General features: G+C 35.4%; 2 protein-coding genes across 2 annotated transcripts; both read right to left on the reverse strand.

Annotated features, from left to right (window-relative positions):
- Window positions 1–18216: 18216 nt before the first annotated feature.
- Window positions 18217–19647, reverse strand: LOC129278504 (zinc finger protein ZIC 4-like). Its single transcript, XM_054914654.2, has 2 exons — window positions 19638–19647; window positions 18217–18764 (listed from the first exon to the last, which is right to left on the reverse strand). Exons 1-2 carry the CDS (start codon window positions 19645–19647, stop codon window positions 18217–18219), a joined length of 558 nt encoding a protein of 185 aa, XP_054770629.2.
- Window positions 19648–34248: 14601 nt separating this feature from the next.
- LOC129279351 (zinc finger protein ZIC 4-like) lies at window positions 34249–36762 on the reverse strand. Its single transcript, XM_054915443.2, has one exon. The coding sequence runs from the start codon at window positions 35458–35460 to the stop codon at window positions 34264–34266; it is 1197 nt and encodes a 398-aa protein (XP_054771418.1). The 5' UTR covers window positions 35461–36762; the 3' UTR covers window positions 34249–34263.
- Window positions 36763–72089: the final 35327 nt, after the last annotated feature.

The following is a 72089-nucleotide window of genomic DNA, read 5'->3' on the forward strand; positions in this document are numbered from 1 at the left end:
GACGAAAAAATGACAGAGGAAAACTATGATTGAGGAAAGAGAGAAAAAAAATGCCAAGTCTGTGACTTCGCTCACAATTACAAATCGGGATTTGGGTCTACGGTAGCGTGAAATCGCAACAGAAAAGAATTTCAAAGCGATGGTAACCTTGAAAGTGAATCGCGGCTTTTTGAATGTGTTTGGGATAGGGACCGGTGAATAGCACTGATATTGCGTTTAGACTATCGAGATTCATTGTATTACTCTATGATAATACAGATTAAGGATAACAAGTTTTGAAATAGTCTCTACGTCGGATTGGCCAGTAACAGAAACATCAAAAAGCGAAAACCCCAGTCTGTAAATTTTTCGTCATTCTTTGATGGCAAAATTAGCATCACGTTATTGACTGAGCGGACCATGATGAAAAGGATAATTTTTTCAGCATACATGTCCTTTGGCAAACCAAACTTGCAAAAGTCGAATTCTTTACACATTTTTGTTTCTAGTCTGAACGTCCCCCAGTTTCAAGTACGCACGACGACACGATACCACTATACAGAGCTTTTTCTCCAGTCTGAACTAGCTCCCGACCCAAGACCCAGAGAGGTAAAGTGAAACGTAATGAAGGGTGCCGTCCTGGCGCCGTCGTGGCTCCGTCACAACCATCCCAACAAAATAGACATTTTCCAACTATTTGCACTCGTATACTTCTCGTGCTAATATGCCGAATTAATCCTTACAAGAACGGCTGAACTTCACTTTAAAAAGGTCACGGTCCCCATTCTTCTGTTCAATACTTTGCTTCCTTTTCCAATCTCCCTTTCCTTCTACAATTTTGTCTTTTGTGGCGTCATATTTTCTCTGGTGAAAATGCTCAATTCGGAGGTGTTTATTGTTGTTTATTTTAAGTTCTTGTGAATGAAGGACCCAAGGTCAAATCGGGCTGCGATTTTTTAACGCCCAATTGAAATTCTTTTGATTTGGCATCTCCAAAATATGTTTGATCTGTAATACAAATTGATACAACATGGAATATGCACCATGATCATGTTGACGAACATTACAGTTTACGGACCAACTTAACCAGCAGATATACAAAGCTCATTTAGTCCATGGATTGCGGATCAACTTGATTTATTCATGGACCGTCAGAGTAGTATAGGTCCATGATTTTTTGAAGCGATTTGCACCCCACCAATATACCTCTACGTATTTCTTTCAGATGCGTTATCCATGCCGAAAGCTATTGAATTCGAAAGTATTCAATTCGTATTATTCTTTTGTTTATTTTTCAAAACATATCATAATTTTCATATGCATGTATAAAAACTATAAAATCTGCCGAATATTATGTGATTTTCCAGCCGAGATCAATCCGGGTCGTTTTTTTATCATACGTGACGTGACGTGGCAGAGTTCTTCCACGGTGCCTCGATATTGTTTCTTTATTTTCTTTTCTTGTTCCTTGTTCATTTTGGTTGTCATCATGGTCGTGTTAATATCATAAATCCACAACATTATAAATGAATATACTGCATGGAAAATATTAATACCAATATTACGTGTCCGGATCACGTGACGATTAATAAATAATTTGGTCGCAGAATAATAGCAACATAATAAAAAGGTTTGCATAAATAATCATGAGGTTTTTATTCATATTGGAAAATACATTTTGGATAATAAGATAAATAATCAAATATTAGTCAGAAGTTCGAAAAGCAAGACAATCTTAATACAGATTTTTGTTGTTGTCGTTGTTGCTCTTGTTGGTTAACTTGTAGTAATAATCAAAACGCTTTATCCCGACACTCGTTATGACCTCAGCAATCAATGAAATTTTTATGATAAAGCAGACTTAACGATAATAAGTTAAATCTATTCATATAACACCAATCTTTGTTTACAAGGTCAATAGGTGAGAGGGACGAGGGATAATGAGAATTCGAAAGCAGAAGAAAGACTTTGATTTTTTTTGTCCCCTTTGGCCAGATTCAATTTATGAAATGTGATAATGATCCGCTGTTAACACCGTTTAGTTTGCGCCCATGTCGCGTTGATTTTAATAGCTTTAGACCTGGATGTGGAATAATAGAACAGCAAGACAGATCTAAATTGCGTCTTCAGACTTTTTTCTTCTTTCACTCCAAACGTTGAAGTCTACCCCTCCCTGCAGACTGCGGTAGTCTTTCCCCGGTTGTTTTGAGGGTTGATGGCGAAGTCCGGGGATTTTGGTGTGTGTTGACCGTTGCGTGTAACGGCTGGTAGTGAGGTTATTAATGGATGAAATGAAGCGGACTCAAGGTCGTGTTATTGATGGTGAACTTGGGGTGGATGATAAAGAACCCTGCGGATGGTGAGGAGTGTGATGGATAAGGAAAAAAGAGGAGGAAAATCGGCTGAATATGCATGCATGAGAAGACACCGATTGAGTACTGATATAACACACATCCAGCATCATCATAAAGACGGACTAAGAAAATACGACTGATTGCGGAACTCTCCGTGTGCGTAATCCCTCACAATTAGAAGGTCTGTAAAAAGGCACGAATTTTGCCACAAATGAGTGATAATTTTCAAAGGGCTGCACTAGTGTAACGAATCGGTCCTTCATTGCGCATTCTGCCGGTCATTGTGCGGCGCCGCGGGGAAGCTGACGGGGTGAATGGCGTCGCGCTAACCGCTATCCCTGCCAGAGAGGCTACAGCGAGACACTTCGGCACCTTAAAGTGGGCTGTCCTTCCCCTAAACATCTCCTCAATCGTAGACTGCTCTGACACATGAATCAATCAGTTGAAGATCAATCAAGAGGCTAGATCCCAACTCGATTTTTTTTCTCTAAGGGTGAGCTTTTGACTTCACAATCGCACCCCTACATCAGACACTTTACCCCCTCCCGGAGATACCTCAAAGGTGTCTTAATTAACCCCTTCTTATCCTCACTCGAGGCTTGGGCCCACAAATGCCCCTTAACACAACAATTACAAAGCACGCCTCTCCGTATCCAAACGGTGTACAATAGAAGAATCCACAGGTAACAATACTAACACAAATTTAACTGAATGGGACTAAGCATAATTGGCGTTTGCCGAAGAATTCACGAGGGTTTATCATAGGTGTATCATGGTCGGGGATGAATCCTTCCCCTGAGAGGGGTTTAAGAGAGATGCCTTCCACAAACACTTCTCATCGATTGAAAGATCTCTCTTCAGCTCTTGACAGGACTCAAGATGGGATGAAAAGACAAGATCTTTGTCATCTACACAGTTCTTAAAAGATCAAAGACGTTAGGTCATAAACTTGATAAGTGAATATACCAATTAACAAATTGGTATAGGGTCACGCTCGAGGATTTCGTACTTTTATGATGCAAGTGAACTTAGAGAAGGCCCTTTGCAAGGAAGAGAATAAAGAAGTCCTACGACCCAAGGAACTTAGAATTGAATAATTATTGATAACTGATTTTGAGAAAGTTTGGCAGGTTGTAATGTATAACTTTGTCATCAATATCATACATCAGAAGTATTAATTGTACCTTGTTTCTCAAAGTTGAAATACAGTCTATTTTTGTTTTCAACAAAAAAAATGAAAATAAAAAAAATAGAAAAATGCCATATAGCCCCCAAAAAAATTAACAAGCAAATCGCAGTTTAACTAACATTTTGAAAATGGTTTTCTAATAACGATAGAATCTAGAGGTGAAAAATACGAAAAACGGCCTATAAACAAGAAAAACATAAAATATATATGTAATAGCTCCATGGTCTAATGTCCTATTTACATTATTTACACATTTTTTAAGTAGCAGTATCTGAGTATGGGAAGAGATGTACTAGAAGGGGATGTGGGGGAGGGGAACATATATAGGGAAGATAATCCATAATTATAGCATCAATATTTTTATGTTTTACTGGTATCTGGTACTTAAAATGTAGAAAGTAGGAGGGATCACCTCACACATTGATTTTAATAGTATAAAACTTGGATTCTTAAAAAAACAAAAAACAAAAATGACGTATACTGGGAAAATCAAGAGATTGATACAACAGCCCCATATATTTCACGAAACACCGGGAAATAAATGAGAGAGAGAGAGAAAAGGAGAGAAATAACGAAAAAGAAAATAAATTGAGAAAGGCTACATCTTGCACTCCTGACAGGAGTCACGGCCATTACGAGTTTGCAGTACTTTTTACCCGAGAAATTTGACACCAAATTATCAATGCACAAAGAAATAGACCAACTTCCGAAAAGAAAATGGAGCAGATATTCCTCCCCCAAAACCCCATTGTCCCAAGAAACAAAGTACACGCAGAATTGTTACTCTTAAAGATAGAATTGAACTCTGTTAAACATGCATTTTCCTTTCCAGGACATTATAAAAATGGGAAATACAGATTTTCAATTTCCATTTGTGTATCTGCTGTTTGCTTATTTTGGGTTTCCTATTTTTTTTGGCGGGGATGCTTACAATACCAAAATGATAATCATTATCTCAATTATGCATTTAACATGCCAATTTCAGTCTCCAAATCAATCAAGTCTTGCAATTCTGTATAGAATTGCAATTGGGTACTGGGGCTCTTTTCATAAAGAGTTGTAATCAAACGTTACTCCAGTTATCAATCGCAACTTGTTTTTTAGCCAATCAGAAGCTTATGTATTCATGGTATTTAGGATTTGCGATTGATTTTTTAGTTAAATGCAACTCTTTCTTCAAAGAGACACTGATTTGCCTTTTTTAACAGAAAGTATATATTAATTTCCTATGATTAGAATTGATTCCACTTACACTATTTTTTGTTTTATAACATGTTATATTGTCTTTCTCTCGAAATTAAATATACAATAGCAATGTAAGTCTCATAAGCAAATTATACAATAACTGAACTTCAGTTTTATCATAAAATTATACATTATTTTGTACAACGATCATTGAAAAGGAAAATATAAATGATAATGATAATGAGGAACATGGAACTTGTCTCTAATACAGCTTAAGATTCATATAAGAATTGAGATTTATAATTAATCGTTTATCATTTCTATAACGTCTCTCTTAAAAAGCGAAATATGAAATTGTATTTGGGAATAAATATGTATGATCTGAGAGCTTCATATATTTTTTAAATTTCTTGTTACTTACAAAAAAATTAAGATTAATTTACCAAAAGTTTTCGATGAGTAATTAATTATTATTATCACGTTGACATTCACACTTAAATCAGTTATAGAAGCTCGGATCTAAATTTACATCTAAAAAATTATGTCAGAACGCAATTTGATCTTTAAAGATATATTCTTTCGATCGTAAGGTAAGGCCTTGCTTTTCGCGACTTTCCTTTGCTTTGAATCGTTATTTTCATTAAATCTGGGACAAAGAAGATTGAAAAAAAGAATAATGAAAAGATAACTTAGACCTTCAGAAAGGCCGTATTCTTGTCTTGTTAATATTGATCACTGTGTGGAATTTTTTTAGTTTATATATGCCATTGGTATGCAGGAGGATTATTCCCACGTACCTTTCATTATCTTATTAAAAAAATTGTACATCTATTTTAAAAATTATTCTTACAATGAATCTGAAGGACTGTGGCTGTAATGTCATCTTAATTAAATGACGTCATAAGCTACTTTAAAGGATTTAATGGGTTTCAGGTTCGAAGGTTTATTTTAATTTCTTACCTGTGATAAATGCATCCCCGTGCAAATTCAACTTCATATTCAATTCCAACAATAAATATATAATACAAAAATCACTACTTACATGCATAAATTCAATTATATAAAGTAAAATTAACATATTAAACAAACATGGAATATTTAGATACACAATGTATAATACATATACTTTAAATATTATGAGTGTCTGTGGATATGGGGATTCACTTAAAACATCCCCGTTATAATGGTATAATGTTGGCAGGGAACATAATATTGGCAAACGGTACTGAGTTAAGGATTTATGAATAATTAATTATTATTTTACATTCGAATTAACAATACCACAGCCAGAGGCGGAAAGGGGTAGACAATGTCACATTATTTGGGGGCATGATTAATTTCATTAGACATTCACTAGAAGGGTGGTGGTGGGGCTGGCGGATGGCCATTTTGTTTTGGGTCATGATTAATTAAACAGTTAGTGTCATTCATTGGCATGGTGTAAGCTCTGGGCTCTCACCGACACACCTGTCCTTATTTTCACGACTGGCTGATACGACGATGATACGCGGCGTACAGTCGTCTGAGCCGTAGCAGTCCCATGCTCGACCAGCTAGACGCCAATAAATTACACGCATCGGATGGTAGCCTCAAAGAGGGAATTGGAAAAAGTTTATGAGGAGGAAAAGTCCACTGTTACGTTTCGGTCCAAAGCAAGACAAAAAATTACAGCTCGCTTTTGTACATCTCCTGCTAAGCGTGTGATAGCTCTCCTAAGCAAAGCAAATAGATGATTTGGCTGGGAAGCGAAATGTTTTGGCGGAGGAAGTTGGGAGAGATGAAAAGTGAGGATTTGGCAACCTGGAGTTCAGGAGGAAAATGGCGCCCGTTTCGGCTTGTGTTTGAGTGCGTCTCAGCGCACGTAATGAGCGACGCGCGGTTCGCGCAGATATACGGTGCTTCAATCGACTCGAAATGCATGGCGTGGACGTGAATTTATATTCAGCCCACTGCTCATAACATGGTATAGTAGGTCGTAATATTAATTGTAACAAGAGTGAGGGAAATTACGAAGGAGGTGCAGAAATGTGGTTTGGAGAAAACTCTTTAAGGGTTAAATCCTTTGTTTGTGTGTTCCCCACCCGGCCTGGTTCACAGCAGTTTTTCTAGTATAATTGGCACGACCTATGTTTCCCTGTAATGTGCCTTTACCATGTTTACAGCAAAGTTTGCAAATGAGTGCAGATAGGTCCACCACATGTTAGCGTTCATGTGTGATATCTTTATGATTTAAGTTTTATGGGTTTCTTGCCCATATTGTCACATCATTTCCTCCTATTTCATGTACCACCCCCTTCAAAATTAGCAATTTTCCCACTCCGTCAATGATGACGCGAATATGGGGTCATACTTAAGCAGAATTTTTCAAGACCCATATCAATAATCACTCGGGTATTGTATTGCTTAATCAAATTAAATTAAATTAATCAAATTCAATTCAGTTTTAATTTCATTCCATTTCATATCAAAATTGTATCATCGAAAGGTATGAATATGAAAATCAAAAGACAATATTACAATGATAATAGATAAAATGACATGATCAAAATACGAGGCTGCTTTCTCTTTCTTTCCCCATCATATCCATAATGTATTTGATACTTTTTATTTAGAATGAATAAATTGATAATTGCCCTAATACAATTATCATTGAAATATACGACATTTCTTAATTACCATGGTTATATTAAGATATTTTTTGTCTTTACTGTGACGCATGCCCACTTATATTTTTAATCATCGGTCTAAAGCAGATAGTTTAAAATGATAAGATTGATGTTTTGGTTAGTCCAACCGATATGTCCAGTCATTTTATCTTAATATGTTCTAGTCAGAAATGACTGTGCTATAGCCAAACAGGACTTTATTGTCAATTATGATTGATATGATAGTTGTGCTAAGGAGCCCCCTATCACCTAGTAAACTTGATATAATATGTGGATTATTAAAACATCTATATAGCGTAACAGTTCGAATTTCTTGCTCAACAAAAATGATTGTGTTTATCGTTAAATCCTTGTTGAAATATTTCTTTCATTAGATAATAATAATTAGATAGAATTTGGTTTAATTTATGTGTATAATTATAATCAAATTTTTTTCAACTAAGGTGTGTCTTTTTTACTCCATTTGATGAAATTAAAAAGTACCGCATTGTGACTGTGGTGTAGAATGTTGATTACATTTTAAAATTGATGGTTTAAGACTTTTTGCATCTCCAATCCATGTCTACTCAAACATAGGACTGTTGAGTCCATGTAAATAAAATATTTTTTATATTGTTGGGCATTAATGTTAGGCCTATACATGTAGTAAACATTGAAAAGCATTTTGTATGCTTTATACCTTTAGTTTCCATTGCAGTATTCTTGAAGACAACATCATACATCATTCAAAATGGTTATTAAAGGTCAAGTCCACCCCAGAAAAATGTTAATTTAAAAAAAATCAAACTAGCATAACGCTGAAAATTTCATCAAAATCGGATGTAAAATATAGTTATGACGTTTGAAAGTTTTGCTTATTTTTTACAAAACGGTGATATGCACAACTCAGTGACATGCAGATGAGACGGTCGATGATGTCCCTCACTCACTATTTCTTTTGTTTTTTTATTATTTGAATGATATAATATTTCATTTGTTTACAGATCTAACAACAAGGACCAACTTGACTGAACCATAGTATTCCACATGTTCAGAGAGGACTTAATCGTTGTTTCACTTGACAATGAGGAGAAAATTAGAATATTTCGCATTTCATATAATAACATTTAAAAAAATAGTAAATGAATCACGTCATCAGTCTCCTCATTGGTTTCCCGACCAGGATGTGCATAATAACTGTTTAATGAAATCAAACGAAACTTTGAAATGTCATAACTTTCTTATTTTACATCCGATTTTGATGAAGTTTTTCAGTGTTATGCTTGTTGGATTTTTTTCTTTTTTTTTTATTCAAATCAATTTTTGTTGGGGTGGACTTGTCCTTTAAAGAACCGTAAATATTTTTAGAATAAGAACCAAGCATCTTGTCGGAGCGCGAAATGTAAAACATAAATGTCAATCAAATGATTTTGAATTGATATTTCAAATTATTATCCACATAAATGGTTTAGTCATTAAACACGCAATTAAATATCATATTTTTATCAGATTTACTTAAATACATGCTTTTGTGGTCCTTGATTCTTTGAAGCTTATTTTTTAGGAGAGAAGCCACAATTATTTTTGATAGGGAACTACATATAGCCTCGGGGGCTTGATATTCATTGACGCATTATGTGGCGTGCTAGTAGGTGGGGATCTGGAGAAAACCACCATACACGCAACAATAGGGAAATTTTAATACGACTTTTGAGGTGAGTATATTTGCGCTGTACAAATTGTCGGAAAGAGGTGATAATAGGGATTTATGCGAATTGATACCAGACAGGAAGTTTTTGACATAATTATATTATAAACACGTATTTCTGGAGAAGTTATTATAGACGACAAGCAAACAAGCAAATGGATATATTGGAATAACTTTGATTTTTTTCGATAGTTTCTTTCATTTAATTTCTGTATCAACAAAGGCCTAATACTGATACACGTGATAAGTCGTCTCGAGAGTCTGAAAGTATTTTTCCTTAATGAATGACCATTCACTGTTTTAGGCATAAAGGACAGTAATATGATGGTTAGAAATCAACTGACTTATCATCGTGAGAAGATTATCAACTATTGATTGAATGAATAAATGGAATACAGCGAATGTTTCTGTTTGAATGCCTGAATGAAAAAGATTTTGGAAAAGGAAAAGAAATCCAGCTACTCCGCTCCTCCCAGCGGGACTCTCCGTTGGGGCAGGGGCAAGGTCGGGGAAAGTCAACCCAGACATATGGCCCACATTTGTTGGGCATATATTCTGACAAGAAAATATTATTGGTGTATGGCAAAATAGCTCATTATGGATTATGTTCTTATTGCTAGAGCCACAATATATAGAAGAGGGGTTAGGAATTTCATAATTGCTGTTAAAGGTTAATAGAAAAATAGGTTATGGTTTGGCTAACATGATTTGTTATTAGTTATATGCATAATTATTGTATTACTCTATGTTTGTGCTTATAATTTATTCCTATCGTTTCGCTAATTCATGCTATAAATACTCGTATATGTACTATGTTTTAATGTCATTCTAAATATATTGATTGATTGATTATATTTCCATGTAAAAATATAACAAACAACATAAAATGAATTAACGATAATATTTCATTGTAAAATAATAATAGTGATCACATTGAAGGGGGCAGTCATGAGCATAATGGCTTGAAAAGGGGCGCCCCTATTGACATACATGTATTTCAATTTTGTTTCTTCAAATATATTATAATATTGAATTTGAATATCTATATTGATTCCAACCCCTGTGGGAAAAATCAGAACTACTGCGTTTTTTTTTTCGCTCATAATGTTTCCTTCTTCAAAATTTTAAATCTGATTAAAATGAATATATGCTAATATAGACTTTGTAATTTATTTCTTTGTTTCTTTTCTATTTGATCAATTATTCATTGAGATTACTTGTATTTTGACAGTGAAATAAGTTATACTCAGTCTTTCTACGTGATTCAAAGCACGAGGTAAATATGCATAAAATCCCACTCGCAAAGCATATGAATTATCTATTGATTTAAATATCATCGATAATCTGGTTTCTACCGGCCCATACCCGTGGCGTAATGAGCAATTTTATTTTGGGGGGGGTATATCGCGTAAAATTTATTTTAAAAAAGTTGCGAGCGAACAAAGATTTTGACATTTTTATTTAAAAAAAATCAAATTTTGTGATAGATTGTGACACAATATCGAGAAAATGATATTATGTTTCACCCATTTCTCTTTCCCTTTTTTTTTTTTTCTTGTTCGTGATTTTTTTTTTTTGGGGGGGGGCAAGAGCCCCACCAATCCCCCCATCTGTACGCCAGTGGTCCACACTTAAACATTTACAGGTTCATATAGCAATTGCTTGTAAAGCAGTGAATTGTGATACATGCGCCTTCTTTTCTTTTAAAAATACAAATTTCCGGATTCGTCGCTCATTATCTCAGTTGGTGTTGAGAATAACAATTAACGTTGGACACTGGATTCAACACCTTCAGCTTAAACAGTAACACGTGGTTAACCTTGGCGATGTAAGAATTTTAAGCGTCCGATTTCGTTTACATATAACACTGGACGAGGCAAAATGTTATTCTCGATGAAATTGAAGCGCTTGAACGAGGACACGCGCGAAAATTTTGAGCATGCGCAGTTGCTTTTCAGTTTATTCTGTTTATATCGGTATTAAAGGACAGGTCAATGTACATGGGCATAAAAAAATAAAATAGGCCTTAATCTACTCTTAAAGTTTTCTAGACCGTCGGTATTTAAAAACACGTAGGCCTATAAATGCATATAGACGTTAATGACAAAGATAGTGTCAGCGGTGACGATGATGACGTCGATGATTAAGAAGATGATCACAATAGTGATGATGATAAAGGTGGTTACATGGTGATTTAGTTCTTCTTAGACCATCATCCGCGAATCGAATTTACCGTTAAACTGCATGGTTTGAGGTTCACATATATTTTGCCATAGTATGAAGTATTTGGGGCATATGGGTGTCATTTTTCTCCCTAACTACTGGAAACTTTTCACCCCCCCCCCCCTCCGTTCGCCCCTTTTGATGGCAATGAGTTCCAATCAAACACTCTCAAGTCTCAATAACAAAGATTGACTTTCCTCCGATTTAGTTTTATATTCCGTGCCGAAAATGGTAAGATAGACCATGCCCTTGAGCAATAGGATCGGGTCTTCTCAGCATGGGGTCCGGGGAGCTACGGCGGAAAGAGTCGGTTGCCTTTCGTCCAAGAACGAAAGTTAGCCCGTCCAATTTGGCCGCTTCCTTCCGTTATATTACGCTTACTGCATGTGAATATGAATATACTTTCGGGTTTTCTTCTGAAGAATAAGCTATACCTAGTAGCTCCATGCTATATCTATACACCATACTCTAACGTTTGTTTCAGCCATTTAATCCGCTGTTATTTTCTATGTAACAAGAACATGAAGAATGTCCTTTCACAACTACTGAAAATATTATAAAAATGGCGGATCCCAAACGACTGAATCTCTTCCGCAATGTTCCGAGTTAAACTTTTAGTTTCTTTCAAAGTGATTGTGTGAGATGCTAATGGTGTTCATGTGTGGGAGAGTAGGATTATCCAGAATGATATTTCTATAAAGTACATGTAATTTCTTCTTATCCTGTAATTGATATATTTTGTTTCCACTTAATTTCCTGAACCGGGTCAGCGTACTAAATTATTTCCCACAATGTTACACATACCCTAATATGTTTGTCTAAAATGAGACACACATCATTATGTAAAATTGTTAGCTTACTGCAAAATTTACAAAATAGAAAGCACAAAATCAAGTTATACGCTCATAGATCGAAAAAAAAAGTTTTTCATTTTTTAAAGACTGTATTGCGGTCCGGATTGCGGTCCTGAACTTATAACATTAAAAAAAATACCGGTCGATAAAATAGAAATGCCATATTCCCCTCGTGCAAATCATCTTGATCTATATCATTATTCAAGTAAAATGTGTGTTTTAAATAGTTCCATTGATCAACTGTCATTGGTCTTGCTTGAATTAACTGAACCATATTTATCAATTTTATAAATGTACTTCTATTTCCTTGTCATTCAAATTCAATTGACCAGTGATCAATATTATCAATTCGAATTTTAAACAAGGGGTCGAATTAGGACTCAAGTATTCTAGTCTAATAATGACCAGATTCTCTTTTTTTAATATGCATGTATTGCAGGTCTAAGACTATAGTCATGATAATTTTCTCTCTTCAGCCAATGGAATGTTCTTATTCATTTCTACCGACATAGTGCGGTTGTCTAAAAGATAGAGAGTCTGGTTAGAAAATGTTTTGAGTAAATAATTCCCAAGGGGAAGCTTGCGGAGTAAAACTATACATGTGTGCAGTCACACCAATTATACCGACTCCAAAACGACCAATGGTTATCCCTTTCGAAATAACGTAATGACTTTGATCGATCCGGATACAGTTTCACAGGTGTGACTGAGTCTTAGCTAGACTGGTTCCATGACATTTGCTCCGGCGACAATTGCTCCGATGGAAAATCTGCACGTTAAACCAAACATAAAACATAACCTCCAAAACTAAATAAACACTAATCCTAATCTTTACATTATTCTGAACCCAAAACTCAATTATAAACCCAACTCTAACCCTATGCCTTCTGAGATGTTAATTAAGAACGGAGCAAATGTCGCAGGAGCATAATGTCGTGTCACCGACTAGGTTAACTAGCCTAATCCGTGCAATGTCTAGGTGTCGGCCCCTTTCAACTGTCTATTTTCTCTTCCTACAATCCAAGAAGAAGTTTAAGCAGCCCAAGATTGACCAAAAGAGATGGGATATTGCTCCACAGGGGGTCGTGTCGACCTACGATAACAACAGGAAGTTCAAAAATATACCGCGAAGCCATCTTGAACTTCTTTCTATCACAGGTAATGGTAGGGTGTTGTAAGTGTGGGTGTGCGTGTGTATACAGATACAGGTAATGAGGGTCTATTGATAATTTGTGTAATTTACTTGTTTTATGAATGGGGAATAGCTGACGAGGGGGTGATGCGTGTAGAAATAATCCCATTGAAAATGTCAACATGGTGAGATATGTGAAGAATACACTAAAATATTAGGTTGTGATTATAACTGAAAATGCGGCCCCTTTTATCCTCAAAACATCGGTGCTGATAGAAAGGAACATGATTTTTAGTGGAATAACATAAACAAATATTTATCATAATAATCACACATTATCAATTTTAATGGAATCCTCCTAACAACATTCCTTTTGAGAAGTACAAGTAAACATGAATAAGGTAATCTATTTAAGTCAAGTAATGATGGAAATCCAGTTTGCAAACACCCCTTATTGCAATATCTTACAAGTTTGAAGCAAGAAAATAATCCGATTTCTTTGAGACACAAAACAATGAGTTTACCCTTCAGATTTGACAAATAAAATGTTCACTGTTAATGTAAAATTTCATAATATGAATTTCATAAAATGTTTTTCAGGTTCAACAATCGAGGGCGCTTGAACAGCTGAGGGGGGAAAGAGTAAATGTATAGGAAGCAAGAACCAAAAGTTCATTTGAACTTTTCAAAACAGGAAAAGTATTAAAGAAGAAGTCAGTTCTTCCTTTTTTCTAAGACAGTGCCAGTCCGTCTAAGTATGTCCATGTATAAGTGCTACGGTCAATTTGGACAATGGACAAATCATTAAATTCAACATCAATTACTGCAAATATAGCAATCATTAGGATTATGTACTTTACTTCAGGAACGAAAAGTAAAAGAGAAAAAATAGATGAAACGGTCTTGATTATCAATATAGTAGATAATGAAGGCCCTGATTATAATTCACAGCACATCCCAAGACTGAGGTTACTGAGAGGAATTTTCCCTTATTCTTTAGTGTCTCGAAAGGTCGAGAGCATTCGACAGAAGTTTATAACCAGCGGGGAACTAATGAGAATAGGAACATCTCATGAAAAACTCACCAAGACGTTACAAGCGTTACACCCCGCCACACCTGTATGACCGGCTATACCAGCCCGAACACCCACCGTCTGCCACCGTAATAAATGACTTACCAACCTAATTGCATGACCGGGCATTACCGCTGGGAAGTGCCCGGTACGGGGGCCCGGTGTACTATGATTTGCATGTATATTTAGATGTTGAGGTATGCTAAGAATACGTAAACTTGAGGAGATCATAATGTTATATCTACTTTGGCCTATATTTGCGACCACGATGATGTGACCTACTAAGAAAAGGTGGGTTCGAACATGGATCTACGGTCTACGGAACAATATTCACAGATCATCAGCAGACAAGCCCACACAGTCTCTGTACCTACTTTTCTGGGCTGTCTCTTTTTTTCCTTTCTTTTATTTCTTTCTTTCTTTCTTTTTTTCTTTCTTTCTTTCTTTCATTCATTGTTTATTTCTTTCTGTACAACCTCAAACGAGCTTGCTTATTCATTTCTTTATTTCTTTCTTGGTTTTATTTCTATTTTCTTTCTTTTTCTTGTTTTCTTGTTTTTTCTTTCTTTAGTCTGCTTCCAATCATTTTTTCTTCCTTCTTTCCTTCACTTTTCTTTCTTTCTTATTCTTTTACCTATACCTTTTACTTGGTATCCCCTTTTTGTCCCGCCCAACAGTGTATTTGGAGATACATGATAAAAAAAAATCGAAATCAGATACCATATTGCACTGTTTGTCTGGTTTTCCTTTCGAGGCCTTTATCAATGTCAAATTCTAAGCTTAAGACGGAGGTCTCCCACATTCCAAAATGTATTATATCGATATATGTATATATATTTTTTTTTCTCTGCCATTTGTTTTAATAATTTGGAAATAAATGAAATTTATCAGGTATAAATTTATTTCAAGTAGATTGTTAGATTGTATGTATGCATATGTTATTCATTATGTCATTTGCTTAATATTATGTTATGCTGCGAAAAAATGATTACACTTGTATACTTTTGTTATTGCAATGTGGAAATAAATAAATCAATTCAAATCAAAAAGGTATTAACGAGTCCAAGTTGTGAATACATTTATGATGACTGTGATATTCAGAAAATATCCAGAACAAAAAGCTTACCACATGGTACTTTCAACCATATCCCTCTCTCCCTCTCCCCTCCTCTGTCTTTTTCTCTCTATTTCTTTCTTTTTCTACTGCTTTCCTTTCTACACACACACACCCTCACCCTCCCTCACACACACCCACACACACCCTCTCTCTCCCCCCCCCCCCCCACTCTCTCTCTCTATCAAACTACTATTCTTGGTAAAATGGTCAACCCCTTTCCTTTTTTTTTTATAGGTCGCGAAAATTTTTGGAGGTCCGTGGTCAACCTAAGCCCCCCCCCCCCATTGTCTGATTTTTCTATTTTATTTAAATCAAACCCGATTTTAAAGGGCATCTTTCATTTGAGACCTCATATCCTAAAATCCAGCTCAGTCTTTATATACCCTTCAAATTAAAAAAAAACCCAAAAGAATGAAATAAGAAAACCACATTTATTTTTAAAGGAATGCACCTTTTTATTATTATGTATATCTTTTTACACCACACGATATTGTGCGAGTTATTTGACTTAACATTACTATTTACACGAATTTTTACATGCCTTGACACATATTCAATAAATCAATAAACAACGTGAGTATAAGGTGGGCATAAACTTCTTTAAAAAAAAAATTGTAACATCTTTCAGATAGATTAACTTTAATTTAAACTAAATATCATTACTTTTAAAAAATATTCATAATTTCCAGTAAAAAAAAGTATAAACGATGCCATCACATAGCTATCGTTTAAAGGGAATCATGATTACAAATCAATTATAAGATCTCGATTATAATCCAGGCCAAACCCAAAAGAAGATTGATAACTTTAAATCGTTGAAATTGATTTATATTTTCGCTCAATGCAAGTTGTATTATTTGCCTCGATTGCAAATAAATTTAGGATCATTATTATAACATTTTCTTGCAATCTACATTGGTCACTAAAACAATGTCGATAACAAAGACGGGGTGTGGAACACACCCCTGCTGTAAAAGTTGGAACCATTTCTGATACAATAATATTTACGAATAGTAATTTCATTGAAATTATGTAAACTACCAAAAATATATCGATTTGATTATTCAAATTGACAGAAAGTAAAGCATAATTATCAAAATGCATATTCAAAGTTGGTGGTATGTTTCTATCGAGTGGTTTGTAATATATCATATAGAATTATGGAAGAATCGTTAAGTGCATATCGCAGAAAGGCAAATGCTTACGAGTATTTAGAGCCGGTGGGTAATCAAATAATTCGATGGCTTCGTAGTAAAACATCAACAACATTTCAAAACGCTCTTGTAAAGAAATGGAAAATTATGACAGAATTGTACAAAAATGCATTCGTTATACAAAATGTTGCATATACATTACAATTTCAGGAAGTTCGCTGTCAATTTTCACATTTCATTGAAATGTTTCGTTAGAATGACTATGCCTGGTTGGTACGGTACAGATATCCATTTGAATACTGTTATTTACAACGCATCCGAAGAAAAAAAAAACTGATTTGTGATTAGCATTGTTTTAAAAATTGTTCATGTATGATATTACAATTTTCAACATCTAGATATTTGATTACGCACACAAAATTCAATAAATAGACTTGAGATTGTATGCAAATTCAAGTGATTTTTTTTCAAATTTCGTATAACTACTGTTCTGCGTGCAATTCATAATGTTCGATGTTGATTGTGGAATCGTCAAAATCAATGTAAAATGTATATATCAGATGTCAAGACAATCGAAACAGAAAGTCAACAATTAAATCACATTGTACATGACGAGACAAGACACTACAACAAGCATGACAAGTTTGTTCGATCTACGACGTTGCACTTGAGTTATAAGGCTGACATACTGTTGCTTAGGTGGGTAGCAGAATCAAAACATGATAACAATAATTTCTTTAGAACAAAATATAGATGTCTGAAGACAAAATTCATTTAAAATTTATTTAAAATTACATTTCTGGTTCATTTAGTTGAGCTACAAAATTTCATCAAATCCAACACTTTCTGTCAAAAGCAAATTGATCCTACGTGCCCTAAGTGAGTTGTATTAATTACATGTCAGTTTGAGGTATCAGATTTGGTATTTCTTTACTATTTGTTATAATTCAACTTTTTTTAGTTCAATGTCAAATAAAGAAGGCAAATAAATAAATAAAACTATATTTGTATCGCACTGAACGAAGGCTCAGTTAGTTGAATAAACAAGTTCGTGGACGAAATGAAGGAAATATATAAAAAAGAAAGAAGAGAATAAGGAAAGAAGGAAGAAAGAAAGAAAGATAAGTAAGTGAAATTAACCAAAATGAAAAGAAAGAAATAAAGAAAGAGATGGAAGAAAAATTAACCAAAATAAAAGGGAAAAAGGAAAGAAAGAAAGATAGAAAGAAAGAAAGAAAGAAAGAACGAAAGAAAGAAAAAAGGCAGAAAGAAAGAAAAGGAAGAAGGAAAGTTAACAAACAAAAAAACGAAAACAAGTGAGAAGAGGAGAGAGAAACGAAAAAGAGATGTCAGATGAGGTATAAGAAGACGAATGATGCACTGGGGACACATATAAGACACACGTAAAAGAGGGCTACATAAGGACATTGGCAAATACGCCTAACGTTTTAAGAGCAAGTGTATCCATACTGTTAGCATCGGTAACAATAAAATATGTTTGATTGTCCATTAATGACAATTCTCTATTCATTTAATGTCTTAGACAGTCTTTTGGCAAAACATTTTAAGAGTCCAGGCTAACGACTGGACACCTACCCGTCAGTCACGGGTATGACGATCCTGTGTTGGGTCCCCGACCTAGGCCTGCAGAATGCGTCAAGAGTGTCGAACCCACACTTGGACCATGGCTATTGGCTCCCGTCCCTACCGGGGAAGGCTCGTTACTGGGAGGGGTGGGCATCCCTCCCGCACTTTGGCACACGTACCATTCACTCAAGTTCGTTCCCGCGTTCGTCGCTAAGCTCGACGCCGTAATCGAGCCTCCACTGCTTCCACCTACACCCGCTCCTCCCGTGGTCCCCCCGCTGCCACCTCCGACAGCCTGGCTGTTGTGTTCCGACGATCCCGCCGGTGAGGGCTCACTACTACTTTCGTTGACGTCATCGAATGAACCCGGCGGCGGCGGTGATTTGCTGTGCACCTTCATGTGTTTGCGTAAGGAGCTCGGGTGTGTGTAGCTCTTGTCGCAGCCTCTGACACGACAGTTGTAGGGCTTATCCGAGGTGTGTACGTGAGAATGTTTCTTACGGTCGCTGGAATTGGCAAAGCGGCGATCGCATCCCTCGAACTCGCACTTGAAAGGTTTCTCACCTGGATGGTCGGAAAAGAACAAAGGAAAGAGGGGTAAAATTATTAGGATGAAATCGACCAAGATATTCCGTTGGATAGCATTCTAATTTTTTGTTGTCATTGTGTGATATCGTTGGCCTATTGGATCATCGGTCAAAACACTTCTCTTTGGGGGGGGGGTGGGGTGGTCAACAAAATTAATTTTCTTTGGTCGCAAACAAGACAGCGAATTGTTAGTAACTATTCCCTGGAACTAAGCTATGCAATTAACATGTTCCTGATACATGTGAAAAGTGGATTTGCATAACAAAGTTGAAAAGGTTGAAATTCCTCATCCATGTCATGTTCTATGGGTTACAAACAAAATTGGCAATTTTCTATGTCATGCTGGTGGTTGAACTGTACGACTTGTAAAATATAGTTAGTTAGAGTTCCATATGTGCTCAGAATTTACTGTTTGAGAGATACTAATCGTTGTGCTTGTCGAAGCAATATTCCATATGGTACCCAAGCTAATATTAAGAAATGCCTAAGAAGAATAAATCAATACATTTGTACGTTTTTGTCATTTATAAATGGACCAATCAATTTGTTTCTCGGTTATCTACGTTTTTATTTGCATTTTTTTTTTACTTTATGCCTACCCATGTATGAATAATTTAGTCATGTTGGTTTTATCAATTTTGTCAAATATGGAATGTACATTTCTAAACCCCACACAATTACACCGATTGACGTATATAAGATTCGTGCGTCTATGTACTTATTCATTACTTTTTCCCCACAAATTTATTCATTTGTACATTTATTCAGGTTTAAATATGTATTTACATAAATATATTTTATACATGGGTATATGTTCAATGGAGAAAAGCAGACGAAAGTTCAACATACTTGACACCATAATCGTAATATTGTGATTAAGTTTTACCAATTTTTTTATATCCTCATAGAGACTCTTGACTCCCGTAAATGTGCACATTTTATTCAAATTCCTTTACGAAACTGAGAGTGAGATCCCATTAACAGAAGGTACTTAGATCTTTATGAAGCCTGTTAACCATCTATATTTACCTCATTTTAATTGTTGACTTGGTAAAATGATATTGAAATGAAAGTGAAAAGACATACAAATATAACCAACCCGTAAAAAAGTGAATAGATGAAGTAGCAATATGTCATATTCTATTGCGAAACATAATATTTCATTAGGATAATAAGCCCAATTAGTACTTTTTAAAACAAGTTTACTTTGTGATATTAAATTAACAAACGTTCCGAGAGGGTTTGACATTAATAATGACTATTTTCATTAACAATGATGTGCAATATGAGGTATACACATTCGAATACATGTATGAACTGGCTTTCTTTTTTTTGTTCTTCATTTAATTTCTTGTTTTAACTTCCAATGGTTATGTTTAACATGGCAATTGTATTATAGTTGGGAAATAAAATACGCTTTAACACTGGGTTATAACTGCAACACACCAAATACTGTGGGATCTTATTATCTTTGGCGATAGCGAAACGAGAGTAAATGTGTGTCTAAGTTAAAATAAGATCAATGAATTAATCTATGAATATAATAACAAGAAAGAAGAAAATATCAGTTAAGAACATAACAATAGTGATCATAGGAATGGTAAATGTCCAAATAAACATTCATGAATAAATGAATCAATTAATACATTTGCATGTATATAAATGATGATATAAACAAATAAATGAATAATTCAAAGAATGAATAGATAAATAATTGAATAGTTCTAATAAGCCAAACGAGCTATTTGAAATATATCAAGAATTCGATAAATGAAACGATGAAAAATAAATTTAATGTATTAAATTAATTCAAAATAAATAAAATACGTCTTGTTATTTGCAACGTTATCATTATACTGTGGGTCTTAATCGAATCACATCACAACATTTCTAGAGTTATTTTCACTTTTCATGACCTATAAGTTTCCGGAAACCAAAGGTGTTTCCAACGAGTTCCTGTATCGTTCACGCCATGAACACAAATCACTATAAATATTTCACTCAATGCGTGAGTTTCTCCTGCGGTGACGAGTTGCTCCGAAGTGGCCTAATCCTTGCAAAGCGCCACAACAGAAGCGAAGTTTGTCAGGCTTGGATACGGTCAAATGGCATCGCTTTTACACGGGAAATTGGGATTTGATTGGGCCTGGGTTAATGAAAGATTTGTGGTAAACGGTAGTATTCAACCTGAATGGAATAAAAACACAGTCCTTGGTGAAATAGAACTATACTGTTTCACCATGGAAATCTCGAAATTAAGTTTTGTATTCTAATATTTTGGGGTAATAATATTGCAACGCAGTACATAATTTTGAGCTATTCATGGAAATAATAATTTTCATTATTATGTCAAACCCTTAATATTTTGTAATCTTCTATTTTACATTTTGCTATTTATGAGTGACATTTACCAACATTTGGCTCTTTTGCAATAAATAGTCTTATCATATATCATGGAGAATAAAGATGATAAAGATTTTTTTGAGTAGATCCTGGGACAGGAGGGCTTTCGAAAAAAATGTTTTCTGTTAATCCGTTTAATAATATTGAATCTGCATGCTTACGAGATCGTTTCTGCATACAATTTCATTATGTGGAAAATAAAGTATGAGTGATTTGATGAGGATATAGGCCTAATTCGCAACGTAAAATAAGAAATGCTATTGGTCAAAATATTGGAATCTTCAAATTCAAAGATGTTTCTTTCTTGGGAGCTATACTGAACCACAGTTAAATTTGGAAACCAGTTATCATTCTCTTCTTGTTACTCTACATATCTATTTACATCTTTTCTACAAAAAATAGCTTCATGTTAAGAAGGGTACATTTAAACTGAATGTTAATACACCCTGCGTGAAGACATCGACCTTCATCTAGACACAAATAATGCTCCCACAAACCGCCAAGCACGCACGCACACTCGCTTTAAACATCACGCACGCGCACACATTTCTCGCTGTCCGTCAGCGCGGGTTCTCGCGCTGTTACGTAACATTCAAACTGTTTGTGAATGACGTATTGATTAATTAGGATCCAGCTCAAGTATCATCGATATCACTTCAAAATATGAGTATTGGTCGGACTTCTGCTAATTGGTTACAATTGGTAGCCAAACTGCTCAGCGAGTGTCTTTACAAAGAGATAAACATGTTTATTTCCGTTGAGTGAAATCGGGGTGTTTATGGCTTGTTCAACCGCCGTTTGAAGGGTGTACTTTAAACACTTCATGGCGTCATGTAGATTTAAAGCTGGTAATCACCAATTGAATTCAGTAACAAAGCTGCAGCATCTTCAATCAAGATCAGTATTAAACGTACTTTCATTCCAAATATTAAGTTTATATTCCAATCCAAAATGAGAATATAAGTGGTAAAAGTAGGTGTATTTCTATTTCTAAAATGAATTATTTATTTGAGCGAATGTAAATCAATATTTCCAATTACTGATTAAGATAAAAACAAGCGGGGCAAGGTAACGAATAAGAATGTATTCCATTGAAACATAGAAAGGTTAAACGTAATTAATGTTTATATAACGATTTCAAGTACATCCGAACATAGTCAATAAAATGACTTCCCAAGTTTCCGTCTGTAACCCTAGGAAAGAAAGAATATGCCAAACGACTCCGGTAGAAAATGTATGATTGCTGAGAAATGAGCTTCCAGAAAAAATCAATTAAAAAACTTCAAACTAATGTAGACTTATCTTAAGTAAGAAACATGGTAAAAATATGATAATGAAAATAAAAACAATAAAAAAATACTGTTGATGATGAAAATGATGACAGAACAACTTATAATTATATATAAAGTACATAAGCAATTCGTTATGTACTTTACGTTTACATACTATCTCATTTTAATCTAATTTAACTCAGGAGCTCATGATATATAGGTATAATATTACCAACGAAATATTTGCTTTAAAGAAAACAAATATTTTCAGATGAATCAGGAAGAAATCCCATGATTACACTGCATCACTTGAGGTTATTAAATATTTTGAGCGGTTGAATTATTATTATTACTTCTCAGCTATTTCTAAAACTTCTCTGCCTGGAGTTCGTTTGATCCTCGATGAAGAATGCCTGCAAAACCTCTGACCATTTTGAAAAGTTATTTCAGAAAAGGTAAACATCTACCTGACATTACTGGAACTTTTCATAGCTCATGGACATCACACGCGGAAGGAAAAGAAAAAAGTTGAGATCGAGACGCGATATGACTTGATACCCTGAAATAACAAAGGTCCCCCGGGAGAGCTGGGCGCGGCGTGAGATCGTGAACCCGCTCATAATACCAGCGGGCCTCTACAAACCAAAATGGCTACCGTTATAGGCGTTGTGAGGCATGGCGTTATTATTTTCCTACGGTTCTAACGTGTCAAATTGACTTCTGATCCTAAAGTCTGACTCATAAAACATACATTTCACTTCAACAGTGTGACTCACAGATCGTCTTTCTGTTCATATTCAAGGTATTATTGTCTACTTACTAGAGAGTCTTTTTTTATCCACCTTTGTGTTCGTAAGATTTCTTATCGTTACCTTTAAAACTTTTTATATGACGTATACCCTAAACAAAATTAATGTACTTAAACAACAGGCAATACATTTGATTTATTTATGTTAACATTTTCAGGCCAATAACATCTTAACGACAGTACAAAGGTTCATCTTCATCTTGTTACTTTGAAAACTTTCATCAATGAAATGAAATAAATTAAAACGAATCGTGAATATTCTGCGATTTAAGACTGTCTGCATTGTCTGGCCAATGATCTTCAGTGAACGTATGTGATAGTGTTCCTTCAGATCACTTTTAAAATTTTATAGGAATCTTTTCGGACTTTTAAGTGTTCAAAATGCTCTGAATTTCTATTTTAATGTTATTACAAATGACATTTCGAACAAAAGTGTTAAGGCTTAAAGGGTAATCTTCAAATCGTCACTTTTGAAAACTTTAATTGGAAGTATGAAAATAGTAAATAAACCATAATACAGTATATTGTCTATACATTGTATGGTATAAACTTGTTTCAAGTTTGCAAGTAGTTGCAGTTTGCAAGTAATAATAAATATGGAGTACCATTACGCACCGCCATTCCCCGTCCCCCAACAGACACACGCCCTCACCCACACAACCCGCCCCCGCCCCCCCCCCATAACCAATTCACTCAAAATAAGTACGATGATTTAAAGAAAAATTGTCACAAAACTGTCTGAATACCCGATCAAATCCAGCAGCAACTGGACGCCACATGCACGTAGTACCCACACCAAACCCACACCCACACTCGCACCACACATCAGCTCCCACTCACCCACACCCACTCACCGATACTGAAAGCGATAGACTTTGTAGAAGGTAAACCAAGAATAGGAGCAATGTTGTCGGTCCTCGATAATGTGCACTGAAAAAGCACAAACACACACACACACACCCTCACACTCCTCTGCACTCACCCACCCAAACCCACGCATACACACACACCTTTCCATGCCACATACACATTTCATACTATACAGATGATAATTTTCAAGTGATTGAAAAATATCTAAGGTGGCGGACAGGTCTTCATAATGTGTCTTTCATCCAGATTTCACACTTCTGTACAATACCGAACGCAAAGGACACCGTTTTGGGAATTCTAAAAAATGCGGTTACATGGTTCGATTACAAGGCAGACTGTTAAAGGGAAGCCTAAAGATATTTTATTAGTGACATGAGATAAATGTCTTTTACAAAACAAACGAAAGGTTTTCACATAAACGAGGCCCAAACTTAATCGACTGAAGAATGATCATCATTCAGCAATGTTGTTATAGTTGCAGGTTTTAAACAATTTCATATCACTTTCATTTCATTTATTTCATATTCGATAATAATATCATTGAGTTTTTTAAACTATTTTAAGTATTCCTTTTTTCATAAAAAATCATTTTTTATTGGTCACTTCATAATTATGTTTGTTTTTATTTCCTTAAAAATATACTGTACACTATAGCTAAAATTCACATATTCATAATAAAAGCCTGTATATTAAAAAAAAAACATGTTAAATATTGTCAGGCCCTATTATATTTGCATACCTCATGTGCATTTTACAGAGTAAAATGGAATTTCTTGTGCAACTGTTTCAAAGAATATACTATTGCGCTTTGTATACGATTTATTTAAATGCTCTTGGAACTCTTGATGAATAATTTTAAGTAGAAAGTAGTATAGTCATCTGCTTTTCCCAAAATTGATAAAATTAGCTTCACGCATGCAGTGATGAGGTTTCTTAAATGGACTTGTATAAAACTTTAATAAACTTGTTTAAAACTTTAAACAACTTAATTAAAAACGTTAATCCACTTGTTTAAAACATTAATCAACTTGATTAAAAACTATAAACAACAGTTGCTAGAGTGACGGGCTTTTACGTTGTAAACATTTTAAACAACGTTTTAACAGTAATGACGCTTTTCAAAAGACTTTGTCAATGTAAACTTTTGTATTCTTTATATACTTTTATACTACCATGAGTATGACTTTGTATTTGAAAAGGGCTCTTCTTTCCAGCTTTAATCACGATCTTCTTTGGGATGGGAGGGGCATCATTTTGATTCCAATGATGAAACTTTTTATTACATAATTATGAGTTTTGAGCTACAAATGCGTCAGTTGTTACTGATTTAATATTATATAGGCCTACAAGTTTTCCTAAAAATATGAAAAAACGTAGTCCCACCTACATGTACTAGTATATTCATGACCCTACATATTCATGATATTGTTACTAGAGTGACGGGCTTAAAACATCGTTGCTTAAAAAAAAATTAACAGCGTTTTTACAGTGATTAACTAGAATTATCTTTATGTTACATCCTAATATACAAACATGTACAAATGCAGCTTATAAATGTTCTAAGCTACTAAAAATTGACATTCCTTTAACTTTGCCCAATTTTAGCTGCCTACAGGTCGCTGGTAATAGAGAACTACCCGAGTCACGCCCGGGATCATCCGATGTCAACCCGCCTCGAGCTAGAGTGTGCAGTCAATGGTTAAATCATGGAGAAATATCCTATTGGTTAGGATACACAGTTGAATTGATTATTTCATGTACAATGTGGTTTAACGTGTAACTTGTATGGGACCTGGTTCTGGTGCTTGAGTTGAAAGCTCTCTCAAATTCGTTAGACCATTTCACTTCAAAATTATAGGATTAAGAGATGTGAGTAAAAAGCGATCATAAAATCCCTATTTAGTATCAGAGGCAGCACCAGCACCGGCAGCGGCAGTAGTAGTAGTAATGTAGTAGAAGTAGTAGTAGTAGTAGTAGTAGTAGTAGTAGTAGTAGTAGTAGTAGTAGTAGTAGTAGTAGTAGTAGTAGGAGGAGTAGGAGAAGTAGTAGTAGTAGTAGTGGTAGTAGTAGTAGTAGTAGTAGCAGCAGCAGTAGCAGATAGTAGTAGTAGTAGTAGTAGTAGTAGAAGTAGTAGTAATTGTTGTAGTAGTTGCAGTAGTATTTGAGTATTATAGTAGTAGGAGTAGTAGTATAGTAGTAGTAGTAGTAATAGCAGCAGCAGCAGCAGCAGCAGCAGCAGCAGCAGCAGCAGCAGCAGCAGTAGTAGTAGTAGTAGTAGTAGTAGTAGTAGTAGTATTAGTAGTAGTAGACAAAGTGGTAGTAGTACATGTGGTAGTAATAGTTGTAATGGTAGTAGAAGTAGTAAATGGTAAATGGTTATTTTTTTTACCTGATTGCTATAAGAAAGCATGAATGCTTGTAAAAAAGCAACCAGAGGACCGACAGTTTAAGGTCCTAGTAGTAGTAGTAGCAGCGGCAGTAGCAGTAGCAGTAGCCATGGTAGCAGCAGCAATTCAACGGAGCTTCATCTTTCACAAAAATAAACCAATTAACTAATTGATCTTTCACATTATCCCTCTAACCATTTCGTTCATGGAATAAATAGGCCTACTGTGATAAAGTTATCGAGGAGCATAATTAACCTTTGTCTGCCAGTGCGTGAAATGCAATATTGGTATTCAGCCCTATTTATCGCATACATGTAATATCAAAATATAAAACTCAATGGCCCGTATTCTGAAGTCAGGTTTAAATTAGACCATGGTCTAACTCTGTGCTAAAATTATAGGAAAGCAAAAAAATCAAAAATTCTGTATATATTTTATATTTCTTGTGTTCACTATTTTATTTCTTTTTGCTTTCATAATGAAGAAAAATACTTCAATTCTTATTTCCAGATAATTATGAACAATTTGGGTGTCACATGAGTTGATAAATTTGATGTGTACTGTTAGGGATTTGTGCCCCAATTGGCTCTCCATGGTTAAACCACAACTATAAACCTGCGTTTAAGTTAAACCCGACTTTAGAATACGGGCCAATATAGCCCATGCTTTCACTCTTGAAAATCGTAATTAACACGTTTAATTTAATGGAAACAAATCTGTATTCCTTCATTTTGCGGAAGGAAAATACCATTTATGATTGATGATACTGTTTAATGGTTTACTTGCATGTATATAGGCTATATTCATATTCAGAATGATGTAGTCTCATTATATTTCCATGTTCGATCAAGTGAAATTTAATCTAACAAATAATTAACTTAAAGGACAAGTCCACCCCAACAAAAGTTGATTTGAATAAAAAGAGAAAATTCCAAAAAGCATAACACTGAAAATTTCATCAAAATCGGATGTAAAATAAGAAAGTTATGACATTCTAAAGTTTCACAAAACAGTTATATGTACATCGTGGTAAGTATGCAAATGAGGAAACTGATGACGTCATCTAATCACTATTTCTTTTGTATTTTATTATATGAAATATGAAATATCCTAATTTTCTTTTCATTGTCAAGTGAAACAACAATTAATTTCTCCCTGAACATGTGGAGTTAGCATTGTTTAATTCTAAATGGTTTAGTCAAGTTGGTCCTTATTGTCCAATCTGTTAAAAAAAAATGAAATATTGTATAATTAAAACAATGAAAAACAAAAGAAATAGTGAGTGAGTGACATCATTGACTGCCTCATTTGTATGTCACTGAGTTGTGCTAATCACTGTTTTGTGAAAAATAAGCGAAATTTAAAAATGTCATAACTTTCTTATTTTACATCCCATTTCGATAAAATTTTCACAGTTATGCTAGTTTGATTTTTCTCTATTTATTCAAATCAACTTTTTTTCTGGGATGGGCTTGACCTTTAAAAAATGGGTATCTTAACTTTTTTTAAGATTAAGGTGTGTAAAGCAAATTGGATCAACACAAAGTTCTACACAATCATTACATCAATTCATGCATGTATCTGCCATCTTTGATAATTATAGGCCTAATTGATAATCATTACACATGAACATGATCATGATGATGATAAAATAAGTTGATTTGTGTAAAAATAAAAAAAATAAAAAGCCTTTGAATTCAAGCAGACATTTCAAAAGCGCAAATACCGCGATGGTGTGACAATTTTGTGAGGAAAATGATCCCGTTTCTGATCTGAGATATATCGGGGTTAGTTCAGGTCACGAAAGGTCACCGGTTTACTATATCACTGATGCTACGCGGTGCACTATGGGTAATTCCGCCATTTTGAAAACATGCATTACATTTTGACTGGGGTCATGTTGTAGGTAACGTGCTTTTAACGATTTGAATATCAGCAGTATGCACTGAACGCTATTTTCTTATTAAAACTGTACGAACTGATAATCAAAACATATATAGGAAAACACTTTCCCATGAATGAAGCAGAATTGCATATTATTGAAGTTCATCAACGAATTATAGGTAGGCCTATATTTTCAATCAAAATCAATATTAGGCTAGTTGAGATTAATGATCTAATATTTTTTTTTACCTAAAACCCAATAAACCGATTAAAACGGTTCCGTTAATCATTTTACTACGAAATGTTTCAGCTTGCAGATAAATTAAACAGAAAACAAGTTGACTAAGAACAATCATAAATACACCTCACCCCCCCCCCCCCCCACCACACTTTTGTCATCATCATCCGTCGACGAAACATTGTAACATTGAATTTTTAGATCACATTGTATCATATAATTTTTTGAGCCAAGAATACCACTACAATAAGATCTTAACGAAAAGAAAAGCTTCTGAAAATCATAAACAATATTTGAAAATATCAATTACATATAAAAGCAAAATCCAAGAACAATTTTGATATCAGAATTGTCGATATAAATATTTCGTTTGATGACTGCAGAGGACATGGGGTATTGCTTCAGTCACAACAACGAAACCAATTCTAGACCAACCAAATATAGCACGTTATTTCCAACGATATACCGTTGATCGTTTTGGAATCGGTATCGCTGGTGTGACTAGATCAATATGGTTGGAGAGAGTTAAATAGAAATATCATCATCCCCCAAAGCCCCCAAACGACTGGTGTGATCGTAGTTCAAGTTGATCCATGTTGACATGGTTTAAGTAGATCTTTCATCGCATGATGAGGATGATGATGATGACATTATCGTCTGCTCGACCAGGAGGATAATTTGTAGAGGAGGGGATCGAGGCGGAAAAAGAGAAATCCGTTTTTAATGTTAAAGTTTTAAACTCGAAAGGGGGGTTAATATCCAATTATAAAAAAAAAACATAATAGCATATCATGCATGTAGGCCTATTCTTCTTTTGTAGGTTAAAAATTATCTTCATCATGAAATGCAGCAACGCCTTATATTCTTATACACAGTCATGTAAAAAGAATGAAACAATTCACATGGCATATAATAATGCACAGATAAGTACAGTAAAATTGTAGTAGATTACATGTACTTGCAAACGACTATTATGATTACTTTTAATCACTTCTTTTTACAGTACACTCGGCGTAATATCAATTCATGAATTAGATCCTATGTCTATACAAGTTGTATTAATATCATTAGTCAAATTAACCCACAATGAGCAATAACAAAAAAAATCATCCTTAGTATATTCCCTCTGTCCAGTAGGCCTTCTGATCTAGTTTCATACCTTCAAATGTTTTGTACTTATTTAGTATTGAAAGTGTCGTTGCATTGATATTGGTCAGTTATACAGAAATTGCTTTTTGCCTTTCTGCCAACCGTACATCCGTTTTTAATGTGTTTGCCAACACGATCAATTCCATTGAAATGCCATAATACTACATCTCTCACAATAAGTGGTCAACAAAACCACATGCATGACAGTTATAATACGACAAATTCGTTTCCTTTTTAACGATTGAATCAAACTTCCACGGCCCGGTCATGCAGAAATCTCGCCATCTATTATAACGTGCGCTTTCATCCGAGCGAGTGCGGGACCACCCCGTTCGGAGAGGGGAATTCTTGCGGCTTCCAGCGGGCTGGAGTATATAGGCGACGAACCGTCGTCGAGAAAAACAATAGCTGACTGATTGGGGGTGTTGAAAATCGCCACAACAAAAGTGTCCTAAACAAAAGCTTATCAGTTCAACAGAAGGATTAAACTTCTGTCTTTATGATGAATGTCTGGAGGAACAATTGCAATTGTTGATTTATCTTGAGTGACGTGGAAACTTGGTAAAATAAGACTAAGGAAAGTCAACAGATTGTTTCCTTATAAATCTTTTTGAAGGGGGTTTCGATCAAATCACAAAGTCAAGATTGTAGACTGAAGTTTGTTACACGCAAAAGCAAACGGAGTATCACTACTCCACATTCATATCCTTTTTTCTACGTGCTAATAGTACAGCGAGATATATACAGAATAACTATCACGCAAGTGTTCAATGTGATTTTTAACAATAACTTTGTAATCATTTCTATTATCGGAGCAAAATTTTCATGAAACTAAAAGTAATTTAGGCGATAGTTATTTGAATTCTTGTATCAACGTTGTAATCGTTTAAATATATTTCCATTACTTTCATAAAGTAACAACTTAAAACAAATTAGTTTGCAGATAATAGTTTAAATCATAACCTTGTTCTAGTAATATAGACGTATAACTAATCAACTCAATTATGTTCAGTATCAATGATCCTCGTATTAATTAATTATCATGAATTATTTTTTAACCCATAAAATTTAGTTAAATATTGATATACTTTTACCTTTTTTGATCATTTCGAAATGAAAGTTAGAAACTTACAATTACAATTACAATATATCAACCAAGAACCGCTGAAAAAGATTTATTCACAAAAGGTGTAATAATACCATGTCGTAGCTGTTGGAAATCTTACTCTCTTCTACAATGGAATGATGCATTAAGCAAAATATAATTTTAATAAGACATTTAAAAAAAGGGAAATAAATCTGGAACAGTGATGATAATAAAAGCGATGGAAATTTGTATTTGGTGATTATAACGATGAAACCATTTCTAAAGTTTCTCTCCCGTGCGGTGAGGGGTGAAGCAGCGGTGTGTTTATACGTATGCTATCCCACCATTCATTGCGATATCCGTTTGTCATGTGACCAAACCTGATCACATGACACCTTTGTATCAACAAAAGCTGTTCGTGTCTGTTTCACAGTCATGATTATGATGACGATGATGATGACGATAGGGAAGCCTAACGATTATAGAGTATAGACGCACATATTTTGGGCATATTTTTCCAATTCAATTAGGTCTGAAATATTTATTCTATATCTTAAAATGAAAATAAATTATTCAGTTGATATATTTTCATACAAGCCAGTTCAAATTCTAATCATTCATCATTGTTCATTTTCCAACATGAATATAGTCTATATTTCGTCTAATAAATCGGAAATGAAAAGCTACACATCCAGTAAGATAATTTGAAGCATCGACTTTTTTTAATTATTGACTTTTTCAAAGTCATATACTCTGAAATACTTATTCTGAGTCAATCGCGTACCAAATTTTACTGTAAAGTTCGTCTTATTCTTTAATGGAACTTCAATATTGAAACATGGAGCTCTGCGTTAGTAGCTCCATGATTGAAAGTTGTCTGGTAGGGATCAGAAATGGGGGTCATAAGCATAATTGAAAATCATCCTTCTAAAAGTGATTATTTGGCTGCCAGACCTTGATGACAGCGCGGAAAGGAAAGAAAAGCTAAGTTACCACTAAACAAACCATCCCGGGGCAAATATAACTGACAGCATCACTTTGATACGAAGACAATGCCTTGCCTCGTGTTACTAATCCGGATTAACTAATCCCTTTTACATCCTTGCGTCCCCTCCCCCCTAATGACCCTGTCAAATCGTGACCACTGGGCAAAGATTTTCCACAAATCCAGCGCGTGTGGCTGCAGAAACCACTTCATGAATAGAGAGAGAATTCCTCTACATGCTCTTCAACACAAGAGATGTTTAATTACGTTTGTTCCTAATGACTTAACAGTCCCTTGGTCTTCCTTCGGAGATAGCCCTCGGGTTTGTTTACGATGTCATTATATGTTTGAACGTTTTTAACCACACCATTCTTTATTCAATCGCTGCTACGCAGTCGCTGGGTGAGTGCACTATTTCAAATTGTTGCCCACTTCATTCATAATGCTCATTTCGTGGTCAATGGGTGACGAAAATACACATAATGATATAAACATCATCAAACTATATTTTATTCATTTACGCAGAAACAAAAGCGAAAACATCTGTCAGCTACCTGTCCTAAACAATAAATGAAAATCCTTCCGGTTTCCACAGAACAAAACGTGGTTTGCTGGGATATCTTGTTTTTTAAGAAACGCTTTATCAAAGGTGGGGGAAATAAAGTAGCAAATTTCAAAGATTTATAAATATCAATACAGTGAATTGAACTACAAATTATTACAAAGATATAGGACCTGAATATTAAAGACCTGTCATTATTTGAAATGGTGAGTATAATGTACTAACGTTAGTTGGAACTTTTGGGAATTAATTTCAGCGAATTGTGCAGTCCACTATATTGTTGTTTTGATCATAATTACCCCCAAAATCAATATGGATAATCGTTAGTTCTCTATCAAATAAAATGATATATGATCAACAAAGAAGGTAAAATAAAGAGCTAAAAATATCTAAATAAAGAGCTATAAAGAGCTAAAGTGCTATGCAGAGTGAAAATGAGAATGGCTTAAAGATCATTCTTTAGAGGTTTATACAAGATTACAAAATGAGTGTTCACAATTCTGTTGGCTCAACCAAAGTTTGGAACGCCTGTAATTTAATGATTATAACTACTTGCGAAGATTCCATTCCTATATAGTTTACTAATAATTTTCAGAGTTATGGCAACACATAGTCCAATTATGATGATTATTCACCCTATATATGGTATCATTCAATACCGATTTCTTATTGTAATAGCAATGAGCACCAAACACTCGCAATACAACAGTTGCAACAATGTCCATTTCATTTTAATATCATTAACCTTCGGTAAAACTATTACCATAATTGTTAGCACGAACCAACATGGCATCCGCATAATAAACGGTATAACTCAACACACATGGCTTTTTGCATGTTTCCAACACTGTTTCCTACATTACATGAAATGTATGAATGACTTCGTTGACTTGAACCTACACCTGTATAAAGTGATGACAGCTAACATCGTTTGCTACGTATGGGATCAAAGAATTGACCGGTACAGAGTGTATTTGTCCCAATGGGGGCATTTGCAGGCGATAAACGAGCCGCCAAAACGAGTTCCTAACTATTTACGATGCCTCAAATTCGTATCAGGCGTGATAAATTTATCCCAGAACCGTTAACGACTTTGAATTTTACAGCTTGTTGTTACAGAATCATTTGCCCCGTGCCATGTGGACAAGATTTGTAGTTTTGGTTTGGGAAATAATTCATTTGGGAAGTCAACTTTCCAGGAAGAGTAGTCACACACGCGCTTTTCTGTGATTGGGAAGGCTATGGATCACTTTTGGTCAACTTGATCATTTACATTTCATGAATTATAAATATAGACGCATTCATTCATAGGCATATTCCTTTTCATGTATATAGGGCCTATTTTTTTCTCCTTTGCAAGATCATAAACTTTCAATTATGTACCAAGGAATTTTACAATTCTCTGGTTTCATATCTTTCTCAAACCAGCTTACGCTGGTTAAACTGACCAAACAGTTTGATAAACGTAATAAAATACCATAGAGTTTATATTTTATTAACTTATGTTAACCATAGCCTCTCAAGACAATTGGCCATTTATTCACACTTATAATAATATTAACTTCAGAAGACAAAACGTTGGATAATTTTGTGCAATCTCAAATTGACATGGAAGAATTTTTGTTTGAAACTTTTGTGAATAATGATGTTTTCTAAAGACGATAAAGCTGTAGACTTTTATAGTAAACTTAAACTAGTTTTGAATTTGCATTTCATTGGTTTCAATACTGTATTTTTTCACAAGATTTACGTAAGAAATGTCCGCGCTCTCTCATTGTAAATGTTTTTTTTCTGTTTATATTATTTTTTTAATCACTTAGATATCGATGTTTTACTCACCTGTATGTGTTCTCTTGTGAATCTTGAGGTTCTCCGACCTAGCGAAGACTTTCCCACACCCGGGGAACGGGCAAGGGAATGGTTTCTCACCAGTATGGACACGAATATGATTGACCAGTTTATACTTGGCTTTGAAAGGTTTCTGTTCTCGAGAACAATTCTGCCAAAAACATGTATGGTTCGTCTGTTCTGGCCCTCCGACATGCTCGACGGTTATGTGAGTCACAATTTCGTGCATGGTTGTGAATGTTTTATTGCAGGGTTTTCTGGGTTCGGGGAGGTCTTGGTCAACCCAGAGACAGCTAAGTTCTTGCTTGATCGGCTGCCGCATGTAGCGGAAGAACGCGGCGTGGTGCGGGCCATGGTGGGCGGCGGGGTGGTGCGGGGGTCCCATGTTCATATTCATGTTCATATTCATGTGGTGGTTGTGGAGTTGTGGCGTGGTTAGGTAATCGTTTCTCGGCGCTGACATGTGGTGGTTGAACTGGTCCGATCTCATGTCGGATGTTAGTCCCAGTCTCATCTGTCCGTTCATGGAGCCGGTGGTTTGGTCGTGGAAACTCGGGAAGATGACGTGAGCGGAGCCGGTGTCGGCGTGGTGCCCGTGATGCAGAGAGCTGCTCGTCGGGAACATACTATGGTGGCTCGCCGGGTTGCTGGGCATCGGGTCGTGCGAGGATAGTCCATTGAACGGGGGCATGGTGGTGCCAGCGAGAGGGTCCCTTCGGATGAGATAATCCCTGGAGGTTGAGAAGGGTTGCGGAGCGGGGTAGCTGCTCATGCTGTGATGCGATGGATGATGGGGGGCATGGGAGTGAGGTACATACCCATTATGCGTCTGGCTGCTGAAATTCGGCTGTCCAGAACTTTGATGCTCGCTCGACATATGATGCGGCGGGCTTAGCTTTAACGTGCTCGTCATATGGGAGGTATCCATGCCGTAGGAATTCATGTTGAGCGTCATCCCCGTGCTGTCCGACAGCCCAGAGCTAAGCGCCGTGCTCTCGGCGGCCGAGTGGGCCGGGGCAGAGTAAGCAGGTGTTGGGATGCTGAAGCCTGGCACAGTCCCTAAACTCTGATGAGCAGCGTGGTAGTGATGAGACCCTACGTCGAGGAAGCGCAGAGCCGAGCCCCCGGGCCGTACCAAGGAGGTGTCCATGCACTGTGGTGGTAGAGTATCCGTACTCATGCTAAGAATCGCTCCAGAATCCTTTCTTTTCAAAGTCACCCCGCCAGTCGTACTTTCCACCGGCCCTGCAGGGCGAGAGGCAGTTTTACACCTATTTCCTTTCTTTAACTCGGCGAGAAACAACCTTTTTCAGTAGTCAACTGAAACGCAATTGACGCTCATTGAGGTGTGGCGATATCTTTTCGATGGGTTTGAGCTCCGGGGAACACCGTGTTCAGAAGTAGGGGACTTTAGTCGATCTCACCTTATTGTATCGCACGCTTGATTGGTCGTCTGCGGGATAGCCTTCACTTGACAGTCAGTCGGCCAATCACGGGGCTGCTTACTTCAGCTCGCGCATGCGTGCTGGCTTCCTGGCAGCTCGGTGTGTGGTAGACGAATCGGGGATGACCGAAAAACTTTCTGCACAACCACAACAAAAGTACATCCTAAGCCGACTCGATGACAAGTCATGATTATTATATATCCACAACTCTTCACAAACCAACAATCATTTCTTGTCGGTCTGACATCCACGGGTTTTCGAAATGAAAGTACATGAGGAAATTTTCAAGACAAGCAAGAAGAAACAAATTGGCATATTTTTGATGCGGGCTGGAGGAAATCAAAACTGGCATATATCCCATCACCAAATTTTTTTAATCATCAAAATGGTTATACTTTCGTTTCCAAACATACAGCAATTAATCTAACATCAGCATATCTTATTAATGTTATATACAGTGCTATAAAATATGGAACATGCCTCTATAGTTTGATAAAGAACATAAATGACGTATATATTTACCACTGTATATCTTCGCCATCATCGTCGTCGTCATCATTGACGTCGTTGCAATTATCAACGGCACGCTTGTTATCATCGACTGTCTTTTTTTTGCAAGTGATAACCTGGTCACTTATTTATCATAACAAACTAAGATGCATGATTTTATAAACGTAGCTATCAACTGAAATTGGGTCCATTAGTTTGTAAAGCTTTTAGAGGTCTGTGGAATACCAAAATTACAAACTACAAATTCTTAAAATTACGGAGGTTTCCCCAAATCTGTGCAAGAGATGGGTATTAATTTCCACCGGTAACACGTCTCCTAAAAACTTCACAAACAAATCAATAAAAAGGAATCTAAACTTTTTTTTTTAATTTTGAAGAGCAATCTCAAGAAAAAATACCTTTTGAATACACTTCCCTTCCGCAACAAAATTGGGAGGCATGTTTAGATTTTCCCTGAGCACAACCGCTTGTTCGTTCGCCCAACTTTAACAACTTCCTGCACGGTTTAATTGCATTTGATATGTCCCCCCAAAAACATGTTTAATACTGCAATTGTGGTCTTCCTCACTCGCTCGCACTAAAGCAAGGCATTGTCTCTCCAATCCGTGCACTCCCATCGCCGAAGTGGAATTAAACTGGTGGATAAAATGATATTTTTTATTTACTTTGCCGCTCTTTAGCCCGCAAATAAAACCTAGTGGCAATTATAACAAAAGTTCGAAGCATAATAGTGATTTTCCGTTACGCTGATTTCATTGCATTTCGTGTCAATTTTATTTTGCTTTGTATCATCTAATCGCCATACCCACGGTGGTGTGTTATGTCGTTATTCAATAAAAAAAACCTGTCTATCATGAACACATGCAATAATTATAATACAAAATTTTTTCACGATTTATGATTTTTTATTAGGCTTCACCTCTTGGATCACTGCGTTTTGCTGTGAAAATATTTTAGACAATTTGGTCCCTGTTTAAAGCTGCTATAACCCCTTTAAAAGCTAAATCATGGAATCTTAATCATGTTGGTACTCATTTTTTATGTTTTTTTTATATTTGTCAGTTCTCTTTTTTAAAGATAGGTTGAAGTAGTGATAAAATTACTCTTCATTGCTTATGGGTAATAACCGCCAATAACTGATAATATTTCCGTGTGATAATGTCAGCGTTTCTGTGTGTTGCCGCCCCCCCCCCCCCCCATCGTAATCGGGATAATGATTCAAATGATGTCGATGACGCTTCCAGAGATAGGGGGGTCGAGTACTATCAAATGTTTCACCTGTGCCCCACCCACATTAAAACGTGGTCACAACATTAATACAAAATAATGGTGATAAGTTTGAAAATGTCTCGTAAGCAATCTCTTTATATCAGGCAACTCTCACTAACAAATGCCCGCTTGAATAATGGAGGTAAAAAAGGGGGGATTTTTATTTTCAACATTATCATTGATTTTCTTTGAAATTAAATTTCATTTCATAATCGTCAGGAGTAACAAAATGATTTTTTTTAAACACACACCATTAATCGATTTTTTTTCCCTCAAATTTTAGTAATGCACGTTATACCGTTATAGGCCTATACGCGTGTTTGAAGTATCTGTTGTTTTCCTTAAATGAATATTTTAAAATGCATACTTAGAAATTAGAATCAAGATTGATAAGTTGCAACTGTTTTATGAGTCATGGCCCACGGTCAAATGATTCACTCCATCGTGTCCATAATAATTTATTTCAGAAGAAAAATTCAAAAAATCACAGACAAGCAAACCTCGACAATCACTATGGATACTCTCAAATTACACACCCAATTGCCCCCCAATCGCCACAGTAAATTACAGTACTTGACAATAGAATGAATATCATCACTATTAAAACTAATTCGCGAAGCGCACTTGTATGATTTCTACAAATTGCCCTCATTGCGTAACATACAGTATACGTCGGAGAGCGTTTAGCGGAAGTCCGCACAGCTGAATGCCTCGTGGGTCGGGGAGCCAAGGCGGTAGCAACACCGAGAGTCCGCTGCGAGGATCCAGCGGCAATCGTCATTAAAAAATATAGTCGTGTAAAAGTCTCATGCACAACATGAGATGTGGTAAAATTATATAATTTTCTTATACTGAATTCCATGTCTAATTTGCCTTATGATAAGAATGGTAATGAGTTCCACTATACTTGCCTACCTGCAAAAACTGTATCGTCACGCCCCTTTTCATTTATAATTTTATCTAATGTAGTTTTAGTACGAACATCAATCAAATAAAGTAATGAGGAGGGGGATAAAGAAAAATGTAAGCAAGGAGATGAAGGAGTAAGAGAAAAGAAATTTGAAATCAATAAGCAGAAATTCTTCTACACTCTAGTAACACTGAGTGAAATTTTACCCAATATTGGGTAGAAAGGGAACGTGCAAGTTTGCTGGGTATTTTGTTTACCCCATATTGCATGGGCTATTTCAACGCAACATTGCGTAACATTTATAAAATATTTGGTATCTTTTTACCTAATGAACATGCATGTTTACCCAATATTGGGTAAACCTTTTTTAGAGTGTAATATAGTCCAATGATCATGACTGTAAGCAGGGATTTCTCGGGGGGGGGGGCAAGACGCGTAAAAAATCTTTCGAAGATACTCAAAAGCGAGAGAGCGAAGCGACCAAGCTTGTCGTCGAGGGGCTTTTGATATATTTTTTAGTGAAATCGAAAGATTTCGTTCACCCTTCTGGTAAATTTTTTAATGTCACTTACGAGCTCTGTGAATTATGTTTGCCACGAACATACACAACTTGTCGTTACTAATTTTGTCATTTCTATTGGTTATTGATTATCAACGTATCTGTAACATGTTTAACGTAATGTTGAATTGGTAAATGTGTGTGTGTCTGTAGATACCCAGCAAAATTGATCTATCTATCTATCAAAGAATATATTATTATTTTCTGATATAATTGGATATTAATCTTACTTAACATGTTTAAGGGTGTCCTTCCTCTGAATAAAAATGTTTTAAACAAATAATTATGAAAAATTGATTTAAAAATGTAGGTCTTTATATTATTCTCTACAGAGAATAGGAAAACAAAGTTCAAAATAAATTGTTAAAGCTATTTGGAAGAAAGGGTAAGCAGACATTGTTGAAAACTGAGACAAAGAGAGTAATTCACGTTTCCTCCTGCATGTCCTATATTCTAAATCTGCTTCGCGAAAGAGAGGAAATAAACACGTCGGATATAAACACATATTAATGAGTATATATACAAATCATGGAAAGGCTAAAATTCATCATAAACAAAACAATGCTGAATTTGCAGGAAGAGAGCACATTTAATATAAATCAGTTTTCATATCGGGATTAGAGGAAGTTCAGAAATTAGAGTAAAACGCGATGGTATATCAAGATTTTATATATTGTTAGTAACGACGAAACATTTTTTTTTTAAATCAGGATATAATGATAATACTCTCATAACATTTCGTGATAAACAGGGGGGAGTGGGTTGTCTACAACCAAAGAAATAAAAATGAATACAAATCAATTTATATAGATTGACGTGTTTATAAACAATTCAATTAAACTTGGCTAGAAATCGTTTACAGTATAATGATTGTTTTAGTTTTGTTCAAAATATTACGTTTAAGAATATACAGCAAAATTTGGGTATCATATAAATAATGCATGGACATATTAATTACCTGGGCACTAAGATAAGCTAATAAAATGATGTATGTTTTGAAACTGTTCTCCGTTTCAAACCGGTAAGTCTGATGATCAGATTTACCATGTTTACTTCTATTCGTAATTAAGAGAAGCGAAGTTTATAAAATGCCATGCGCGATCATAATTATTTTCGGCAATAAATTATGATAATGACGATGAGAATATAATTGAAAGTAGTACCAATGATAATCATTAAAATGATAGCATGATTAATAGAAATTGAACAATTATTGAAAATAATTATTATTTTATTTTATAATAATTATTATAATTTCTATCTGTTTGAACTTTTCCAAAGCATTATAAATATGTTGCTAACAGATTTTCATGTCTTGCGAGTTTTATAACGCATATAATAATACCAAATTTATATCACTCAGACATCATTACATGCATTACGAAAGGTACAGGCATAGAAAAGCCATACCTAGACGAAAAACAAAAATCAGACACGTGTTAATGTCATTTAAGTATCCATATTCTATAACTCCTTTTGTTATTGTACCCCTTTCAGAATACAGTTTAAATGATATTTCATTCTCATATTGCACTATCCACTCAAACTGTGCAAACATATAGGCAGAACGGCGACGACACCTACTTTTGGAATCTACGCGCCCGTGAAACAGGATTATAATTCTTTTATATTCCGAAATAGAGTTCGAAATTTACGCAAATAAATGACAAACTAGAGAAACAGATAGACGAAAAGACGCTCTTTTGTATTTTGGGGGCCCCGCATGCATTTGAATATAACGCGCGAGTCATCGCGTATCTGTATTGATTATTTTCCGTTGAATAGATAGATACATATTTCGTATTCATTGCATAGTGTTTGAGGTGGTGGTCGTACAAAACTGTGACGTAGGTAAGAAAAGGGGAGGTGCTTCCCTGTCTCCTTGGTCACGTGACTTAATGAGTCACGATTTCTCAACTATTTATGTAGAGAATAGATACGTGCATATTGTGGTGAATCCGAGAATATAAACCCAATGATGACTTAGTTTTAAATTGATATACATGTACATAGATTGGTCCGAGTAATTTATGTATGTATCATCATTTCATGCATGCAAGATAAACAGCTATGTAAACAAAATTCCTTGCTCAGGTAGTCGTGCCGGGAATCGAACCCCTCACTTCTATGGTGTATATAGTTGGGTGCCTGAGACCACTCGGTCATGTTACCTCCTCCACGGTATACGAATAGAATGTACATGTATATCATCGTTCAATATCGTTGGTCGATAGACTTTAATCAATCATTATCATTTTACGTCAAGAGTTTAAGAATTTAAGTTATATAGTGTCATTCGTAGATTCATAGAGGAACCAGGGGGATTTTTTTATTATATTGACCAGAAAACTTGAGTCTATTTAGTGACTCATGAATAGGATACAACATATCTCTCCAATCAAATAGTGTGTGCGCGAAGCGCGAGCTGAAAATTTGTGACATTCCGACCTGAAAACTGGACATTCTAAGCATTTTTTGTGACCAGGAACAGAATGAGTACCTTACTAAACAATAATTGATGCGAGCGCGTAGCGCGAGCCTATTTTTTTATTATTATTATTCCCTAACCTAACATTTATTGTTTTACTTCAAAAAGGGTATTTCAATTTGAAAAAGGGCACATTTCGGAAAAAAGGGCACCCCAGCCCCCTGGTTCCACCGCCCCTGTTTCACACGTTGTGATGAATCTACTTGAAATTGTCCAAAACATGAATGATTAAGTTTAAAACATTCATCAAATCGTGTAAATACCATGTATGCAGATGGCTCAGATTCAATTACTTAAAAAAATATTATCTGGTAAAACCCAAAGGTCCTTTCGTCAAGTACACCGAGATGCAATTAAACTTTGAAGTGAGTGTTCAAAATCATCACAGAGAATTCATTCTTAGTAGCGCAGTGACCTCTTTAAAAAAAACTGTTAATGCAAAAACCCTTCATCCACTCAGAGTGGCAATAAAACAGGCCTGGGTAAAGGGGGTACGATTCACCCTAATTAGCTAGCTCATGTTTCAAAATAAGATAAGATCAAATTAGACAATATAAATTCATTGATGAATTTCATTAGTTGAACATCAAAAAGTAGCCTAACTATTGCACCCAATTTTGTCGGTTATAAACAGGCACATTCATTTTATGAAAAACTACTTTTGAAATGAAAAAAAAATGCACTTTTTTCCCCCATTTTAGTCCTTTCTTTCTTTATATTTCCTCTCTAACACATTACGTCATTTTCCTATTTTCTGAAATGTAAGCTATAATATAGATTTAAAAAGAAATATATTATGAAAAGAATGATAAAAATTTGGCCAATGCTGTTGCTTTATACTTTGTATTTTGTAAATAAGAACTAGCCCCTTCTGCCCCCCCCCCCCCCCCCCCTTGAACAGAAAATATCACGCTACGCTACTGGAATCGAAGAACGATCGGCTGAATTCATAACAGATGTGCGAGAAAGGTTGAAAGAAATTATCACTGAATAATTTCATCCGATTTATTACAGAGAAAGGGGCCAGGAAGGGACAGTTCTCTCTTGTACATAAAGGAAATTAAAAGTGAGAAATCGGAAAGATTATTGCTCTGACCAAATTGGCGGATGTATAAATATTTGTTACCCTTTTGAACCAAGAGGGGTGATTTGGAAGTGACCCCTTCCCTGAATAAAAAAAAGAGAAGTATTTGTTCCTATTTATTAATAAGGGATATAATAGTAAACAAAGATATCTCGGACTTGTCGGATAAAAGATTACACAATCAAAGTCACATTCGATGTTTAGGTGGAGAAGAAGGAGAAGAAGAAGAAGAAGAAGAAGAAGAAGGAGGAGGAGGAGGGGAAAAACAGGAGAAGGAGGAGAAGAAGAAGAAGAAGAAGAAGAAGGAAAAAAAAGAATAAGAAGAAGTAAAAAGAGAACAGGAAGAAGAAACAAGAAGAAGGTTGCCATGGTTGCTATGGTTACTCGAACAAGAAAGTAAAAGATATGTAACTTAGAATTTACTAGATCTATACATGAGAGAGAGAGAGGTGTATTAAAACCCAGACAAAGGAAACATAATTGATTAAGATATCGCAAAATGGAGAGAAAAGGAAATTCATTGTTGACGCGATTTTTCTTTTTATCTTTCCGCCTTATAAGGTCGTTGTACTCACAAAGGACCAACCACGTCATCGTAAAGTAGTCCGCTAGATCAGTAAAATGATTGAAATTGACAACGAAGAACACTATAATTCATTTGCTGTCAGAAAATGAAGTTAAAATTATCTCTAAATTAAAGTGGAAATCCGCCACGAAATTCACCTTGTTTTACAATAGGAAAGTTGCTCAGAAATGCACTCTGTAAAAACGCGGTTAAAAATTTGAACAGGTCAAACCCGTCACTTTAAACAATTATAGTTTAAAGTTTTTAAAAAGTTGTTTAAAATTTGAAACATGTTATTTAAAAAAGTTTTAACAGCTTCAAAACAACTTGTTGTTAGAATGATAAGCTTACACAACGTACATATTTTGTGCAAGGCTTGCGAGAATTAGAACATTTGGTGGAATATCAAGTAGTAAATTTAGGCCTCTAAAATTCATTGTTTTTATCCAGTATGCCCGATTGACATTCAAATTATTTTGTATTCAAACATTTCAAAAGTTATGCACCGTTCCTCTCTCAAATGTAATGGTAGATTACAATATGTCACCATGGAGATATGTAAACGAATTCACTCTAATCCTTATGGTCGGTATTGGAACAAATTACATTTCGCATTGATTTGTGAAGCATACACTATCGATTTCATTTATTTGGGATCCAGAATAAATAAAAACGTACTAAATTCGACATTCTAGTGCAAGCCTTCGTAATTATAGGACTCTCACGGAATAGTCAGCTGACGTTGCTAATCCGTAAATCTATCATTATGTTATATATGATATTATGGTTTGTATTATTTCTTAATTCATTATGTTATGTTTTAAATATATATTATATACAACTGTAAAATGGAAATCAATAAATAAAATTAAATTGAATACTATCACCACTATGTCATTGATTAACAACTGGAAACGGGACGTTTAATAGCCTTTGATATAAACATTTTAGTAATCACGAATGCATAATGCCTTGGTCAATACGATTTTTCATTTTTGAAAGTAATTACAAAAATATTACTTTTGTTTAGGGGTTCGAGGTTCGATCCCCGCTACAGAACTGATTCCCTCTAGCCATGCATGTAATTCATCTTAATGTTTATGGTTAGTAGTACCCGTTCATTAATGGGCATTTATCAGTTTATGATCATCGTCGTATCAATACAAACCAGTCCATGTGAGAGTGCTCCTGTAATAACAGTGAGTTGTGAATCCCTGAAAAATAAATGACTTTTGCAGCGTGCTTTGTTCAAACATTTCAAAGCGGAAAATACAGATGAGAGAAAATATGAAGTATACGAGGACAACTTCAGAATATTTTCGAGTGAAAAAAAAAGTTGTATTTCTTGGTCTCTTTCTGCAACAAACTATGAAAAGAATGGCAATCAATTATAAAAACAAAAATCACAAGAGAGAAAATAGTAAAGAGCGAATGATGAAAACCCTGCAGGATCTGCGACAGTCCATGATCATCAGAATTTCTTACTTACAACTTTAAGCTTTCTTATTCATCTCACAATATTTGAGACTTCCCTCCGTTATGTGTAAATTCCCCATCATTTTATCTTCCTACCTGTGCAATAATTGTCAAACCAGATCATAAATATCGTCAAAACTATGAAATTTATGATTGTCTGAGCTCAGTGGGCTTCCTGAAAATTATAAGCTATTAACCGAGATTTATTCGCATACGTGACTCATTTTCACGACAGTCGTCTCTCGCATTCAACGTCCCCATTTATTACTACATCTACTATTATTAACATGATTATAATATTGAAGAAATTAGTTGAGATAGGCCTATAACCCCCCCCCCCCCCCTCTTCTTGGTCATGTCGATCGCTTCAGCCTCTTCCCGAGCAGCCATTTTCTTCTTCGCCCCCTTTCGCTTTTCTTCCCTTACCGTTTTACTCTTTATCTCGTAATATTTTGTTCATTATGATTGCCGCCTTTTCTCTAGACGTATTTATACTACTTCTAATGCAATCACAAATTCTACTTTTATGCTACAACTTCTCTATTTCAACCTACTTCTAGTACAAATACTGCTAGCACTATATCACTAAATTACAGTGATGGATCCAGGGGGGGGGGGGGGGCACATCCGGCTCGTGCCCCCCCCCCCCTCTTTGATAGCCTGTAAAACTAGTTTTTAATGTAGACTCATATTTTTCTTGTCAATTTTTTCTGAATAAAAATGCTTCTTGAAAAATTGTGAATTTGCCCCTGCCTTCTTATCATTATCTTTTTACCAAAAAATACCTGAATTCTGAAAAATATTACTCTTTGATTGCAGCACATGTCGTGCATTATATTTAAGAAACACTCGAAGAAAATCTTTCTCTCCCTAAAAACTTCTGTTTGGCAGTCCTGACTTTCGCTCATTTCCCTTTCATCGCCCAATTATTTCCTCCCCTCTGGTCGGGTCTCAGGGGGACACTCATATCCCCTTTCCCTCATCAATACCAAACAATACCCCCTCACTGGAAGAAACCGCCCCCTTTAAACAAAGGAATTACCCCCTGTTGTTTCTTGGAAATATTAAGCTATGGGAACTTTGAATGCATTGCGGTTTACTATATATGAAATAAGCTCTCATATCGTATTTATGACTTATATATCCAAATAACAAAAGTCATAAAAACTAATACATTACGTATGTAAGAGTGATGTGCATTTAAAATCATTCCTCTCAATTTCATTATCATATTTTTAAAATAAAAACAATAAATTAACATGGAAGGTGATACTAAATTTTTTTTTTTAATTTACTCATATTTGATGACACACTTTGCCAGAGGGGCACTTAATATAATTTTCTATCAAAAAGTGACTAGATTTTTGTTAAACTGAATACATAGTTGATTGTATTGATCTTATCACAGAATTAATATCAAACGCAGCTTAGATAACAAAGGCGTAGAAACTAATAACAGAATTTTGCAGATTAATTTAAGCGCTACATAAAATGTTGCATATTATTATTACAATTATCGAATAAACTCGAGCGAAGCGACCGAGCTTGCCATGGGGAAGCTTAATGCATTTTCTAAACTGAAATTGAAGGATTTCGCACACACTTCTGGTGAATTTTGGGACAAATTTTATTGAAATATTGTAAGTTTTCAAAATTTCGGGGAGAAGGGGGGCAACTCCCCCCCGTCTCCCCGCTGCGTACGCCCATGTTTATTAACCACTTCACACCAATTTTGCTCCGGCCACCAACATCGAATAATTAGTATTTTGTGATTCTGTTTTGATTATGAAAAGAAAATCTTATTTCGGGCAAGCATAGTGCAATTTCTCCAGTTACACTGGACGACCTGTGCGTAAACTGTGCCGATTTGATTAAAGCTTGACAATCAATCTCCATAATATTTATAACCCATGTCAATTGCTTTTACACATGTTAATAGGCCCGATTTAGGGCTCGATTGAGAAGTCATTCGCGTCGACAGAGATCGCTTGGATTTATGAGCGGAAGTAAAACCCGTACTCAAGGGAATTTGACCTGGATGAGGACACAAGGTCAAAGGTCATCTGAGGCTGTCCATGGTTTTCATCGCGATTTCGCCAATGTCTTTTGGAAGAAAACTCAGGAAATGAACATAATTATTTCGATTGGACCATGGACTTAAACCATGGACCCTTCATGGTTAAACAATGGAATTATAAAGTAAGTAAGACGTTGGTAATGATGATGATAATAAATAATTTAACAATATTACGAGAGAACAAACAATGATAATGCGAACATTGCAATAGTCAGAGAACGGACCAAAAAGAGAAGTCAAGCTAAATTCGTTGAGATAATGTTCTCGTCGTTGTAAAATCATCAGAAGAAGCATAGATAACAGAAATAATAACAACAAAAAAGAACAAAACGAAGATGATGAGTTGGAGGAGAATCTTGAAAAAAAATCCATATCATAAGACTGACCTATCTATTTGGCAGCAAATACGTTTTACTTTTTGAGACGCGTAGCATTATTTATGTTATTTGATATATGTGTGAGATCACTGGCGTATATGGATGGGGAATTTCGGGTAGATCCCCCCCCCCCCAAAAAAAAAAAAAAAAAAAAAAAAAGTTCCACGACAGAGAAAATAAAGAAAGAAAAGAAAAAATGTGAAATATGTATGATTTTATTTTTTGAATATTATATGTTTACAAATATGAATGGAATTGAATTAAATTTAATATTTATTGTCCTCAATGGGCCTTCACTATGTTCCGCAATCTCATATTTTTGGTGGGTGGGGGATTCACTATGCCACTTTTGCAGACTTTAGTCTTTTATCTCTTTTGATATTGATTAATGATTTTAATCAACATTTTAGACCTATCGTTTTCACGAACGCTTTTCGATCATTAACCATATTACACAGGTTATAAAAAATAAAATGCATTAAAGTGTTTTTTTTTTCCAAATCATTCTCAATGTTAAGTTATTTAGTCGGAGGTATTTTTTTAGGATAAAACTCAATACTGAAAAGACTTCATGGCAATAATACTACGTGCTTGTGATATAATGGGTCGTCGAATAGGGCACAGGAGGGATATCCCTCGCGGGGCCTGCGCGCCGCTGAGACCGCGGCATGACACTCAGCAATCCGGTACGACTTCTTACCGAGCTCGCAGCATCGACTTCGGCAATTCACAACTCGAGTTCTTATAATCTCCACCTATTACATCCTTTTCCTTGGAGGTGGGATGGCGTAAAACGGCTCAACGTCAAGTTTACTGGTTACCTCTTCGTTTCTTCACGATTTCAAGGTCGCTATCGCTCAATACGAGCAGCAGGATAGCGACATTGAAAATAATATATGGATGTTGACTGGTGAGCGGTATTGTCACAACATGGACAGATTTTGAAGAAAGATTGATTGCAAATGAAATGCGAAGAAATTGTCGAATTTTAACATGTTTATCACATTTATTTTCTTTTCATTATGTCCAAATCAATATTAGCTTAAATCTTCATTTCCATCTTACTGTTGTAGGATTGGGGTCTTGAACTCATTTTGTCTTCTTCTTCTTCTTCTTCTTCTTAATCATATACTAACATGTCTACTGGGGTTTTTGTAATATTTCTTCCTGCACACACAGAAAATTTTACACAAGTTGTGTTAAATTTTACACAACTGTGATGTACGTATAGAACTCCACAACAATTGTGTGAAATTTTACCTAACCCCTATTTTGTAAAATATACAAAACTATTATGTAAGAATTTACATTTCTGCAAAGTAAATTTTTTACATAATTGCTGTGTAATTTTTTCATTTTGTAAAAAATACACATCTGCGATGTACGTATAGAACTCCACAACAATTGTGTAAAGTTTTACCTAACCCCTATTTTGTAAAATATACCAAACTATTATGTAAGAATTGGATTTCAGCTAGGTAAAAATTTTACATACTTGCTGACTAATTTTTTTTAATGCATCATTTTGTTGTAATTTTTCTTCAGTATTCTGTACCCTTTACTCTGTTATTGTGTTCACCCAATAGGTTCTCCATGTACTAGCAGAGTAAAGGGTACAGAATACAGAAGTAAAATTTACACCAAAATGATTCATTTAAAAAAATACACAGCAGTTATGTAAAGTTTTTACCTTGCTGAAATGTAAATTCTTAAATAATAGTTTGGTATATTTTACAAAATAAAACAATTATACAGAAAATCCTGTAAAAAAAGAACATATATTGTAATATTATAATGACACAGACAAGAACACATCGATCATTATATACATGTAACAACTTTTTTTATATTTATATGTTTATTTAGAAACAAAATTACATGAATTATTTATACAAATAATTATAAGGGATTAGAAAAAATAACTATTAATTACAATATTTACAAATAATTAGGATGATTCTATAAAAACAACAACAAGGAATATAAAATGGTGGAAAAAAATTATATATGTACTTTAAGTCATGTTTTGAAAAACTAGTAGGCCTCCCATGTAAATTGCTGAAAGATGCGGTTGCAATATTTTGAGTAGGAAAAAAAAAGAAAAAAAAATTAAGAGAAAAGAAGAAAAAGAGGAAGAAAAAGAAAGGGTGAAGGGTAGATAATTGTAAAAATAGCGTTTTTAATCATGTATAAGCCATTTTACCCTGATTTTACCCCTGTTGTTCAATTTTCAAAAAATATTATGATGTCACCCCCCCCCCCCCCCCTGGAAAGTTCGCCCCTCCTACCAAAACACCCTGGCGCCTCCCCTGGCTATATGGCATGTTATTGCTTCTACATCCGAACTATTGGAAAAATGCAGGCACCCTACACTTTGGAATTCTCTTTTTGGTGACAAGCTAATGAGTCAAGTATAAAACACCTATTGAAAATATCAGGTCATTTAATTATTAACGATAATTAGGGCAAACAAACAATCATTATAGATGATGGAAATGAGAGAAGTGTTTTGAAATATACACAGAATAATTATATCACATACAGGTGCATTTCTACTCTAGTTTACATACAATTTAACTGCCTTTATAAGTTCACCACCCAGATCAGGCCTTAACCAACTGGGGGGGGGGGGGTGGGGGTCTATTTGATGACCCCCTCCCCCTCAACGATTCACACAATATCTCCATAATGCATAGTGGTCTTGGCACAAGCTTTCATGAATTTTTTTTTAACAAGTATCGCACAACTTTCAACAGTGTCAACACCAAATTTATCGTGACTGCACATACAGATTTAAGGCCACGATCCTTTGAAAACTTTTCATCAAGTCAAAAAATGACTAAAAAACATGATTTTGGGTACAAATTCAATGCAATATTTCTATGTTTCAATAAATCAATATAAAAATTCACTTTTAAAATTCAAATGGCTGAAATGACTTAATTTTAGCATAATCATACTTCAATTCAATTATGCTTGCAGAGATCACTGCGCATTGTGGAGTTATCACGTGAATCGTTGAGGGAGGGGGCCAAATTGACCCGCCCCCATTGGAATAGGGTTAAACAGTCTACAAGTTGACATTTACTAAGTCAGGTTTGAACAGTCTAGTTTGACATTTACTTTGTCAATTAAAAAACAAAAGCAGTTTAAAAAAATGTTGACATCACTCAACATAGGAACTTCTTTAGAGCAAAAGTTCATGGGAAGAAAACAACTTAACAAAATATAAAATTACTTATAATTAAGACCATACTTCATACAACTAAAAACTTTCTGACTTAACCCTAAAAAGACTAGGTTATTTTGGGCCCTGTGAAAACTTTTTTTTTTTGGGGGGGGCATCAAGTGCCACCCCTCCCCATGCGCATTGTGGAGTTATCACGCAGATTGTTGAGGGAGGGGGGCCAAATTGACCCCCCGCTGCCCCCAAAGGAAAAGGGTTAAACAGTCTACAAGTTGACATTTACTAAGTCAGGTTTGAACAGTCTACAGTTTGACATTTACTTTGTCAATTAAAAAACAAAAGCAGTTGAAGAAAACAACTTAACAAAATATAATAATTAAGACCTTACTTCATACAACAAACAACTTTCTGACTTAACCCTAAAAAGACTACGTTATTTTTTTGGGGGGCATCAAGTGCCCCCCCCCCCCCCCCCGAGATCTCGGCCCAGGATCACTGTGAAACTTTGCAGGTGCGTAAAGCATTGCGTACACTACAAAACAGTGTCATCACTACTGAAGTTGAAGCGAAACAAAGTATAGTTATTGAATGTGGGCTGCAAACTGGCTTCAGATATCAGATAACGAGTCGACTAAACAGTCTACAGTTTGACATTCACTTTGTCAATTAACCGCCCCCCCCTCTCCAAAAAAAAGAGAAAGTTTAACAAAACATTTATCAACACAGGAACTTCTCTTAAGCAAAAGTATCTGGAAAGGCAATAAACTTGCTAGCTCACATGAGGACAGTTAGATGTTGGTATTCATTATTGACTCATAGGCTGTCTCGAAGATTCTGAACTCCCTGATCGCACTGCATTTTACAGCTCCTTTCATCTCATAAATGTATGTTTGTAGGAACTCCCACGCACCACAACACTGAGGCTGGTATTCTAGATCCAGGACATACACTGCTTTATAGCATGTATCTACGGCTTTCATTAAGCTACTTTGTTCCAATGCCCGCCTTTCCACAATGATGAAAATTTGCACTGGTTTAAGGAGAGACCCAATGACTAGTATGAACGGTTGAGGTCGACTTTCAGGTACAATATCTTCCAGGAACTTGTCTAGTGCAAGGTTTTCCTGAACAGAAGAATGAGAGAAAAAGAGAAAAATATTCATGCAAAAGAGGTTCAGAACTGGATTGGCAGGAAATATAATTTTGATAGATAATTCAAGCCAGGATTACCTTAAGTACAGATCTTCAAATGAAAAAAAATAAAAATCTGAATCAAAATTCATGGAACACACCGTTGACCAAGAGTTACTGACCCTGACCATTGGCTGGTCACATGACATGAGGTGGCTATTTTCCCGAAACAAAACATGTTCAAGTTCAAGCATATTTTATCCATTCTTGATCAGGAACTTGCACTACACGTAGTCCTCTTCGCTGAAAGAAATGACATTTGCTCGATGTGAAGAATGAACTATGTCGATTTATAAATTTATTATTCATGTCTAGAACAAATCAGGAAGTTGGGACTTTTTTGATTGAACACAAGCCATTTTTATGGGTTCGTGATTCATGTTCCTGATTCTGTCTAAGTTTGGGGGGGAGGGGGAAAGCTGCACACTGTCTAAGTGTTTTTACCGGGTAATTGCACATAAAGAAATGTTCAATTTACGAGAATCACAAAATCAATTCTTGTGAGAGTGGTTATGAGAATCAAAATTAATTTTCATGGAATTTGCATTAAACAGTGTGGGTAACCAGATCAGAATCATACATACAATACAAATGTCTCTCGCAAAATTAGAGATTTCTCCTAAGCTGCAACAGAATTGAGCCTCTGTTGTATCTAGAATCTCCACTATAAGATACACACTTTATAACATGCTAACTAACAGGACCAAACAGCATTACAATTTAAAAAAAAGCAAGCTGACCCAACTTACATTTTGGACATCTATGAATCCTAGTTGTGCTTCCCGGGTTGAATATCTGCCCCCTTTCCCCTTTCTTCTACCTGGAAATAGTACTGGTAACAAGCCAAAGGCTAGATTGTTCTTTTGCTCTGAATATAAAGAAATAAAAAAAACAGTAACAAAATCGTTAAAAAACATCTCATTAATTGTTAACATATCAAAAAATCAGTCTCTTTCCCCAGATTTATTTCAAAGACACTTCTATTTAACCCTATTCTAACTGGGCATTTTCAGTGCTTGAGATTACTGGGGGGGGGGGGGGGTGGGTGTGTCAATTTGACACTCCCCCCCCCCCTCCCCTTAAGACCTTAAGCAAAAAATCTGGTTTCATCACACTCACCCTTTCTTTCTCATTTTTACAGCATTAGCTTGAAGAGTTCAGAGACTTATTCTATTGAGTGTTATTCACTTCATTCTAATAATTTTGTCAGTCTTTACAAAAAATATTTACAATTCTTGACTTATTTTCCTTTCATTTAATATTTTTCTTTTAAGTAAATTAAATTTTAAAGTAAATTTTCTCTCGCACCCCCTTTGAGAACACCACTGAAACTGGTTAAAAACAGCCGATAACTTAAAAATTTATTTTCCCCATGGTGTTTGCCGATTTGAAGACACCATTGCAAAAAAATTGGCTCAGCGAGACGCGACGGGCCGCGGCGCGGGGACGCGACCCGAGTGTTTAGTAATAGCCCGGGGAGCGATGCGAGTGACGCTGTATAGGCCTACGTCCGCGTCCTATTCACTTTCTTTGATATGTGAAATTTATCTGTTCATCATTGATTATCTAAAGAAAATGAATCTTGTCCTCAGATCTGCAGATTTATCTTTATTGCAATGCCTGGACTCATATAAAACTTTGGTGTTCGGGTGATGCAAATTAAGAGCGACCACTAATTTACAACCGCGCTGCAAATAAAGCAAGCGGGGCGAAGGTTCGCGGTTGGTCATCAACGCGACGCAACGACCGAACACGACAGAACACTACACTGATCTGTGGCTAAAGTCATTAAATTTTAAGTCACCACATTCACGTACATGCATATAATTTACCTCTGCAAGAGCTATAACTAGCATCAATCATTTGTTCATGAAATAAAAAAGAAGTTTCTATTCTTACCTTCAAATTTGTCCACATAATCCCCAAGCCCCCATCCTCGCAGCACCGTTTCGACGTACGCCATGTTGCCAGAGTACGGTATTTTGTACTTCAAAATTAAGAACTTCTGAATTTTACACTGCGCGCACGTGTCAATAAAACAAAACACAATTATGTAGAAAAACTCAATACACAATCGCCGTGTATTTCGCATATCAATAAAACAAAACACAATATGTAAAAAATCTAAGTTCACAATCGCCGTGTATTTCGCTCATATACAAAACACCATTGTGTAAAAAAAAATAATAAATCACAATCGCCATTTCGCATAACACGGATGTGGAAAAACTTTTCCCAATCATCATGTATTTTGGACTCCATTACTATGTAATATTTACCCAAACGAGGTTAAATACCCTTTTTACAATTCACATATGTATTTTAAATGCTTACAAACTGGCAAAGTAGACATTTTTTACCAGATCTTACATAGATTGTGTATAATTTATTCTTACATGCTATTTTTTTACTTAACATTGGCAATATTTCTGTGAGTGTGTGATATAGATCTCTTCGTCCCATCTTCTCTTTGTTTATTTATTATCTATTTATTTATTATTCGTTTCTGCATGGCATGACAATGTACATAGTGTGACCATCACAAAATTGAATACATTAAATTTTACATAATAAATGTATAATTATGATCATTTACATAACTGATTATACCAAGGTTGCAGACATGCAGTGGTATGACAATATAAGCAGATGCTTAAGCTGTTGTCACACCTTTGGATATATGAAATACATACATAAATATAAAAGAATACTAAAAATTAAAAACTAACGATTACACACAGAAAAAAAAACCAAATTAAATGTGCCACAACTATTTACAAATATTTACAAGGAGTGTGTGAGGCGTAATAATAATTGAAATTATCAATCTTTAAGTTTAAGATGTACATTAAAAAATAATTTCCATCATTTTTTGCACTTTCTCTATGTTTCATCTGTTCTTTTGCATTTTAAGATGACAATTTTCAGTTCACCATGATCTACTTCTAACCCCCTGATCTAAAATGACCCCAACGTTTTTATCTAGTCCTGAGCATTTCTCATTCCATTATTTTTGCCCCTCTTTTTATCTTCATTTCTTAGATTGAAAATTAACCAAGACTGCCAGATATAGGATGTGATTAGTGATCAGTGGAACTCTATAGATTTATACAGGCCTACGAATCTTTATGATTATTTTTATATCGTTTGAGATAGAGAAATAATAAGCCATCAGTTTAAGATTTTGAATCAAATCCACGCTCCTAATTTTTAATCATTTGAGATTTAAAATAACAGCCTTAGATTTTAAATCTATACATGAAAACAAATTACTGAACACTATCCATAGCCAATCAGGATTTATTTTTCAATCTCTTATTACACTCTAAAAACACAGAGGAACATTTTACCCCATATTGGGCTATATCAACGCAACATTGCGTAAAATTGACAAAATATTTGGTATCTTTTTACCCAACCAACATGCATGTTCCATTTTTACCCAATATTTTTTAGAGTGTATATAGAGTACAACCCTCCCTTTCTCCTCCTCTCCTTCCCCCACTATACAATACATACATGTGGGACCTTTCCCTTATATAGGGTCTAAATCATGGCAGTACGAAGATTTTTTTTAAGGGGGTGCAAGACATGCAAGTAAAAAAAATCGGAGAAACTCGAAAGCGAGAGAGCAGAGTGACCGAGTTTGTCATGGGACGCTTTTGCACTTTCTACAGTTAAAAATGAAAGAGTCCTTGCACACTTTTGGTGAATTTTGTGAAAACTTTCAGTAAAAGAAGAAAATTAATTTTTCATGCTGCATATTATATACGACCGTGGTCTAAATTAGCTTTTTGAATTTTCTCTCAGACATTTTTTTAGTTCATCTTATTGCCTTTTATTATGAAATCTCACGAGAAAGAAATTCTAAATGTGTGCTCTCAAAGTTGAATATAAAGTCACACATCTTCTACCATTGTATAAATAGGAAATGAATGACGATGGAATTACGACTCGACAAATCATTTAACTTTTATAACTTCTGTCGTGTTCCTTATAGAACGGAGAATTCGAAGAAGAAAAAAAACCGTCAGCGGAGTGATGACAGAAAGATCGCCCGCAGGTACGGCGTGCGTTGAAGTCACCGGCCCGCTCCCTGATGACTGGATTATTTTGCCATCTCGAGGAAAGGGAAAACGATTTCATATCATTTACGCAGATCCTACTGCTTACTGGAAGGGTAAAAAGAAGGGGGAAACTTATGGATATTTTGTTAGGGGTGACTGACTGAGCGAGCGTAGACCTTCAGTGAAGGAAACACAATGTTTTCATTCAAGCTTGTGTTGGGCTTTTCTCGAGATCATTCGGGTGTTTTGACCCATGTGGCCTTCGTTTTACCACCGGCATCTCTCCCGGGGATGCAGGTTGTTATCCCTCCCCTAACTGATGAGGGGGGGGGGTCGATGGCTCCATAATGCATGATAATTATGCTTACAATCTAGCTTACGATCTAATGTCCTATATATAGTGACGTGGCTGGAGGAACATTTAACTGGAACATATTAATAAATTAATTAATTTATGATTGATTCACCAAAGACAACACCAATAGCGCACCTTTCAACCAGTATATAATACTATCGTAGTGATAACAATTCCCTGTTTCAGCAACGGAATTACAAATAGCCCTGGTAAAAAGCATGCAGCATGAATGATACATTGGTTTAACTACTTCCAGCAGGATAATACAGGCCTATTTCGTTGTAATTATCATATCGCATTTCATACGTAGTCTTGTATGGGCCCCATCTTACAAAGAGCTTTATTCAACCAAAAACCACAACTATGGAAAGCCAGCAACGTCATCATCTAAAAAGCGTGTTAGTTCCACAGGTTTTCTATATAGATGATTAGATAGCTCAGTCGGTAGAGCGGGGGTTTCGGATTCCGGTGACCCGGGTTCGATTCCCAAGTGGTGCGCTAGTGCCCTTTGGTAAGGCATTTATCCTCATTACCAGGTCCCTCGGAGAGGACCTTAAGCCGTTGGTCCCCTGGTTGCTTGCTCACAGGCATTCGTGCTTTCTTAGCAGTCAGGTAAAACAACCTCGGTATAACAAGTTGTTTATTCATACATTCATAGTTTTCTTGAAATTTTAGTGAGATCCTCTCTGGAATACACAGGACATTGTGCAAATTTTCTGTGAGAAAAATTATGATATTGATGGATTTCCATATATATTATAGTTGAGGTTGATCGGATCAATCGTAACTCTTTGTATAAGACGGGGTCCTGTCCATCAAACAATAGACAGGCTACTCTATAACATTCATCCCATTCAATAAGACAACAATAGATAATGATTAACATAACTGATGTAGCAATTGCATTTTCCGAACTCAAATTAGCTTAGGCATGATAAACGTTATAGCATTTCATAATATCAAAAACTATTGCAAGTGTAAGTAAAAAACAGCAACGAACCTCTAAATTAAAATGAATAAGTTAGTATCCTCAGATTCATTCCGATCAGCCCCCCCCCCCCTGATATCGGTAACAGTCCGTTTGTAATTAAAACGGGAAATAGATCGGATATGAATTTCAAGCAGCCAACGCATAAACATCCTAAATTCAATAATTATAATCATGACGTCATACAGTGCAATAATCAACGTATTACTCATGTGGCACCGACCGAGTTTCTTGATGGTTAAAGATAAATGTAAAGAAGAAAACTATTGATACCATTTTTCATTGATTCTAACTATAGGTTAAAGTTACACAGCGATATCAAATTCAATTCAAAATAAATTCAATTCCAATAAAAGATTAAATAAAACACATCAACTATAATTTTGTCAGAACTTGAATAAACTAAATAAATTCTACAATGTTAAATAAATAAAATTACAATTATCATGATACGTAACAGTACCAGATACAAACTTGAAATTAAAAAGTAGATTGCCGTTAATATACCATTGGGTCTAATTATAGACTAAGTGTTAATTGGGCAAAATGAATGAAAATATAACGAATATTAGACCAACTGGTTATGAGACAAAATGGTCATAGACGAACTTGTGATTAGACGAAGTGATGATTGGACCAAATGGTTATTAGACGAAATGTTGATGGACAGAATGGCATTAGACTAATTGAAGGTAGACCATGTAGTGAGTGGACGAGTTGGCAGTGGACGAATTGGCAATTTACCCATATTATAGTGAGAATATCCCAAATGCCCCCTCTAAATCATCTATTAATTTGCGTATAATTTTTGCAACGCATATCGCAAGCACCATATATTTTGTCAAAAAGATAGGTGAAGAGACTGTGTAATCAAGATTAAACGAAAATGGTCATCTTGATCGAGTGACAGCTTATCCCAGTTTATTAGATGCCATCAAAATTAGCTGATTAGCCATTTTAGACGTTGTCAGACGTTAGGAAACTGCTCTAATAGACACGTATTACCCCTATATACCAAAATAAACCGCTAGCGTAATTGCATTTCGTGTACGGATTCGAGGTACGTGACTTATGGTTAGGTTTGCACGGGCTTTTGTAATTTATCATGTTTATCAGAAAATTCTCACGAAAAACTTACAGATTGATTATAAAGAGAGATAAATCGATGAATATAAAATTCTGAAATGTCAGCTTAAAAGCTTGATTCTTATTCCAAATAGCAGAAAAGGGGATGTCAGCTTTTAAAATCAAATTTGTTTATAATTTCACAGTGTTGCGAGGCTAAAGGATTTGATAAAAGCTGAATTCTTGTTTGTATCAAAATCTAAAACAAAGTAACCTTGATAGTCATAAATACGATTTTTATTCAAAACTATTTAACAATGTTAAACGATGAATCATATGATTTACTTTGTAAAACACAGTTTAATGTATTGATTTGCAAAAAAAAAATCGAATATCGTTGTAGATGGTGGTATTTGTAAGCATGTCTTGACAATGAATGCTTTATTTTGTAGTGGTTATCAGATAATAAATCAAATCTTAGAAAGTAATTTGTGAAATTTGTAAATAATACACTGTTGAAATCGAGGATAGAGATGAATGACTAAATGCTCACAATAATCTCGATGACTGCAGGAATGTAGAAATCAAATACACAATCTGAAATTATTTGATGAATTGCTTGATAAGATCATCAAACGACTACAATGATAATCGTTAGGCCCGCCCGTTGGGCGCTAACTTCAACTTTACTATAGTCAGCCTTAAAATACACCCAGCGGTTACGAACTCGTGCAATTCGAAGAAAGCCTGAAATTTCCGACCGGGTAGCATACCGCAGGAATCTCGCCGAAGCGGCTGTTGCCGATTGCGCGAGTACGGCTACGGTCAATGATTAAGATTTAGAATTTTGCCGAGCAAGCTCATTAGATGCTGGAAAGAGGTATTTTAATTCAAATGGAGTGGACAGATGCAATACAATTTCTTGCGAGTTTCGAAGAGAATTTAATTACCATGATTATTGGGTTTCTAATAGGAGGGCGGGATCGAGAGAGAGGGAGAGAGAGGGGGATGGTCCAATTATGGACCTCTATTTGAACTCTTGTTGAACATTCCTTTGATATGATGAGAGGCTTCAGCTTGACCTTTCATCATTAATTCGTACTGTCCTTTGTGATCACTATAATTCCAGAGTAATTCCCTCTTACATACATTTGACATGGCACATTGATGCTTCCAAATGTCACTTTTTAAGGTCATCTACTAATATATAATTAGACAAATATTTGCATTTCTACTCACTGTCACAACTTTATCGTCGTATTCTCATTTTAATCCGATTAAAATCACTTGCAGTTCACAACTTCTTCTTTTATTCATAATTTAGCGGTGTGTCTACATCTAACGTAGATAACATAATCGGTTAATTGATGATAATATAGCGATGATGATGTAGGTTGTGGCATTGGTAATCTGTGGCTGGGTGGTTGTGATGGGGTGGTTGTTGTGGTGGTGGTAGCGATGTTTCAGATTGGGTTCATGGTGGTAGTGGCGGTCTGGTTGTGGTGGTGATGATTATGATGCAGCTGCTGCTGCTGATGATAGTAAAAATGTTGGTGATAGTGGTAGTAGGTGGATGTCTGTGGCGGTGATAATGATGATGATGATGATAATGATGAAGATGATGATGAAGATGATGATGATGATGATGAAAATGATGATGATGATGATGATGATGATGATAGTAAAAATATTGGTGATAGTGGTAGTAGGTGGATGTCTGTGGCGGTGATAATGATGATGATGATGATAATGATGAAAATGATGAAGATGATGACGAAGATGATGACGGTGATGCTGCTACTGATGGTGATGATGAAGATGGTGGCGTTTGTGGTGGTGGTAGGGCTCGTGGTGACGGTTATGGTGGAAGTGATAATGATCATGATGATGATGGTCGCGGTGGTGATTGTGGCGGTGTTGGCGGTGGTAGCCATGCTAGTAGTGGCGGCCTGGTTGTGATGGCGATTATTACAATGGCGCTGCTGCTGCCTATGGTGACGAAGGTGATAGTGGGGGTGGTAGGGGGAAGTGGTGACGGTTATGGTGGAAGTGATGATGATCATAATGATGATGATCGTGGTTGTGACGCTGGTCACGATGATAAAATAAGAGAAGACGGAGGTTCATAATTATGAAAATCTAGTGGTGTTATTTGTGCATATCGTGATGTTATACTGATGATGTTTGTTTAGGCCTACATAATTTATGTTATGGTGGTGGTGATGGTGAGGATGGCTGCACCGACGTGATATGAATCCAATGATTTATGGTGGTGTTGGTGGTGGTGGTAATGGTGCTGGTGGTGAAACTGGTGATGGTGCTGGTGCTGGTGGTGGTGGTGGTGGTGGTGGTGGTGGTGATGGTGGTGGTGGTGATGGTGGTGGTGGTGGTGGTGGTGATGGTGGTGGTGATGGTGGTGGTGGTGGTGGTGATGGTGGTGGTGGTGATGGTGGTGATGGTGGTGGTGGTGGTGGTGATGGTGGTGGTGGTGATGGTGGTGATGGTTGTGGTGGTGGAGGTGGTGATTACCGGTATTGAATAAACTGACAAATGAAATGTTGGGGGGAAATACGAAAATGACACGAAGGTAATAGACACCATAGACAAAAAGGTCACAAAAATGAAACAGAACGATAAGATAGAAACTTGATAAACAAACGACGAAGAAATTCATATGACACGTCATCATAATGGGTTTGAAAATATTGTTACAAAACTTTTAAAAGTATGATCATTTTGGTTGTTTTATAAATTTCATTGCTCCCGGTATCTCAGTCATTGAAACTGATTATTGCTCTCTTTAATTTCAGTTTGTATGCTCTTGTCGTTTTTCCGTCTTTCTTTGTCTCTCTCTCTCTCTCTCTCTCTCTCTTAAGTCTTTTCTTCTATCTCTCTCTCCCTCTCTTCCATTCCTTCTCCTCTTCTCCCCCATCTCCATCCATCTTCATCCTGTCGACCAGATGCAGGCAGGCTGGTAACCCCAAGATGTACTTTTCTCACGTCCAAGCGAAGTCCAGCTGGGACGGTGAATATTGCCAATTTAGCCGGTCGACATTCGAACCCTTCTTGATATTTTTCATAATCATCTTGATGAGATTATTTCCCCGGCCCCGTCGCAGGTACAAACTTAACTCTTAAACGAAATCAAGCCACGAGTTCACCTTCACTAATTCCCGCAGAAATAAATCGAAACAAGAGATATAACGCGCAGGTGAGCCCGTCTTTTGTGAAGGGAGCGAATCGAAAAAGGCACGTCAAAGATCATGAAAATGGGGCGCCGTAATTGCGTGAGTAAATTTGATATGTACAGGGGGAACTGCGAATGCGTGAGAACCAGAAATTATGGCGTTAAACTGTTTTGCTTTTCTTCGAATAGGGGTATTTCACGCGATTTGTCTCGTTTCTAGTTTGGAAGGTCGACAAGGAGGTAAATTGCCGATTCGTCTACTGCCAACTCGTCCACTCACCACATGATCTACTTTCAATTAGTCTCATGCCATTCCCGTCCATCAACATTTCGTCTAACATCCATTTGGTCCAATCATCAATTCGTCAAATCACCATTTCGTCTCATAACCAGTTGGTCTAATATCCATTTCATTTTCATTCATTTTGCACAATTTAACACTTAGTCCATTATTAGACCAAATGGTGTATGGACTAAATGGCTATTGGACCAACTGGTTATTAGACGGAATGGTAATAGACTAGATGAAACTAGACCACGTGCTGAGTGGACGAACTGATGGTAGACCAAATGATAGGAGACGAGTTGGCAATTGGACGAATTGGCATTAGACGAATTGGAAATAAACCGACAAGGATACCCGATAGCACAAAAATTGCATCGACAACAATGTTCAACAAAGTCGTCAAAATCAACCATAATCGCTCAGGTTTGTGTATAATACGTCCAAATTTATACCAAGATACGTTTTTCTTCGTCATATAAAATTAAGAACATTTATAGCACGAATCAAGGGATTTTTCCACTATAGATCAAGAAATAATATACATTAAATGGTATATAAAAATAAACAAATGGACATAGTAATATGTCTATAGTGAAATAAAAAGGAGTATAGATAGAGATAGATTGATAGATAGATAGATATATAGATAGATAGATAGATAGATAGATAGATAGATAGATAGATAGATAGATAGATAGATAGATAGATAGATGGATGGATGAAAAAGGCTGAAATAAAAAAATAATCTATATTTCAAAATATAAAAATAATCGAAGAAACAAAGATATATATTTATGCCCATACGGAGAAATGAAAATAAAGGAATATTTATTTCAAAAAGGAGGAATTGATAAGTTTGAGGAATTGATACAAAGAATGGTAAAAATGTAATCTTAAAAATTACCAATAATTGGCATAGGTTCTATGACATTATGATACACTATGCTCTTTCTGTTCTTTGGTATTCATATTTGAACGATATTCTACTTAAAGCTAAATGAACGTAGTTGCAGTAAAACACTGATTTCGTGAGAAAGTCAGTAAAACCAAGGTAAAGTATTGATATATCATCGTGGATCTAGATCTGGTACAGTTACATAAACTGAACTTTGTGAAATCATAATATCTAGCTAAAAAACGATCACACCGAAGATCGCCTACACAGATAGGCACACGTGGGACAGTGTATTATTATTGCTGGAATAAAGACCCGACGGAAGTGACCGAATCCGCGCTTATTTTGCTTATTTCTCAGCAATTACACAATTTCTTCCAGAATCCTTTGGCACATATTTTTTATTCATACAAACAGACACTTTGGTGATCATTATATTAAATTCTGTAAAAAGTCATTTTGAGATCGTTCCCAAAACTGGAATTTACCTTTAACTTTCTTCTTTTACAGTAAGATATTATACATTGTTAACTTTACTATTCATATCCTGTCAAGATTTTAGTTTCATTATTTCATATTCCACCTCCCAACGTGTCAAACTCCGTGCAAATTTGATTATTAATTTCTAAGTATTCATGATTCATATTTATCATAGAAATCTGCCATTCCAATATGGTGAATACTAATCGACCGCTATGCCAAACCGTTATTGATTCAATTTCATCTGGGTCCCGTCTTACAAACAGATGCGATCGATCCGATCAACCACAACTATTGAAAGCCAGCAACGCCAACATCTAAAATGCATATGATTTTTGTTCAAAATGTTTTTCAGACGATGATATACTCATACATTCATTGTCTTGACGATCAGTTCGTCGTCGCGAAATTAATTGACAACTTTGAGCCATTAATTTAAACGAATTTCTCTCTAAATTGAATTTCTACAAAATTCAAAGGAATGATATAAAACCGAATTGAATGCCGAATAAATGAAAATGAACCATCTGTGCAGAGGGTGGACAACATATTTCGAATTAGAACGCCCTTTCATTAATTTAAATGCAACTCCGATGAAATTGGACGGGAAAACCTTTATTATGGTTTTTCTTTTTCTATTCTTCATGATACGTATCTGTTCTATTGTCTTTTCTATATAAATGATTTTTTTTTTTTTGGGGGGGGGGGCATTTTTTTTGGTTAGAAATCTGTAGTCTGCTGGTTTTATACATTATAGACATGACGGTTATTTTGTTGCATACATTGTCATGAAATAAAAAAGACTCTTCGAATTATTGAACTATCTTACACCGTTACACTTTATCCATCTCATTACATAATCATAATGTCGAGCGCGTGCCCGTGCACATTCAGCCCCTTTGTCGCTACGCCCCCAACACAATGTACACTATTCTATAGGCATGGTAACATGGCCAAGTCCAGATGTGATGTTTTCTTTTCTTTTTCTCCTCAAATCAATGATGTCCCGACCTCAAGAATAAGAGAGACCCACCGTGGTTCTGGTAATAAACACTAATACGAGCCATACCGACATTGCGTGTTCGATTTAGAACCAGAGGTCTCCTGTACTATCCTTTCCCCAAGACCAGACTGGCGTAGACAAAAAAGGGGGCGGGTATGGGGGCGGCCTCCTTTATCTGTTATTTTCCTGAACGCCAAAAGAGCAGAAGTGAAGTTTGTGCCTCATCCTTTCAATTTTCCCGAGAGTAAGAAATGATAGATAGGGGTGCCCATTATTTATCATTTTCTCCTTGAGACTACAGGGTCAGATGGGGGCGCCCTTCCCCTACCCCCACCCCCCAAAAAAAATCTTGGAGTTCATCACAGTCTTGGAATGCCGAATTGAAATTTCTCCCACGTTTTCATGTTTAAAAACATTTTGATTTTCTTTGTTTGCAGTGCCGTATGTTGGTCTCTTTTAGTCATACATATAGGCTTATTTATTCTGAGTGTGCTACAAGAAAAAATAATTGAACCATGCATATCAAGAATGTCTTTTTTAAAGTAACTAAATCAATTCCTTAATAATGTGTAGAAGATTTACACGAACACTGTAAAAACGTTGTTTTATATTTTAAGCACGTTTATGCCCGTCACTCTCACAATTATTGTTTAAGATGTTTAAAAATTGGTTTTAAGCTATTTAAAAGTTTAAGCATCTATTTTAAAGGTTTAAACAACTAGTTTAAAAGTTTAAGCAACTAGTTTAAACTCTTTATTAATAGTTGTAAGACAACGGTCTTAAAATTTTAAACAGCGTGTTACAGAGTAGAATTTTCATTTTCAGGAGATTCTGCTTTTACTCATTAAAATTTGAAAGGTGGAGGAAGAAAAACATCTCGGTTGACCCTCAAGATGTAAACTTGAATCTTGGAAGACATCTACCGGAAATTAGGTGTTGAAAGTACAGAGAACTTCTACGAGAAGAGAGGGTGGGAGAAAGAGAGAGAGATATAGAGAGGGGTGGTGGGAGATGGATTGAAACGGGAGAGAGGAGAGAGAGGGTGGGACAGAAAGGGAAAGAGAGGGGAATGAGTTGATTGCAGTTTTTCTACAAAAAGTACAAATGAACTATCAACAATTCTTGTTTCCTTTCGGATGAGTGGGTCAAATATAAATAGTCTATTCAGTGGCATACAGATGGGAGGAGGGCTTCCCCCCCCCCCCAAAAAAAGAGGAATTTCCTGACCAAGAAAAAAAAGAGAAAAAGAAAGATAGAAGAGTGAAATGTGATATTATTTTCTGAATATTATGTCAAAATCTATCACAAAATTTGATTTTTGTAATAAAAATGTCGAAATTTTTGTTCGCTCACATTTTTTTATATAAATTACCCGCAATACGCCATATCTAACCCCCTCAAATTTTGGGGCTCATTACGTCACTGAGTCTATTCACCTATTTTATGTAATCTGCATGGTCTAGGACTTTCTTGTTTTCCCCTATTGTATTTGAAATCATTTGCGGGATTTCATAAGTCTTCATAGATTTCCATTTCTTGACGTGATAATTAGAATTCCATATCATAATTTCCTAACTAAAAAAAATTAACAGCAATCTTCCCTTCAAATTATTCTTTTTTTTGTTCAGTACATAAGATGCCTTTTTTGAAAATTGTACTCATTTTCGATGTAGGCCTAATTTTCTGTGTATATAAATTTCAATTTCACAAAATCTTAGTTTCCTTTCGCATGTTCTTCTTGATGATATACTTGCATGATGATCATGTCTTCATTGATCATGTCTTCATTTGAATAGAGTTCTGTTTTTTTTATTCTCATATAGAAAATGGATCTTAAAGTTATTGAAATATAATATTCATTATTTTCTTATTTGTTAAATTGTGTTTGGCAGTTTATTATTGCGGTCCCTGTCAGCTCGGTTCACCATACACGTATAAGAGCCGAAACACACCATATTTTTCTGGAAATTGGTGCAAAACTATATCACATGAAAAATAAAATATTGCGATATAAATTAGCAGAAACGTGAATAAATTTCAGAGTGGGAATGAAAACTGGGTCAGTTTGTCGAGAAAGACTTCGGGAATTATAATTATTTTTGTAGACAATATGGAATTGTTGTTTTGACTGAAATGGGTCAATTTGGGGAGTCTTGACTAACTTTTTAATGACGTTTTATTTCAAACTTCTGACTTATGTCGTATTTCATGACACACACGTAGGCTTAAAGCGAAAAGCTGTGTATACACAAGATGCGATGTTTCTCGTCTCTGCGGTTCTCAGTCTCCAGATTTGGCATTATTTATGTAAAGAAATAATAATGATTTTAAGCCAGTCATGTCCTAGAAGCCCTGAAGTTATCGAGACAGCGAGTCTCGGACGAAACAGGCGCCCGAGGTTACGGCGTAGACGAGTAGTACCACACCGTAGAAACGATAAACACATCGTACAGAGTTTACAAGGTTAAATGAATATTGGTCTAAGCATTTGGGTGAAATAATATAAATTGTCCCAGTGCAGCTTGGAAAATGAAGGTCACTTCTGAATTATTTTTAAGACAGAAAATTCTGATTATAGTAAACAGCAAATGTGAATGATTGTTTCAATAATATTGTAAAGACAAAATATAATTTGACCGTTTTGACCGTGTTATTATAACTGTAGTCTGTTGTACTCTGATATATTAAGCGATGGAAATATGAGTGATGCAACAAATCTTTAGATTTAACGGCATATACTTATTCAGTTTAGCCCCTATCTAAATTAAAATGTATGTCAGTGACATTTGCTCCGCTCTAAAGTCCACACACTAATCGAATGACCAACTTCGACCCTGGATTCAACACTACCCAGACCTACCCTACCATAAACAAAAGCCTAAACCTAACATAAAACCCCCATATTGCAATCCTAACCCTAACCCTACATCTTAGAGGAAATTAAGCCCGGAGCAATTGTCGCAGGAATAAATGTCGTTTCAACGTATTTTAAGAATTATGTTCCATATTATATGCTAATTCACAAGTCCTTTATCGGTTTTTTTTTATGGTCAAAATTTATTCATATCACATGACACAAAATTATAACAAATTTCAAATATCAATCAGATACGTTGATATTATGATGATCACTGGCGAAGATTCGAACAAAAAGCCCGTTTTCAGGGGGTGATCTATTATTTCAACTACCCCCCCCCCCTTCCTCTTGTATAACGTGACGTCACGCATACGCCCTTACGGAGATAACACCAATCCTTAATTAATGAAATCCTGATCATTACACTTCTCAGCTTATAGGGTGGGGGGCATTTGGACTTTTCCCAGCATGTAGCCAAAAATATACTAACATTTACGTGGTGGCACTGATATGAAATCAAAATTACTAATAATTTCATAGGCAAAATGCTTCTAAATCTACCATCTATTAAGATGATTCACGCTGCAATATAATGGGTTTTTTTTTATTTAATACGAACCGTGTATTTATATAATACAATTAAGGGATAATCATGATAATGGCGAATGTTTGCTAGATGAGCATTAACAAATTTCTCTAAATATAGAAGATTCTTATCGAAATGAATGCATTCGTTTACACTATGGCGTACATAATGGGGGACTTAAATATATTTTTCATCATAATTTCCCTTTTTTTAATCAAAAAGATTCTTCATGCAACTAGGCGGTTTACTTTTTATCCGTTTTGGGACCTTTAGTGTGTCACTTTCGGGATGTGCATTATCAGGAAGGTTAGGGTTGATCTTCTTTCATCCGTCTTTACACTATACTTGTGCGCCCCACCCCCCCCCCCCGCCCTACCAGCCTTCTAAACCCTAAACACAATCAAAACATTACGTGTGAAAACAAAATGAGAGTTGTGTTGAGTGCGGCCCTGCGGTGATACACCGGGCCCATATAAACCAGCCGAATAAACAGACCGATAGCCCGGGGCCTTGCCGGACCAGCTAAATCGAATGAGATGCCTCCCGACATTTGGAGCTGTCGAAGATGAGGAAAGCAAGGCGTGGTATTTTAACCAGGGAGTTCTCCTCTCATCTCCATATTTTAACATGGTATCTCGGGATTTGGACTCAATGGATGGGGGGGGGGGGGACTTAAACAGTGGCGTACAGATCGGGGGTGCTTTGCCCCCAAAATATTTAACAACCAAAAGAAAATAGAAAAGGAAAGAGAGTTGGATGAAATATGATTTTATTTTCTGTTATTGTGTCAAAATCTATCACAACATTGATTTTTTTTTTTAAATGTCGATTTTTTTTTGCTCGCTCGCCTCGCTCGCAACTTTTTATAAATTATGACCGATACGCCATATCCGGCCCCCTAAATATTTCTGGCTCATCACGCCACTGGCTTGAAATATCGCTCCCCCTCCAGTTTCTTCTTCTTCCTACTTCTCTCCTAATACTTTTTTTTTTTTTTTTTTTTTTTTAATCATTTTCTTCTTATTCCAAAATTTCTTGTTTCGTCGTATTGTGTTAATCCAGTGACAATTAATGCGGTTGTCATGGTTACATGGGGTTGCGTATCCACCCCTTAATATATTTCTGATATAAAGCGAGCTTAATGATAATAAAAATAATGTAACAGAAAGGGTAATAAACGCGGCATTAACCAAAAAACCATTATTAATATCATTGAAATTTAGGGTATTTTTCACAATAATCAGATAATCACGCATGGAAAACAAAGGCAATATAATTTGAAGAAAAAAATGAATGGATATTTCTCCTTGTTAAGACTGGAGGTATCAAACGCTCGTATCGTGTACAGGGATTAATTGTTAAATGAGTAAATTTCACTTCTAACTGAACGAAAATTTACCGATGAAAAATTAATGTGCTTTTTACAAGGATTTAGATTTGCTTTAATGTAATTTTGTGGCCATTTTAAACTTTATTTAGGCCTATACTACAATTAAAAAACGGGAAGTATATTAGCTGAACATGAACATGGCGGATTGACTTTAATTGACCTTTCGTTTTAACCTATATAGGTGACCTAACATGGGTGAGACAATACATTTCGATGATATCATATTTCATATATTGTTAATCTTAAACCAAAACAGGTGTCCGCCCAGTTCATCGCCTTTGATAACGGCCATTGGTCAAGTTTCATCGGCTAACTTCAGGCGTCGCGTAGGTATCCCGGAAATATCTTATATCTCTAGTAGATGGCCAGATGATGACCGTCATTAATAATCGATAACTTAATCATATATATGCGTCGATATACTTATTTATAGTTGTTTGATACATAATTACGTCTAAGATTAGTCAAGTTATATAGGGTATTTTAAAAAGTTGCATGCAAGACGACCTAACATCAGTTTTTTTTCTTAAATGAATAATAAGGATTTTCAAATTGACGTATACATTTGTCCTTTTTTCTTTCTTTTTCTTCGAATAATCTCCTCTTTTTATCATATTAAAAAAAAAGGAAAAAGCAATGCCCTTGTAAATATGAATAAAATTATGAATGAGTAAAATACATGTAAAAAGAATGTGAGATTTGATCAAATTGTATCGAACTTGCAGTGAGCTGTACAAGTCTCATAAAAAATAAACCCAATAAATCGTGAACGATAGAGACGGAATATATAGGACGATCACTGTATTGCTATTATCTAGAACATAAAGCCGGATTAAAACAATTAAGAATTAATATAGTTACTTTCCAATAGTTTACATCACGCTATGAGGACCTGCTGTTCACTGCAATACATCAATATCTTTCAAAAACAAAATAAGATACAATTTCACTTTAATAGAAATAAGCGATAATTAAATCAGTTTATTTTAATGTAATTAGATCTCGACACAGCGAGATGAAAGGAAGCGCCATATATTTCTATGAGGTGCCGAAGATGATGCAGATGAATTTATGAGCTTGATTAGGAAGCATTCCATAACGAACTTCAGGATTCATGTTGCTAATGTTTTTATCATTTCTGCATGGGGTATATTATATATTTCCGATAAGGATTTCCAATGGGAAATTTCAGTTCCACTCTTCATGATATTTTGCCCTCTTTCCCATTCCTACAAAGGTAGGAAAAATGTGCCTATTGTTTAATTAATATTTCTTTTGGATTTGTTAATAATTTGTAACAATTAACTTCCTATCTTCTCTTGAGTATTGTAGTTGCAAAAAAAGTATCTAAAATACTTAGAAATTCACTTATTTTATCATTGCGTCCTGCGGGGTATTGTCATTCGATGTTTGTCACGGTGAGGTCTTAAAATTTTTCAAAGATATTGAATTATATTATTTCGTTCAAAGAACTAATAAAAGACTGTGACAAACACAAATATGCCTTTATTGTTTGAAATTTGCTACTCTTTATACTTTGAAGAGTATACCTGAATTCTCGTTCCACTTTTCAAATTCAAAGGGACCAATAATTCTCAAGTCAAAACAGATTTGTTAACATTACTTGATATATTTCTATATAGGCCTATATAATGATTATCATAATCACGTCAGGTTTGACGAGAATATACCTTAAATTTATAGTATCATGGTTGCAGATTGATTTTGATTTGTTTTTATTTTTCTAATCAACATCCCCGAAGACAGGGCAATAAGTAATTAAACGCAAATACTTACTTCAACGGGGACGCCCCCCTCCCTTTCCTGGCCACTAACATAACTATGTTAACCGGCTTGTCTTCGTTTAATGTTTAGCATTGGGTCGAACCGTGTCTTTCACAAAGATCACATTAGCATAGAATCTCCCTTGTTTTATCAGTATTGGATGACAACCCATCCAATTATTTGCGGTTAGACGTCAATTATTTGTCCAATGACGTCACTTCAAAAATGGTTGCCAAAATAAGATTTCAAGAATCACCACTATAACCTTTCTACTCATCGATATTTGAAGAAAAAAAAACTCCGCCAAACTTTCTTATTGTCTGCCTCGAATGATAATATGGCACACCCTTCCTTCAAAAAAACCTTTAGTGTCAAAAGGGAGTTGTTGGACAAATCTAATAAGAAATAAACCCAATAAATCATGAACGATGGAGAAAAAAATATATTTCATGCCAGATATCTTCATTTTCCCCCTTCCTCTCTGATTTCTCAGATTTTAAAATGAATTTCCATTTTGTGGCGGAAGTTCGAGTTAATTAGAGTATTTTTTGTGTCCCGCGGCGACGATGTCAAATGTCATTTTGCCGAGTAAAAAAAAATAGTCCATGAGCAGTTCATGGTCAGAAGTCTGAGACGAGAAATCTTAATGAGAAACCGATTCTGGAACGAACAAGCTTTCAGCCCAAAAACGGGGATTAAAGAGCAGGTTCTTGTTTGTTTGTTTAATCCTTATGCTGATTTTGTCTTTGAATTATTACTATTATTTCATTGTTTGCATATTTGTATTTGAATTTGAATTTGTATTTATATTTGTATATTGTATCAGCATTTTTATTTTCATTTTTATTTTATTTGTATTTTTATTCTTATTTTTATTTGTACATGTATTTGCATTTGTATCTAAAATTTGTATTTTATCTGACTTGTATTTTTATTTGTATTGTATTTGCATTTGCATAATTTGTATTTGTATATGCATGTGTATTTGTATTTACCCATCTACTTGCGTTTGAATTCAGAATTTTAATCCTAATTGTACATTTTGTAATTTGTAATTTTCTAGCGTATATCCTACACAGTAAAAAAAATATACAACGCTGTTTACTATATTATGAACCTTACAGTAAATGTTTAAACAGTTTAAACAAGTGTTTAAATCTTAAGCAACAAAGTTTAATTTTCAATATCTAATCTTCAATAAATTAAACATGATTGTTAAAACGGTTAAAAATTATGTAAGGTTCATATAATAAACAGCGTTGTATAAAATCTTAAACATCGCGTTTTTACTGTGTATGATATCTAGTATAACAGGAAAGAAAGAACGAAAAGAAGAAAGAAAGATGGAAGGAAGAAAGAAAGAAAGAAAGAAAGGGGAAGGGGGAGCAGAACTATAGTCGAAGCAGAATAAGATTTTAAAAACGCATCTCAACAACAATTGCAACAAAATAAGATAAAGGATGATAGGAAGGGCAAAGAGTTCTGTAAGACATGATTTTTCGATGAGCAGATGAGGAGATAAAAAAGGATAAGAAAATACTAGAAGAGGAATTTAAAAAAGAAGGCTTTTTGTGTGCGAGTATTCACCCCACCGTGCCTTAAGCCCCCCCCCCCCCCACCACCACCACCAAAATCTTTTTTTTTTTTTTTTCAACCATTATCTTTGTAAACTTGCAAACAATAATGTTTGCTCCTGAGAATTGCTTCAGCAACCATCATGGTCATGA

This window comes from Lytechinus pictus, chromosome 16 (assembly GCF_037042905.1).
Source record: "Lytechinus pictus isolate F3 Inbred chromosome 16, Lp3.0, whole genome shotgun sequence".
Lineage (NCBI taxonomy): Eukaryota > Metazoa > Echinodermata > Echinoidea > Temnopleuroida > Toxopneustidae > Lytechinus > Lytechinus pictus.

What these genes read in the sequence shown, in the direction of transcription:
- LOC129279351 (XM_054915443.2), bottom strand. Translation starts at nt 35,460, where the DNA reads ATGAGTACGGATACTCTACCACCACAGTGCATGGACACCTCCTTGGTA.